Raw genomic sequence first — 72,089 nt, 5'->3', positions numbered from 1 at the left:
ACCAGTGGTAGATTCAAAATTTGCCGCTATCTTAGAAGCGTTTCCATCACGTATGGGCTGGAAGCAAATTTTCCATTTGCCTAAGGAAATGTGTCAACAGGTGGCCCTTGCCCTCCAACACCCGGAATTGTATGTTGACAAGGTAAAGGATGCTGGGGAGCCTGCAGAAAATTCGGCCAAATGTTTGTCCTGTAATACAGCTTTAGCCTTTACAGATGATGATTTGCTCATGGGGTCAAAGCCCACAATCGTCCTTTGTTTGTGTCTGGCTATATTCGTGAACAAAAAGTTGGTCGTATCTTGGTCGACGGTGGATCCGCTGTCAACATCATGCCAAAATCTACAATGATTGATTTAGGGATAAAAACAAATGAATTGTCAACCAGTCGGATCGTCATTCAAGGATTTAACCTTGACAGCCAGAGGGCAATAGGCATAATACGCCTCGAACTCACCATGGGGGAGTTGACATCATCTACCCTTTTCCACGTGATTGACACAAAAACGTCTTACAAGATGTTACTTGGACGCCCTTGGCTTCATGAAAATGGTGTCGTCGCTTCGACCCTCCACCAATGTCTCAAATACTATTGTGGAGGTGAAAAGAAAATCAATGGGGATGTCAAACCTTTTGCCAAGGCCGATTCCTACTTCGCTAACGCCAAATTTTTTGAAGATGAAGGAGCGTTAAGTGAGATACTGCCATCTCAAATCCTCTCTACAGGCAAGAAGGATGATAAGAAGAAAGTTGATTCATCCTTAATCCCTAAGGAGCCGCCAATTCAGAGGAAAGAACTTCAGAAGGAAAAGGTGGCTAAAGAGGTTGTCACTCAACCCATCCAAAAGGCAAAAGCGTCGTCGACCGCCCCTATCTTGCGGTACATCCCAAAGTCGCAACGCAAAGAAGGAGAATCACCATTTGCGGAATGCCAGGACTCTAAACTTGACGGAAAGGTGGAGAAGAAAGTTGATGAAGTCGCTCTCCAAGACTTGAAGGGTAAAACAATCTTCCCCCTGGCTAAGGGTAAGAAGAATAAAATCATCAAGTCGCCCACAGTTGAAGAACCTTCAGGAGTCAAGGAGCTAAATAAAGAAAAGTTTGACCCGAATGCATATAAGCTCCTGGCGAAGTCGGGATATGATTTTGAAAACCCAACACCTATGGGTAAAGTCATTGATGCTAAACCTCATGGTCTCAATGACACACAAAAGAAACTTCTGGAGTACGGTGACGGGTTTTGAGAAACCAAGACGGGGGTACGATTTAAGCGCCCCACACCAGTCAAAATCTCGATATGGCGAAAAGTGAACACCTCATCGTCACAGTATATAACTGCAGAAGAGGTTGAAGAAATTGAAGTTGAAAAGGATGATCAGCCATAAAAGATTTCTGTTTTTGATCGACTGCGTCCGTCTGCAACTAGGAACCAGTCATCTATATTCGACAGGCTTGGCGAACATGATAATGCGAGGAAAATATCATCAAGTCCTCAGACAAAGAGGAAAGGATCCATCTTTAGTCGTGTCGGTGTGTCATCCATGCTTGACGACCAACCAAGACGGTCAGCACTTAGTCGCATCGGGAAGAGAAATGAGGATGCAAGAAAAAATGATAACGCAAGGGAAAGTGAAGACGCAAGAAGTGTGGTTCCCTCTCGCATGAAGCGTACTCAAGACATAGACATCACTGAACAACAACCTCTTAAAGCAAGAGTTCGTACTTTGGTGTTTACCAATCAAAATAAGACATATGATGAAAACACGAAGACCAATGAGGCTCCCAAGACACTGGAAGATGGGGGCATGGGAAAACACTCAAATTATATCCTTTTGCCCTCGCAAATCAACCTGGGCGAATGAATTGCATGAAAGTCATCATTCATTCGACAACCTGGAGAAAGCTATCAAGCATCAAGGATTCGAGAAAATGGTAAACATGAAGATTGGAGAAAGCTTCCGAGCACCAACCCTCAAAAATCATTCTGTGTGATTGGAGTAAGCTCAAAAGCACCAACTTTTTCCTAGAAACTTTGGAGAAAGCTGTCAAGCACCGAAGTTTCGCAAAAAAAAAAAGCTTGGATATTGGAGTAAGCTCAAAAGCACCAACTCATTCCTAGAAATTTTGGAGAAAGCTATCAAGCACCGAAGTTTCGCCAACAAAAAAGCTTGGAGATTGGAGTAAGCTAAAAAGCACCAACTCTTTCCTAGAGATCTAGAGAAACGCTCGCCTGTCATGCGTATTCAATAAAAAGTTCGACCATGCTCTTTTTTTAAGCGAAAGACATGGTTCTTGTAGTTAGATGACCTAAAAAGTCGTTGACATAGAAGGACACCTGGGGCCTGTCAAAGACAAGTTCTGAAGCGATACTACTAAGGAAAAGTGAAATCTTTGTAAACTCCTTAGTAAAAGGAGAAACTGCTCGTCCGAAAAAATAAAAAAAATAAAAAAAAATGAAAAGATGGATGTTGAACTACGTTGGCTTGATCTTGCAAAGTAAATTATCAATTATTTTGCAAGTCGTAGGCAGCTTGAGTAACAAAAAAGACTATTCAAGTGCAGCCACACCAAAAAAAAAAAAAAATCACAAACATTGCTACACTCCTGGCCCGCAAGAGTCTAAACTGTGAACGGCAAAATAATTATTCATTACTACACTCCTGGCCCGCAAGAGTCTAAAACTGTGAACGGCAAAATAATAAAACAAACATGTTTTGTTGAACAAGTATCAAATTAAGGTATATATTGTTTGATCAATAGTCACTTTCATAAAAAGGAGATTGACAACATGACATGGGTTTTGGAGACATACCGTCAAGACATGCAATGCGACTCCCCTTTAGAGACCAAGGATCATCTGAAGATGTCAGGCTCACTGTGCAAACACGATGGCCTGACATCCCTGATGGGCTCACTGTGCAAACACTATGACCCATCACGATAAATCATCCTTCAAAAAGCGTCCAGGTCTTCAAACAGATCACCTGAAGATGGCAGGTTCACTGTGCAAACACGATGACCTGACATCCCTGATGGGTTCACTGTGCAAACACGATGACCCATCACGATAAAACCTCCTTCAAAAAGCATCCAGGTCTTCAAACGGATCATCTGAGGATGACAGGTTCACTAATCAAACACGATGACCTGACATCCCTGATGGGTTCACTGTGCAAACACGATGACCCATCACGATAAATCCTCCTTTTTCCATTTGGGCCTCCACTAAGCTGCAAAAACGGAAAAAAATACGCATATACAAAAAAAATGCAAGTCAAAAAAATATAGTCTAAAGGGGTGTACAACAATCAACTTACTTAGTCTAAATTCCTGATTGTATCTCGAGGACGAGGCGGTGAAACAATATGTCTTTTAAAATCGAGGACCTGCACACATAAAAAATCAAACGTGTCAAAGATGCACTCTTTCCCATTTTAATGAAAAAATATATATGGAGTATATAATGCCAAAATAGGTGTATCAAGGGTGTCAACACATTGCTTCTCTCCTTAAAAAAAAGAGTGATATATAATGCCCAAGATTGAATTGAAGTATCACAATACAAATATTGTAGAGAAAAGCACCCGATCGGAGAAAAGCAATTACAAGCAAAATCTCACCAAATTAACAAAATTGTCCAAGTTAATGTATCATGATGATGGAAAGAAAAAAGAGAGAGACTTTAAAAAGAAAGACAAATACTACAGCAAAGTATGGCACCAACATAAAGACGTTGCTCAAAGAATTTTTTTTATTTTTTTGTGCCATGGCTTTGTCGCACCAAATTTACAAGAGTTCAAAATTGATTATAAAAAAAAGCTCGGTGCTAATCAGCAATACCTAAAATAGTTGATCATTAAGTCAAAATTTGCTGCTTATCAAAAGACAAAGAAGCTAAAGCCCTATTCAATAACATTTGTTTTTCGTATATCAAGATTAACATATTTTATCAAGATTAACTAAAGTCTACAGAATAACAAAGCAAAAAGTGATTATAGCAATACAACTTTTGTTGGTGTAATTCTAAAAGCTAGATTAAAAATCCTAAGTGATAGTGGCAAAAGCTAGATTAAAAATCCTAGGTGACAGTGGCAATGAAGATACGCAATACGAAGTACACGGTAGTGGCGATTGTCATCAACCTCAAGCAAATTATGTGGGTTTTGATTTGGTACCCTATATCACAGTGAGCGAATGAGCGATCTAATTGGGATACCTTGTCAAATTGTTTGATCATGCGTCTAAAATTTGGCTAATTAATCTCTACTAAAAAAAAGTTAGGCACTTGTTTGTGGTATGCTAACATATTAGGTATACATATATACAAACAAGGTAAAGAAAAGAAAAGGGATTTACGAAGAGGGAATTAGATGAATTACCTTGAATTACCTTGTTCCCGTCAAGTCGTCAGTGATTGACAAAATAATTTAGTCTTCTTTTTATAAGTTGCGGGCCTTGCGGCGGATCTGTCAACGTAAAGTACAAACCCTAGTACAACTAAAATTCTTGGGTGGCAAGGCTCTTTATTTGAGGTGTCATATTCTCCGTACTTCGTACATGCGATTAAGTATCAGTAGCACTTTGGGCGATTGTCGAGTAGAAATCAAGTAAGACACAAACAAAAGGTTGTTAAGTCAAGTTTGGGTAAATTTTAAAGGAGATTGTCAAGTCAAGGCAGAGTTAAAATCGTGTAAGACGGTTAAGTAAGGATTTGATCTACTCATGGAAACAGTGAAGTCATGATGGTTCGAGACCCCGTCACACTCAAACACTTCAAGTCGTGTATGCGACATGGTCTTGAGGGGGCAATTTGTAGACACTAAAAATTTGTAGTGTATTACATTTTAAATAAATTAATTAATTTGGACCGATATCATAATATTAATCCATTTTAATTAATTTAGCCCACCCAAATTAAATATCCGGATTACTCAAATACAATTTGGATCATATATTTTTGGGATAGGTCATATTGTTAGCCCAAAATAAACAAACCGAGTGGACCAAGTTAAAGACTCTTAAGTCACAAAATGGGCTCGGGCTTAAACCTACAAAGTCCAGTAAAGGAGTTTTCATTTCCTATAAATACTACTCGTCTACTTTAGTGGCGGAGATCAGAAATTCATTATTCTCAAGAGTCCATAAATTCTCTGGGAATTCTCTCTGAAAGTAGTCAATAAACACATCAAATTTACGTCGACTGCTTAGCCAAACTCAAACTCAGGTTGACATCATCAGACGACTGTCACCCTAAACCCAAACTCAGGTTGACGTCATCAGACGACTGTCACCCTAAACTCAAACTCAGGTTGACGTCATCAAACGACTGTCACCCTAAAACCAAATCCAGGTGTCATACACATGTCACCGTCAGCTGCGGAACTGAATCAGAGGACTTAGTTTATTTTCTTGTAAACTGTCAATTATAGAGATTGTACCCAAACATTCAAATATCAATAAAATTACTTTGTTGCATTATTTTCTATTTTATTTGCCTAGACTAGAAAATTTGTGTAAACAGGCTCATCATTGTTGGCCAAATGACACGTGTCCTAAATCCCCAAGGGGACGTGTCCCCTAGCTAGGGTTGAGGGATCAATTCTCAAGAAACCCTAACCCTATAAAAGGCTCAGATCCCAAGGTAAGAGAATTCAATTCGTTCCCACCAACCTAAAACTATCTTTGCTCTGCCTTCTCTCTACAAATTACTTCTCTCTCTAGCTTATACTTACTTAAGTATCGGAGGGAATATTCCTACGGGAATATTCTTGTTTTGCAAGTTGCCAGAGGTTCATGCCAGCTCATACTTGATACCTCCGAGGAACGAGTGACACGTCATCACCGTAAAAGATCCCACAACAGACTCCATAGGAGATATTCGACCCATGTGAATAAATCTAAGTAATAGATGTTTGAACTATGTATAAGCATTTACTAAGTTAAACATCAAAGAATCTAATGAGGTTCTTCACCTATATTATATGTCAAAGAATTTAGCGGGATTCAGTATCTACTGGAATTGGATAGCTAAAGTTACATAAATAGAATTCAATTGGGAATTATTCTGCAAAAGAATTTATCATGTATGATATAATATGAGGATCGCCAAAAACGTATCGTATGACTTTAGGCATGACGAACATATACCAATCTCTATTGATCTAAGTGAAGATCAACTAGATTGAAATCAATAAAAACTTATGGTACTTGAAAAGGTACATAGGATTAGTTCTTGATTCAAGGAAATGAAAATATGCTAAATATTGATGCTACACGCATAAACACTGGCAAAGGATCAAGCAAGATCCCTTTAGAGTTAACCATTGGCAAGGACGAGCTATAGAGCATCGTGTTTTGAAATGGAAACATGGATTAAAGACCATAAGTTGTTGCGTGGGAATTAAATATTAATTTCTATGTTCTAAGATACAGGGGGAAAGTATTCCGCACATCCGTGAACTGCTTGGATAAGAAAATCCAACAAAGCATCACTAGCAACCTATACAGTTGAAGTACAATACTTATTACCTAAGAAGCAATGAAACAGAGTTGTTTATGTTAAGAGTTCTTCACTGAACTTGCGTAGATCACATGTTTGCTGACTTGATGGTTCTTCATTGCAAAATGCGTAGAACCACTATTGAAGTAAGAAAGACTAGATCACATAATAAACAAACTCAAAAGGTCTTATCATCCTATCTCGAAAGACATTCGATGAAAAAGGATATTAAGACTGGCAAAGCATGATAACTAAACCTATGCAACAAGTGAAATACAACACTCACATTGTGGCACTGGAAGTCAACATAGTTTTGAATTCCATTAATTGTTTTAAAGATGGGTTCGAGGCCCATGGTTGTAAAATATGGGTTGAACATTTATCATATATGAAATGTATTTTCATATTCCATTTAATCTTGGTTTAGTATTAAATGATGAGTCCTTTCAATTTGACAATATATTCAAGATAGACTGCCAGGACCAGTCCTGTGACTAAGAAATGTCTATCAAGTGAACTTGAATGTCAAAAGTTGAAAATGGTCCCTGGTCGGAAGGTTTCTATAAAGGTGGACGCATAGAAAACGCTAGACGACTAGAATGCAAGATGACTAGTAGTTCTGTTTCTTGAACTATGTGGACATGGCAATGTCGCAATCATTTGGATAGATACTTACTTTGAGAAGATTAGTATCGGACAGACCTATAAACCTTTCCTGTAAGAGATGAAAATCTGTCATAAGTAAATTTCATCACATTATTAGACACTAATCCTCAATACTTGAGTGATTTGAGATTACTTGTTTGAGAACTGGTTACTTTGACGTTGTCAAGCGTCGCACCGTAAAAGGAGACTATAACAGCAACGCTCAGGTAATTGAAGGAAATAATGCCCTTGGTCCAAGTATGCATTCTATGTTAAGTCTAATAAATGCGGTTCAGTATTAATTAACAAGTTAATAATTCAGTGAGATCAAGTGAGCTGAATGCCTAGCTAGAGGCCTCTTCAGTTCAAGTGGAATTAATGATATTAATCCACAGCTTACTCTTGACTGAACCCGTAGGGTCACACAAATAGTACGTAAACGGATCAAGTATTTAATGGCATTAAATACTCCATCTATGAATATTCGGAACCGACGGATCTTGGTTTCAGTGAGAGCTAAGATCGTCACAAGCAAGAAATGAATACTCCGGAAACGATGATATTACCGAAGAAACGGAAATATGGATCGTATCGGAAATATAAATATTATCCAAGTCGTAGATGTTGCCGGAAACGGAAACATGGTACGTATCGGAAAATATTATCGGAAATGGAAATATTGCCAGAATCGGAAATATTGCCGGAAACGGAAATATTGTCAGAATCGGAAATATTACCGGAATCGGAAATAATTCCGGAAACGGAAATATTAAATATTTGTTCGAAACGGAAATTAATTCCGGAATCGGAAATATTAAATATTGTTCGTATCGGAAATGAATTCCGGAATCGGAAAATTTAATCGGAAGCGCATCGTACGAATAAGCATCGGACGAGGCCTGCCGGACGAGGCCCAGCACGAAGCCAGGCCATCGCCCAGCAAGCCAAGCGCGCCGCACAAACAGCCACGCCAGGCCCAGCGCAAGGCCAGGCCCAGCAGGCTGCGCAGTGCGCACAGCGCGCACAGCAGGCGCAGCGCGCAGCGCGTGCGGGCGCTGCGTGGGCTGCTGCTCGCGCGCACGCATGGGGGCCCATCGTGGCTGCCATGCGTGTGTGTGCAAGTGTTTGTGTTCGTGCACGTTTCCTAAAACATGCAGAGTTCGGTTAATGATTAAATTCCTAATTCTATTTGATAAATTAATTAAATTAGAGTTCTTGTAGGATTCTAGGTTTAATTAATTTGTATCTGAATAGGATTTCGATTCCCTTTCCATACCCCTATAAATATGAGGCTAGGGCTCACAATTTAGAACGAGTTTCAAAGTATTCAAAAAGTGAGTTTTTTGAGAGAAAACTAAAACACACATCTTGCTCATAAAAGTGCCGAAATTTTCTAGTACCTTAAGGGCGATTCTAGTTGGTCAATCTTAAGGCGGATCCGGACGTGCTGTGGACTATCTACGGAGGGACGACACTTGGAGTCCTAAAGACTTGTTCTTGTTCGGTTAGGGCGCAGCTAGGGAGGGCACGCAACAAAGAGTATGCATCTAAATTATGCTATATGATTATGTGTAAATAATATGTTGTCCTGGGTTAATGGTTGTTTCCGCATGATCTATGTAATGTCATATGTATCATAACCTAACAGTGGTATCAGAAGCCCCTTATTATTTTCATAATCTAAATTGCATGAACATGGTTAAATATTACAAATTTGCAAGAATTAAAAGGGGTGATTAATTTTCGTAATTGTTAATTAATTGCAAATTGCGTTTATTTAATTATACGTACGCAGTTTTTCGGCAGTTTCTTCGTTACTCATCCGAATTGAGTGATTTTTGTGTCAATTCCGCATGTAAAAGGCATTCTAAAATTTTGACAAAAATAGTAATTTTCTGCCGAACCCAGAATTCTCAAATTCGAAGCCTAACTATGACTTTTCGAAGCTTTTAGTTTTTCGAATGCAAAATTTCGTAAATTTAAGATGTTAAATTAAATATTTGCGATTCTTGTTGATAAATCTTGAATTTTTGATTGACCTACTGCATATGTTTAACAAGTTTGAATGCCTAGTCTTGTTAATTATGCAATCTAATTTGTAATTATGATTAATTTGTTGAAAATTAGAATAATTTAGAATTAATTTGATTTTCATAATTAATTGTAATTTAATTAGAAACCTATGATTAAAAACCACCATAAAAATTGTAAATTTATGATAAATTTTAAATTTTTATGACCTAGACTTGAATCCATAACAATCGGAAATCAATTGGATAATAAATTTTCGATTTTTCGCCCTAAAATTATGAAATTAATATTATTTATTAATTTGTCATTAATTTTAAATATAAATTTTAAATTTTTATGCGATTCGTTCATAAAACTTGCACGCACGAAGCAATGGACGCTTCGTGTTACCCTTAAGAGGTGTTGTATAATGCGGGCATGCGACGACGAGCAAGGGAGCTCGTCGCCCGTGCGGCACGAATGCAATGAGCAAGGGCGTAGTGCACGAGCACAAGGCAGCAGCCCTGCCTTGTGTCGTGTGCCACGAGCAATGGACGAATGGGCATGGGTGAAGAGCGAGCCAAGGCAGTCGCGTGTGGGCAGCAAGCGAGCTGCGCCACAACGCGCGCTGCCTCGCACAAGAGCGCGCAGCTTCGCGCGCAGCGAGCGCAAGCTCGCGTGCCACGAGCGCTGCGCCCAGCATTGCTCGCGCGCACAACGAGCGAGGACTCGCGCGCACAGCCAGCGATGTCGCGCGCCCAGCGAGCGATGGCTCGCGCGCCCAGCGAGCGATGGCTCGCGCGCCCAGCGAGCGATGGCTCGCGCGCCCAGCGAGCGATGTCGCGCGCGCACTGCGAGCGATAGCTCGCGTGCGATGAGCGCTGGCGCGCGCAGCGAGCACCAATGCGTGCGGAGGCTTGCGATGGGGATGCAGCAGCTATGCGACGAGCGCATGGGCTGCGCGCACATGGCCAGCAATGGCTGTGTGCGTGCGGCTCATGGGCGTGCAACGCGTAGGGTGTTTGCGTTACGATTAAAGATCGTTTTTGAATGTTTAATTTGAGAATTTCAGTTCACGTAATTTTAATTAATTTTAAAATTAATAATTTAAATTATTTTCTTGGATTTTAATTTTGAATATTGTAATTATAATAAATTTTATTTATTCTAATTATTTTACTAAAATTAAAATCATGAATTAATTTAAATACGACTGAAATTAAATTAAACTTTTGGATTCAATTATAAATTGATATGAGCTTTAAATTTTAATTAAATTTGTATGTTTCCGGTTGGACTAGAAATACATTTTTATGTTTAAAATTAGTAAAGCACATAAATTTATTGGTTTAAGTGGGAGCGCTTTTTAGTCATAAACTCTTGATTAGGTCTACAAATCCTTAAGGTTAAAACAACTTGATTAGAATTAATAAGGACTGAATAATTGGTAGATTATTGGTGCCCTTGATTAATTGCTGCAAATGTTTACGTGATGCATAATGTGTTTTACTAACCAGCTATGTGGGCCATTCATGATAATGAATGGGTGAATGGTATATATTGTATATGTACTGTTTTGCAGGTTATGAAGTGACTAGTATGGCCCAAATAGGATAGAAAATATGGTCTGCGTACCATTAATTTGAATGTAATTGGTCTAAAGTACCAAAGTTATTTTTCAATTCAAATATGGTATGCGTACCATCAAATAGTTGTAATTAGTTATAACTTATCCTATTTGAAGAAAATGGTGCCTCCCACGGAGATTTTCAAGACGGACTTTGAAGTCAAAGCTTCAAGATGAAGTCGGGCCATACTAGATCACATTTATCTTATGCATGTTTTAAGTTATTTATTGTTTTAAATATGTCTTAAAATGCATGAGATCAAAAGCTTGATTATGTTGCATGATTAAGGATTTTAGTTCACTTAAAATCTAACCAACATAGTAAGAGCCTTAAGTTCCAAACTTAAAAATTGAGTTAAAAGGTGCCATGCCAAAATATACACTTGCTTGGATATCCTTTACATCAATCTAGTAATAGTTTTCGCTCAGCGAGGTGTTACTTATTGGTCCTAAAGGGGCAAGGTACACAAATAATTGTGAGTACATGTTAGTTTTGGTGAAACTCAACGATATAAGTAAGGAGTCCTTTTATGTCGTGGCAAATTCGATAGGTTTACCTAATAAGTTCTTAGACGTACCTATCAACCAAGAATAGTTTCTAGACTATTAGCAAAAGGCTTTTGCTTACCTAAGATGTTCTAGGATTAAGTCGACAAACTGTGCTTAGTTCTTCAATGATTTTAGGATCTTGAAATCATTTTATTCACACCTGCCGGAACACATAATTTGAATAAAATGCTTAATAAACATTGAATTATGCATGTATGCTAGAATTTAAGTTTATTAAGAGAAACTGTGAATGGTTATTTATTTGTTTATTCTTTTCAATTGTAGTTTTTAATATGGCAAACAACAATTCATTCAACATTCGATCAATTCTCGAAAAGGAGAAGTTGAACGGGAAAAACTTCCTTGACTAGCAAAGGAACTTGCAAATAGTTCTTATGCAGGAAGAAAAGGAGTATGTCCTAGATGAGGCGATGCCCGAAGCTGCAGGCGACGGGGTCACTCAGGCAGCCCTCAATCGTTGGATTGATGCCAACAAGGATGTGAAATGTCTAATGCTCGCCACCATGAGTGCGGATCTGCAGAAAACGTTCATCAACTCAGATGCTTTCACAATCATCAGTGAGTTGAAGAACATGTTCCAAGATCTGGCTCGAGTCGAAAGATTCGAGACTCATAGGCAAATTCTTGAGACCAAGCTTAAGAAAGGCGAGCCCGTAAGTCCACATGTTCTCAAAATGATTGGACTCATTGAGAATATGAGTCGGCTGGATCAGCAATTTTCTCAGGAAATGGCTATAGACACCATCCTCCATTCTCTTCATAGCGGGTATGATCAGTTCAAACTGAACTACAGTATGAATAGTCTGGACAAAACGCTCACTGAGCTTCACGGTATGCTGAAGACCGCTGAAAAGACGCTCAAAAGTGATAAGCAGGATGTGCTTATGGTGCGTGGGGGCAAGTTCAAGAAATCTGGAAAGAAGAGGAATGCTAAGAAAGGTGGCAACAAGGCCAGCCCAACTAAGCAAACTGGCGCCAAATCTGCAAAGAGGAAGGTCAGTCAACCCACTTCTGAATCCGAATGCTTCTACTGCAAGAAGAAGGGGCATTGGAAGAGAGATTGCTTGAAGCTAAAGGAAGATCAGAAGAACGGAACAGTCGTTCCATCTTCAGGTATTTTCGTTATAGACTGTATACTTGCTAATTCAACTTCTTGGGTATTAGATACAGGTTGTGGCTCACACTTATGTTCCAATCCACAGGGACTAAGAAGAAGTAGAAAGTTAAGCAAGGGTGAAGTCGACCTACGAGTGGGAAATGGAGCACGGATTGCTGCATTAGCCGTAGGAACTTACTATTTGTCGTTGCCCTCCGGGCTAGTTTTGGAACTGGAAGAATGTTTCCATGTTCCAAGTCTTACTAAAAACATCATTTCAGTTTCTTGCTTAGATGCTAAGGGATTTTCCTTTTTAATAAAAGACAATAGTTGTTCGTTTTATTTTAAAGAGATGTTTTATGGATCTGCTAGATTAGTCAATGGACTTTATTTATTAGATCACGACAAACAAGTATATAACATAAATACCAAAAAGGCCAAAAAGGATGATTCAGATCTCACCTATCTGTGGCATTGTCGATTAGGCCATATAAACTTGAAACGCTTAGAAAGACTTCAAAGGGAAGGAATTCTAGAACCATTTGACTTAGAGGATTATGGTAAATGCGAATCATGTTTACTCGGCAAAATGACAAAGAAACCTTTCTCTAAAGTTGGAGAAAGAGCAAATGAACTATTGGGTTTAATCCATACAGATGTATGTGGACCAATGAGTACAAATGCTAGAGGTGGTTTCAGCTACTTTATCACTTTCACTGATGACTTCAGTAGGTATGGTTACGTCTACCTAATGAAGCATAAGTCTGAATCCTTTGACAAATTCAAGGAATTTCAGAGTGAAGTAGAGAATCAATTAGGCAAGAAGATTAAGGCACTGCGGTCTGATAGAGGCGGTGAATATCTGAGCTATGAATTTGATGACCATCTGAAAGAATGTGGAATTCTATCAGAATTGACTCCTCCTGGAACACCACAATGGAATGGTGTGTCAGAACGGAGGAACAGAACCTTGCTAGACATGGTCAGGTCAATGATGGGTCAGGCCGAACTTCCATTAGAATTTTGGGGACATGCACTAAATACAGCTGCACTCACTATAAATAGAGCTCCGTCTAAAGCTGTCGAAAAGACTCCATACGAATTATGGTTTGGAAAGCCTCCAAATGTGTCTTTTCTTAAGATTTGGGGATGTGAAGTATACGTCAAACGATTAATTTCAGACAAACTTCATCCAAAATCTGACAAATGTATCCTTGTAGGCTATCCAAAGGAAACAAAGGGGTATTACTTCTACAATACATCTGAGAACAAAGTGTTTGTTGCTCGAGATGGTGTCTTTTTGGAGAAGGATCACATTTCCAAAATGACAAGTGGGAGAAAAGTAGACCTCGAAGAAATTCGAGTCGAACAACAAACTCTAGAGAATGCTCAAGATGACATTCAGGATGAAACTCAGAGATCTTTAGAAGAATCTGGTGAGAATCATGGTCAATCTAGAAATGTTACCCCGCGTAGATCGCAAAGATATAGATCTCAACCGGAAAGGTACTTAGGTATTTTGACGAACGAGAGCTATGACGTTCTATTACTTGAAAGTGATGAACCTGCGACTTACAAGCAAGCTATGACGAGCCCTAGCTCCAAGCAGTGGCAAGAAGCCATGCAATCTGAATTAGACTCCATGTCTGAAAACCAAGTATGGGATTTGGTCGATTTGCCAGATGGCTACCAAGCCATTGGAAGCAAATGGGTTTTCAAACTGAAAAAGGACAAGGATGGGAAACTTGAAGTTTTCAAAGCTAGATTGGTTGCAAAAGGTTACAGGCAAGTCCACGGTGTGGATTACGATGAAACCTTTTTCACCAGTTGCAATGCTAAAGTCTATTCGAATAATGTTAGCAATCGCTGCATATTACGATTACGAAATATGGCAGATGGATGTCAAAACTGCTTTCTTAAACGGCGTTTTAACAGAAACTGTGTTTATGACACAGCCTGAAGGTTTTGAGGATCCAAAGAATGCTAAAAAGGTATGCAAGCTAAAGAAGTCAATCTACGGATTGAAGCAGGCATCCAGGAGCTGGAATATACGTTTTGATGAAGCAGTCGGTGACTTTGGTTTCATCAAGAACGCGGACGAATCTTGTGTATACAAGAAGGTCAGTGGGAGCAAAATTGCTTTCCTAGTATTATATGTCGACGACATATTGCTTATCGGAAATGACATTCCTATGTTGAACTCTGTCAAGATTTGGCTTGGGAAATGTTTTTCGATGAAGGATCTAGGAGAAGCACAGTACATATTGGGCATCAAGATTTACAGAGATAGATCTAAAAAGATGATTGGACTTAGTCAAAGCACTTATATCAATAAGGTGCTTGATAGGTTCAAGATGGCGGACTCCAAGCGAGGCTACCTACCCATGTCTCATGGAATGACTCTAAACAAGACTCAGTGCCCAAAAACACTTGATGAGCGTAGACGAATGAATGGGATTCCATATGCATCATTGATTGGTTCAATAATGTATGCTATGATATGTACACGCCCGGATGTTGCGTACGCACTCAGTGCTACGAGCAGATACCAGTCAGACCCAGGAGAGGCGCATTGGACTGCTGCCAAGAACATTCTGAAGTACCTGAAAAGGCACAAAGATGACTTCCTGGTCTATGGTGGAGATGATGAATTAATTGTTAAAGGCTATACGGACGCAAGTTTCCAAACCGACAAAGATGATTTTAGATCACAGTCTGGGTTTGTCTTCTGCCTCAACGGAGGAGCAGTAAGCTGGAAAAGTGCTAAGCAAAGCACCATTGCGGGTTCTACAACTGAAGCGGAGTACATTGCTGCACATGAAGCAGCAAAGGAAGCTATATGGCTAAGGAAGTTCATAGGAGAACTTGGTGTAGTCCCCTCCATTAAAGGACCAATAGCCCTGTATTGTGATAATAACGGAGCTATTGCACAGGCAAAAGAGCCTAGACACCACCAGAGAGTCAAGCATGTACTTCGTAGATTTCACCTTCTACGAGAGTTCGTTGAAAGAAAAGAAGTCGAGATAAGCAAAATTGGAACTGATGACAACATATCAGATCCATTAACTAAACCTCTGCCGCAGGCGAAGCACAACTCGCACACTGCAGCTATGGGAATCAAGCATATTGGAGAATGGCTTTGATGTCTCTGTTTAATGTTTTAAAGTTTTAGAGTTTAAATCTTTGTAAAACATTATTGGTTAATCATTCACAATAAATGAAATGAATTCATTTTTCCATTTAATTTGTGGTTTATTAAATGATGAGTCCCTTCAATTTGACGATATATTCAAGATAGACTGTCAGGACCAGTCCTGTGACTAAGAAATGTCTATCAAGTGAACTTGAATGTCAAAGGTTGAAAATGGTCCCTAATCGGAGTTTTCTATAGAATTGGACGCATAGAAAACGTTAGACGATTAGAATGCAAGATGACTAGTAGTTCTGTTTCTTGAACTATGTGGACATGGCAATGTCATAATCATTTGCATAGATACTTACTTTGGGAAGACTAGTATCGGACAAGACCTATGAAACTTTACTGTAAGAGATGAAAATCTGTCATGAGTAAATTTCATTAAATTATTAGACACTAAATCCTCAATACCTGAGTGATTTGAGATTACTTGTTTGAGAACTGGTTGCTTTGACGTTGACCAACCGTCGCACCGTAAAAGGAGGCTATAAAGGCAACTCTCAGGTAATCACCTATCAAACGAAGTTTAATCTCAAGATCGCAAGATTGGGATTGTCCTCCCATAAATCGGGATGAGATGCTTAAAAGTTGTACAAGGCCACTCGGAGAGCTAGAAACTGTGAAATGCATGGCCGTGCTCGGATGAATCATAGGCTATGATTATCTGTTTATTTGATCAGTTGAACTCTGAAACCGAGGAACACCTCTGGACATAATAAGGATGACAACTCTTACCTTATGTTCAAGAGCAAGCATCAAGCGACAAAGGAATTAGGAAATGCACACTTGTCCCTAAGGACAAGTGGGAGACTGAAGGAAATAATGCCCTTGGTCCAAGTATGCATTCTATGTTAAGTCTAATAAATGCGGTTCAGTATTAATTAACAAGTTAATAATTCAGTGAGATCAAGTGAGCTGAATGCCTAGCTAGAGGCCTCTTCAGTTCAAGTGGAATTAATGATATTAATCCACAGCTTACTCTTGACTGAACCCGTAGGGTCACACAAATAGTACGTAAACGGATCAAGTATTTAATGGCATTAAATACTCCATCTATGAATATTCGGAACCGACGGATCTTGGTTTCAGTGAGAGCTAAGATCGTCACAAGCAAGAAATGAATACTCCGGAAACGATGATATTACCGGAAACGGAAATATGGATCGTATCGGAAATATAAATATTATCCAAGTCGTAGATGTTGCCGGAAACGGAAACATGGTACGTATCGGAAAATATTATCGGAAATGGAAATATTGCCAGAATCGGAAATATTGCCGGAAACGGAAATATTGTCAGAATCGGAAATATTACCGGAATCGGAAAATAATTCCGGAAACGGAAATATTAAATATTTGTTCGAAACGGAAATTAATTCCGGAATCGGAAATATTAAATATTGTTCGTATCGGAAATGAATTCCGGAATCGGAAAATTTAATCGGAAGCGCATCGTACGAATAAGCATCGGACGAGGCCTGCCGGACGAGGCCCAGCACGAAGCCAGGCCATCGCCCAGCAAGCCAAGCGCGCCGCACAAACAGCCACGCCAGGCCCAGCGCAAGGCCAGGCCCAGCAGGCTGCGCAGTGCGCACAGCGCGCACAGCAGGCGCAGCGCGCAGCGCGCGCGGGCGCTGCGTGGGCTGCTGCTCGTGCGCACGCATGGGGGCCCATCGTGGCTGCCGTGCGTGTGTGTGCAAGTGTTTGTGTTCGTGCACGTTTCCTAAAACATGCAGAGTTCGGTTAATGATTAAATTCCTAATTCTATTTGATAAATTAATTAAATTAGAGTTCTTGTAGGATTCTAGGTTTAATTAATTTGTATCTGAATAGGATTTCGATTCCCTTTCCATACCCCTATAAATATGAGGCTAGGGCTCACAATTTAGAACGAGTTTCAAAGTATTCAAAAAGTGAGTTTTTTGAGAGAAAACTAAAACACACATCTTGCTCATAAAAGTGCCGAAATTTTCTAGTACCTTAAGGGCGATTCTAGTTGGTCAATCTTAAGGCGGATCCGGACGTGCTGTGGACTATCTACGGAGGGACGACACTTGGAGTCCTAAAGACTTGTTCTTGTTCGGTTCGGGCGCAGCTAGGGAGGGCACGCAACAAAGAGTATGCATCTAAATTATGCTATATGATTATGTGTAAATAATATGTTGTCCTGGGTTAATGGTTGTTTCCGCATGATCTATGTAATGTCATATGTATCATAACCTAACAGTAATCACCTATCAAACGAACTCTAACCTCAAGATCATGAGATTAGGATTGTCCTCCCATAAATCGGGATGAGATGCTGAAAGTTGTACAAGGCCACTCAGAGAGCTAGAAACTGAAAAATGCATGGCCGTGCTCAGATGAATCATAGGCTATGATTATCTGTTTATTTGATTAGTTGAACTCTAAAACCGAGAAATACTTCTGGACATAATAAGGATGACTACTCTTACCTTATGTTCAAGAGCAAGCATCAAGCGACAAAGGAATCAGGAAATGCACACTTGTCCTTAGACTGAAGGAAATAATGCCCTTGGTCCAAGTATGCATTCAATGCTAAAGTCTAATAAATGCGGTTCAGTATTAATTGATTAAACAAGGTAATAATTCAGTGAGATCAAGTGAGTTATATGCCTAGCTAGAGGCCGCTTCAGTTTGAGTGGAATTAATAATATTAATCCACAGCTTACTCTTGACTGAACCCGTAGGGTCACACAAATACGTAAACGGATCAAGTATTTAAGTGAATTAAATACTCTATTTATGAACATTCGGAAACGGCGGATCTCGGTTCCAGTGGGAGCTGAAATCGTCAAAAGGCAAAATATAGAATGCTCTGAAAATGATGATATTGCCGGAAACGAAAATATGGATCATGACGGAAATATAAATATTATCCAAGTCGTAGATGTTGCCGGAAACGGAAACATGGTACGTATCGGGAAATACTATCGGAAATAGAAATATTGTCGGAATCGGAATTATTGCCGGAAACGGAAATATTACCGGAATCGAAAATATTGTCGGAATCAGAAATAAATTTCGGAATCGGAAATATTAAATATTTGTTCGAATCGGAAAGAAATTCCGGAATCGGAAATATTAAATATTTGTTCGAATCGAAAATGAATTCCGGAATCGGAAAACGAATCGGAAGCGCAGCGTACGAACGATCGACGAACGAGCTTGCAAGACGCAAGGCCCAGCACGAAGCCAGGCCCAGCGCCCAGCAAGACCCCGCGGGTAGAGCAGGCCGAGCAAGGCAGGCCGAGCAGCAGCAACGCCCTCGTGGGCCGCGTGCATGCTGCCAGCGCCCTTGGGCCAGCAAGCAAGCAGCAGCGCCACTCGTGGGCTTGCGTGCTGCGAGCTGCGCAAAGGGGTGGCTACGGGTGCGTAGCAGCGCGGGCTCAAGGGCCACGCATGCATTACCTTGGCCGGTTAGGATTACTTCGTCGTCAATTAATCGTGTTTTCCTGATTCTACTCAAATTGGATATTTTAGTTAAATCTGAAATACTTAGCTATTTGATTAAACGTAAAATTCTAATGACATAATTTAACTAGAATCCTAATGGATTTAGTTATAGTAATCCTAGTAGAATTCTAACTCCGTTATTTCCACCCTATAAATATGTGGTTCATGATCGCAATTTATAATGCAATTAAATAAGTATTCACATACATTAAGTTCAAGAGATAATTTAATAATTTGACTAAAATTAATAATAAGCTTTCTTATTGCACATAAAACCTTAGATAATATTCTAGTTAATTGAATCTGAGGCGGATCCGAACGTGCTGTGGACTATCTACGGAGGGGCGACATTTGGAGTCCTAAACTTCTTCTTGTTCGGTTCGGGAGCAGCTAGGGAAGGCACGCATCACATTGTATGTATCCTAATTATGCTAATTGACTATGTGGAAATTAATTTGGATTCCTGACTTTATGGTTTTTCCGCATGAATTATATTGTTTATATTTTTCATAACCTAACAGACCTACCTTTTACACTTGTAATGATGGTGAGCAGCCAACATGTTTCTTAAGTGAAGAAGCATTGCAGGTTGACATTCCACATTCGGGATTAAGTGTTAAGTGTGTTTTAAATGCTTTGAACTCTTTGATTATTTAGTTTTAATGTTTAATGGTTTTTAATGATTTGGATTGCAAGGTTTTGTGGGCCTTTAATGGTTAGTTCCAAGTTGTAGGACTTTAATTTGAAGTATGACTATTTAAAGTTTATTTTAGTAGTTAAGTTCCGCTGCAAAATTCTGATAGTGTCCTTAACCATTTTAATGGTGGAGGTAATGCTTTGTTAATCCCTTTTATTTATTCATCAAAATAGTTTTAGAAAATCAATGAATTATTATGATGTTACAATTCTTCATGTTGGAGATATGGCCCACACATCTAATGCCCTTTGTGGATCCATTTCTTTCTCTAAGGCCCAATCTTGACTCTTCGGGCCCCAACATAAGCTTCATAAGATCCTTGGAGTCGACTAAGGTCATCCAGAACTCTCTAGGGATCGTTTAGTGGTCTGGATAACATGAAACAAGCCTAGAAAAGACGATTTTCACAAATGATCTAAAACCTCTAACCTCACTACAGAACACATATTAGTACTATAGCTCCGAAGAGCTCAATTAAGATAAATTACTAAGGGACGGGGGTAAAATCTCTATATAAAACAGAAATATCATGTCGGCAATATTACCTTAGGTATATTGTCCTCCAAGCCATGGGGCGAATAGAGATGACTTTGGTGTCATAACCAATCAGTGGATACTCTTAGTCTCACCTCTCTCAAATTCTACTGCTCCCGGAGGCCTCCACATAAGAATCCTCTAGACCGTCCTCCGGGCTCAGGGTTCCATCTCTCCGCTTCTCTCGTGGAGAGGCTATTCTGCTACTACCGGGTTCGTCCCTCAGAAGCCTCAACTCTCCTATCCTTTCGTGCACTAACCTTCGCGGTCTTTTACACACTCTTCTTCGGATGGGTTTTAACATTTCTTATTGTCGTCCTGTTACTTCAAAAAGTTCATGGGAGTCGACTCTCTGTAGCAAGCTAGATTTTTTGAGCATCTTCTTTAGAATTTCAGCTACTATATGTTCACTCTGTCCTTAGCTGGATTCTAGACCTCAAAGGCGGGGAGTGGTGTGGTTTGTTGCCTTGCTCTCTTTTGGGACCCTCTTCCAGGTTTAGTCTTCGCATCGTTGCTGCCCAACCGCTCGGTTCTCTAGATCTATCGCGGCAAGATTGCGGGGGTCCTCTTTTATGCTGCATCGGTCTGCGCGATGTAACTCTGCATGATGGCCATGGCCGCTTCCAACTACGATTTTGTTGGGCTCGTTGCTTGGAATGTTATGGCCCCGTTCCCGACAATAGTATGGGTGTTGACTACTCTTTTTCGTGTATAGAGTTGTGGTGCGGATGACTCAAAATCTGAATATGGGATGTTCGTCTTGTCTTGAAGAAAGATTGGAATTTTGAAGGCTTTGTAGTATATCGTACCCACAAACGGCGCCAAATTGTTTCCGGGTAAGGAAGACCTTGCTTGATTGTTGTTGTGCTCAAATGTACCTACACACAAGTCACGTAACTAGCTTCGGAGGTGGATATAACGATAGCCCCTCCGATTATTAAGTGAGTTAGTGGTTATGCGTAAGAGAGATCTTACTAGGTATTAGGTGTGTGTAAAGATAATAAATGAACATATATACCTTGAAAAACATCACATATCGACATATATAATGTTTGTTGACAAAGACGGCTAGGCTTTGTTATGATGGGCCGTGGCCGTTCAAAGGTTCTGATTCATTGTCGTTAAACAAGAGGTTAACAACTTAGTAATTTTTAATGTGACCATATATAATTGGGACTCAATTAGACACCCAAACACGATAGAAAAAAACCAAAAGTATGAAAATTCGGTCATACAAAAAAAATAAAAAAATAAAGAAAGCGTTAGGTGACAAAACACAAGAAAGATCCTGCCAACTATTACGAAGCTGTCACATATCAGTTGTCAGATCCTGGCAAGCAATATACTTCACTACCTTGAGAATCCCTTTATTTTTACCACATTCCCAACTTTATGTTTGTCGTTCATAATATTACATAATTAAATTATTAAATTTACATAATTATACAGCTAAAAATAAATCAGACTCCCACCGAAACTTCACAGCGTAAGTATTCGCATCTCACAAACCAAATTAAAAACGCCAAAAATCAAACAAGTAAAGCAAAACCACTTGAATAAGGAAAAAAACACCACCCATCTCAAATTCCCACTTAGTACAGCAATCTAACTCGGGCGTCTACAGTTGGAGGAAGCAATATGCACGCAAAGACGGATTCCGAGGTCACGAGTTTATCGGCCTCATCCCCAAACCGATCGCCACCACGGCGGCCAGTTTACTACGTGCAGAGTCCATCACGGGACTCGCACGACGGCGAAAAGACAACCACATCATTTCAATCAACACCAGTGCTGAGTCCTGCCGGCTCTCCGCCGCATTCTCACTCTTCAGTGGGGCGCCATTCTAGGGAATCCTCCTCCACTCGATTCTCCGGTTCCCTCAAACCCGGAAGTGGGTCTCGCAAGATCTCCCCTAATGACGGCGGATCTGGCGGCGGTAGAAAGGGTGTTCAGAAGAAGAATCAGCAGCCATGGAAGGAGTGTGATGTTATTGAAGAAGAAGGGTTAATTGATGATGAGGAGAGACAGAAGCCTATGCCTCGCCGCTGTTATGTGCTGGCTTTCATTTTGGGTTTTTTTGTTTTGTTTTCTTTCTTCTCTTTGATCCTCTGGGGCGCTGCTCGCCCTCAGAAACCCAAGATCACCGTAAAGGTAATACATATTTTTGTTTGTTGTTGTTGTTGTTGTTGTCGTCGTCGTCCTTGTTGTTGATTGATTTATTTGTTGTTTGGACACAGAGCATAAAATTCGATAGATTCATAGTATCAGCTGGATCAGATGCTACGGGAGTCGCAACAGAAATGGCATCAGTGAACTCAACCCTTAAATTCATGTACCGCAACACGGCTACATTTTTCGGGGTCCATGTTACTTCATCTCCTTTAGATCTAGCTTATTCTCAAATAAACGTCGCCACCGGAAATGTAAGAATCAAACTAGATCCATATATTTGTCTATAGTTTTAGTTTAATTAACCAATTAAATAATTGAAATTTGTGTGATACAGTTGAAGAAATTCTACCAGTCCAGGAAGAGTCAGAGAACAATGAATGTGCAAATATATGGGGATAAAATTCCGCTGTATGGAAGTGGGCAGAGTTTAGCAGGTACATCAACCGGCGTACTGACAGCGCCAGTAAATATGACATTAAGCTTTACAGTTCGATCAAGAGCTTATGTATTGGGAAGATTGGTGAAACCCAAATTCTACAAGAAGGTTGATTGTACAGTTGTGTATGATCCTAAGAAGCCTAATTCTGCTATTTCCCTCAAGAAAGCGTGCACTTATCAATAATCATCCAAACTTGAGATGCTTTTAAACTTCTTTTTCTCCTATTTGGTTTATTTTTGGTTGCAACTTTACATAATAGAGTTATCAAATTATCAATCATCAATGTATCAAGGTATTGTGCAAATACTTAATTTTGGTTGTGACTTTAGATACGAGAGGGTAACTTTTTGCTCATTTTATCATTTTTAGACCGTTTAATACCTTCCCTACCATTTATATTTTGATAAATGAGTAAAAATTGTCCTGGCTATCTAATTCTAACCATTTTAGGTGTTCTAATCGAGAAGAATTTGGTCGGTGCTCTATAATGGCAAATTACTGGCAAGGGTTAGTTGGTGTCGGTGGGGAGCTTCTTTTTCTGTAGATCTGGGAGAACATTTTTATATAATATATATATATATTTTTTTATAATAATAGGTGTGAGTGTGTGACTCGAAGGAGTATTCTACTGTAACATTTGTAAGACTTGTATCGTAATGTTAGTATATTCATTATATAAAACTTCGCATTATTTGAATGCTGAAAGGCAATAATTCATTTTGTCATGAAACATGTGCTATTGTGCTAGCTTAGCTGGTATTTTTAGTTTTGTTCGTAGTAAGTTGGTGAAGTATCAAACTAGTAACATAATTGAGCAATCAAAAAGACCAAATTATCTTTGATAAAGCTAGTTAATAATTTTCATTTACAAGGTTTTATAATGATGTATTACCTCTGTTTCGAAATAATATGGACACTTACGCATTTTACAACAACTAAGATAAATGATTGGAATGTAAGAAATAAGTATGGGAAAAGTGGAGTGTTGTAAGAAAAGAATAATAATAAAAAATTAGGTTGAGTGGAGTGGTGTAAGAAAAGAAGAATAAAAAAATAGGTTGGGTGAAAAGTTACGAGTAAAAAGAGAATATAAAAGTAGATTGAGTGGGAAGTTGTAAGTAAAGTGGAAAAAAGAGTAGTGTGAATTCATTAAATATGATGATTCATATACCAAAATTAGAATAAAGCACGTTGTTCCTGTTATTTTGAAACTCACATTTAAGTAAATCGTCCCCATTATTTCGAAACGGAAAGAGTACATAATCTTCTACAATGGATTTTTCAAAATAAGGAAAGCTAACTTTAATTCAAATTTCTAGAACTTAAGCGAAGAAAAAAATGTGGCATTTATTTAAAAGTTGAGAAAATATATCTCCACCACATGGAAAGGCTAAGAAGAATCTAGGCCCAATGCCTAATCTTAATCCTAAAACATAGGAAACCTAAGAGTCATGAATGAGAAAAAATCTCCCTATATAAGTAGGAAGTAAAATTACATGGACAAAATATAGGTATGCAATAAACTGGACCATTACTAAACCATTGACCTAAACTCGATACTAAGGCGCACACAGGGTCAACCATGGCTAGACCATGAGCCAACTGGTTAAGTGGGGTGGCGCGTGACCACTTGAGACGACACACGGGGAGCGTTTTGGCAGTCTTAATCCATCTTGGACATGAATCATTTTTCAAGAAAAATATGTGTTCAACTTATTTTTCAAGAAAAATATGTGTTCAGCTTATTTTTTGGGATTTCTTTAAAAATAAAATGAGCAATTATGGTCTTTTATCTCAAATTTAAATCCCTTAGCATTCAAGCAAGAAACATAAATAATGTTTTTAGTAATATTTGAGACGTAAAAACATTCTTCTTTTTTTAAAATTAGCCCATAGGGAAACGACAAACTATAAGTCCATACACCTAACGCAACAATCCTTGCTCCATTTCCCACTCGTAGCTCGACTTCTCCTTTGCCAAGCTTTCTACTTCTTCTTAGTCCATGTGGATTTGAATATAAGTGTGAGGCACACATTGACACATGTATCTAATACCCAAGAAGTTGAAATAGCAAGGTTACAGACTATAACTAAAATATCAAAAGAGGGAATGATTGTGCCATTCTTCTTATCTTCCTTGTATTTGGAGCACTCTCTTTTGCAAAAGCCGATTCCATCACAATAGAGACGTTTTGATGTGGACTTGTCCTGCTTTATGTTCCTCTTGGGATACTGATGTAGTATTGCCCTTGGACTTTCCACCTTTCTTGAATGGTCTATGTTTAGCCTTGATTAAATCTTTGGCTTCACAACTGAGTACTATTTCCGCATTTTTATGAGATGGATAAACTCACCAAGTGTTTCTTTTCTAAGTTCACGCAGATAGAAACGCCTGAAGCGTTCATAGCCATCATGGAATGAATTGAGCAAGTCCATTCCTTCACTCATTGGAGAATCTAGCAGACTCAAGCGATCAAACAATGATAACATGTCGTTTACATGATCTCTAAGTGGCTTTCCAACTCTAAGTCTAGATCGAAGAATCCGAGCATTCGTTTCATGGACTTCCATCCTGAAACATCTATTCTGAGGATCAACCTTCATGTCTTTCATTGATTCAATCAACTCGTAGACATTCTGGTCTTTTTCTCCAGCACGTCCACGACAGATATCCCTCAAGTGCTTGATTAGCATAAATGGCTCGTAGGTTGCAAACCTTTTACGGCCATCACCGAGGATTGTGCTCAGAATGAGACTCATAACTTTCTTGAGATCCAATACCAAAGCGGCATTTCTCCCCGGAGTCACGTCTCTTGCATAATAGCTAGTAACGAAGAGTGCATACTCAATGCCATTGAGCCTTAACACCTCAACAAGCTTGCTCTCCCATTCAAGAAAATTTGTCAAGTTCAGTTTGATATCTAGAATCTCTGAACCAATAATGATGATTTGATTGTTGTTTTCCATAATGAAAACTACAATTGAAAAGAATAAACAAATAAATAATCATTCATATATGCTCTTAATATTTAAAATTCAAGCAAACATGCATAATTTAAAATTACTACGCATTTTATTCGAATTAAGTGTTCCAGCATGTGTGGATAAAATGAATCCAAGACCCTCAAAATCATTAAAGAATTAAGCATGCTTTGGCTTGTCTTAATCCTAAAATATTTTAGGTAAGCAAATCCTTTTCTAATGGTTTAGAAACTACTCTTGATTGATAGACACATCTAAGAACTTATTAGGAAAACCTATCCTATTTGCCACGACACAAAAGGACTCCTTACTTATTTCGTTGAGTTTAACCAAAATCAACATGTACTCACACTTAAGTGTACCTTACCCCTTTAGGATCCAAAAGTGATACCTCGTTTTGGCGGAAAACTATCACTAACGATTGAAAATGAGTAACCATTATTTTGCAATAACACCTTTGAACTCAATTTAAGTTTGGAAATTAAGGCTTACTATATTTTAAGTGAACTAAAATCTTTAATCATGCAAATTATTGAAACCATTCTCATGTAATTTCAAGACATATTTAAAGCAATAAGTATCTTAAAACATACATAAGAATAAGTGTGAACTAGTATGACCCGACTGCATCTCGAAGCTTCAAATTCAAAGTTCGTATTTAAAAAGGAATTGAACCTTCTTTCTTGAACTTCAATCATGGGAGGCGCCATTTTCACCAAATAGTATTTCATAATTGAAATAACTATCCTAATTATTACAGCATGCTAACGGTACACAAACTGTATTTAAATATTTAAATAAAAGTTTATCTTTCCAAGTCTAACCGGAATCAACAAAACAGAATTAATATTTAAAGCTCATATAATGATGATTTTAAATCCCTAAATATGATTTAAAGTTAATTAAATGGAATACGTTATAATTTATTCACGGTTTTAATTATACTAAATAATTGGTATAAAATTAATTACAATAACTAAAATAATAAAATATAAATTCTGGGAAAAAATTATAAGCACGAATGAAAAATAAATTAAGTTCGTCGCACAAGGAAAATCAAAACCTCACACACATATGCACAATGGCACGAAGCCATAGCACTTGCGGGCATGCTGTGCTTGCAGGCATACTGGCGCAACACCCATGTCTCATATAGCAACAATGTTGTGCGTGCATGGCCAACACTTAGTGCCCTACCATCGCATAGCATAGCGCGCGCTTGGCCCTTGCCAGCGATGGGCAAGAGTGCGTGCTTGTGCGCGCAACGCCACATGCGCATGCCTGGCCTCGCTCCACAACGCACGAGCTCCCTTGCTCAACGCACCACGCTCACCTAGCTCTCGCCCAACCCCTGCTCCCTTCGCCCATGCCACACGCCCACAAAGCGAGCCACGTCATTGCTGCATGTCATCGTTGCGTTTATAATCGATCGAAAACCGATCTGATAACCTGATATGACAGCCCCACAGAGACAGTCGCGCCTAGTCCTAATGCTAGCACTGTTTGTTGAGCAAGTACAATCTTCAACAGCCAAATTTATGGCTGAATGAATTGACAAAGCATTACATAGTATTCCAGCAATTAATATACCATGTTTTTCTAAAATTATACTCAATTTTTCTATTGTGTTGCGTTGATCCAAAACCCGAAGAACGCGTCCGTACTCCGTAGCATAGTTTTTGCCTTTTAAAATTTTAGTATCTCTAAAAACTTGTCATAATTATTGGTAGTTTTTCATATACTTTATATAAAAGAGAATTGGTAATTTGGCATTAAAGGGCATTTGCATAGTGTCATATTTTACAAAAATACCCTGCATATCCTTTATCTACTTTATACTTCTATAAAAGAGAGTTTTCTATAGGGGGCATCAACCAGGTTGAAAATAGTGCACAAAAGCTAGGGGCTCTTCTCAATTGAGGGGAGCTCAAGAGTTTGTTAACTGGAAGTTAGAGTGTGAACTTTCAGAAATCCCAGCTCACGGAGTGTCTTATACATGGAAAAATAACAGGGAAGCGGAGCAAGCAATTTTTGAGACCTTGGATCGAGCGTATGTGATATATGCGTTTTATATAGAGTTTTTACTCCCGTCCCTTAGTACTTTTTTTTATCTCAAATGAGCTCTTCGGAGCGAATTTTAGTACTAATGTGCTCCCTGTAGTGTGTTTGTAGTTTCAGGTTCATCATTGTAGGAATTAGCATATTTGTGTGCATTTCCTACTAAATTGAATCAATAAAAGAGATTATGTACTTTCGAGAGCACAAACATTGAGTTGTAAGAGTTTTCAAGCAAAGCGAATAGTGAAAGAAGTAGAAAACCGACACTCGTCTACTCTTTTGATCACAACTCAAGTTATACAACTACAAATGAATTGATATTAATTGGGTTGGATTCTAGACTTCAAGATCTTTCCAACAGGTGGTCACTCGCCTGATTCCGACGAATAACAAAGGAGATATGGCGTTTTGAAGATAGAGGATCGTGCAGTATGTACGCGCGCCCGATCGGGCGGGTTTCTGCCCGATCGGACGGATTTCTGCCCGATCGACCTGTTTGTCGAGCAGAATGCCCGATCGGGCGGCCATTTTCCCGATCGGTCCACGTCAACCTGATGCGCTTTTTCGCGAGTTTATTTCCAGTTTTTGAGTGTTATTTTGGGCAAACTATAAATACTAAGCCCTATTATTTTTAGTGACATCTTATTTTCTAGTACTGAACACTTAGTTTATTTTCCTTAGCTTAGTTATTCTCTCTAAATTTGTTCCAAACACTTAGTTTTTAATTGCAATCAAAATTCAAGCTTTCATATTTCATTGTTTTTCATTTAGGTATTGCTTCTTACTTTGATTTATTATTTTGTTCTAGCTATGTTTTCATTGATTTATATTGCCTTAGTTATTTCAATCATATGTGAGTAGCCTATTTTCTAGGGTTTGGGGATCCATGAATTAATATGAAGGGATGATTGAATGTTTTTGATTATTAGTATTGTGGTTAATTCCTATTGATTGGTTTTATTTACTATGCAATGAGATTTGCGCAGGTTTAATTGTATTAGTCAAGCAACATCAAGTTAAGATTCGAGAGATGCAATTTGATGTTTAGGCTTGTGTCAATAGGTAGAATTGGAGTTAATACGTAGCGAGAGCCCGTTAATTCTGAGTCTATGATTAGTATCGATTCGAGAGAGCATGCTAGTCTAATTAACTGTTTTATTGATTGTTATCGATTGTTTATCATCTTGGATTGTTGTTCATTGGTGAACCTATACCCTAGATCTTTTAATATCTGAATTCCCTTTTGTTTTATTATTGTCGTAGTTTTAATACACAAATCGACCAAACTCTTGTACGCAATAGTCTAGATTTTATTCTTAGTAATAGAAAGAATGCTGTTTCCGTGTGGATTCGATCCTGACTTCCCTTGCTACCTAGCTAGTGATATTAGGTTTATCTTTGATTAGGTGATACGACTTAAGCCTGTCAGTATGCTTGCTCTGGATGGCGTATGTTGTTCCCCGACGCAGTGGTTTGGAGATACCCATCTTCCTTTCAGACCATAGTCCTATTAGCTTAGACTTTCAACCTTAGAAACACAAGAGGAAAACACATAGAACGGATGAAGTATATATCTAAGGAGTTGCTAAACTCAGTGGGAGCTTAGTGTTTGTTATTCAACAAACTAAAGCCCAAGTATAGATATATGTTTCATTGTGATTTATTCAAATGAGACAAGGGTATTGTTTCTACCACGAATTTTTGAGAACATAATGTTTTTTTGCTCGAAATAATGTCCTTTTGAAGATTCGTTTCCAAAATGACAAGTGGGAGAAAATAGACCTAGAAAGTCTTCGAGGCGAACAACGTACAAACATAAACGGACATTCCGGAGGCTTTTCGAAGTTCTTTAGAAAATCCGAACACTTATTCTTTAAGGACTTTAGAAGTGGATTTAAAGAATAGACATCTCTTATAAGAGTTTACAAGTGCTTCATGGAGAACAGAATATTCAAAGGACTTTCAATTGGCTATTGATATTCTATTGTTTGATGTTCTATACCCAAGTAGGCATAGAGTTCAAGTCACTGAAACTATAAGATTCTCCTGTTAGATAGGGAAGAAACATAGAGTTCAGGTCACTGAAACTATGAGATTCTTCTATTAGATAGTGAAGAAACCTACAACTTGCAGTCAGACTATTATCAAGTAGATTAATGTGTTTGTGACTTGTAAGAAAGCTATGACGAAATATAGATTCCCTAAAATGGTTAGAGGCCATATATAGACTCAAATGTTTTACATGGTTAAAGGCAATAAAGCATAACCAATGTTTTGATGACAAAATTGAAATTTTGTTGATTTGCAAGAATTGTTTACACTTATTGGTTGCAAATTGGTCTTAAGGATAAAAACCATCAAACATGGAATTGTGTCTTCACACACAAAGCTAGAATAGTTGCTAAAGGTTACAAGCAAATTCACGGCGTGGATTGTGTTGAAACCTCATGCAAAATCGTAATGCTCCAGTCTATAAATCAAGCAATGATTGCATATTGGTACATATGGCAATCGGATGACAAAACGGATTCCTCAATCAAATGTTGGAAGAAACTATGTACATGGCATGTCATAGGATTTGTGGATCCAAATAAATACTTGAAAAGGAAATCTAGCTTATGAAATCTAAGTACAGATTTAAGCAAGCAATTGGGAATTGGAACTGTATTTCAGTGAATCTAATAACTATTTTAGTTTCATAAAATGTACATGAATCTTATAAAATAAGAAGTTTGGTGGGAGTACGTAAAACTTAATTGGTCCTATGTGTATCACACACATATCTTTCTATTGTGAAATAACATTCAAATGCTAATGACTTAGATTTGAAAATATTGAACAATGATGGACCAAGGAGAAACTTAGTACATACTGGGTACTAAGATCTATTTACAAAGATCTTAGAATATTATTTTGGATTAAGTTATGGAATTTACTAAATCAAACACGAAAGACTCCTTAGGAGATATTCGACCCATGTGACTAAATCTAAGTAATGAATGTTTGAACTATGTATAAGCATTTACTAAGTTAAACATCAAAGAATCTAATGAGATTCTTCACCTATATTATATGTCAAAGAATTTCTGGATTCAGTACCTACTGAAATTGGATAGCTAAAGTTACATGAATAGAATTCAATTGAGAATAATTCTGCAAAAGAATTTATCATGTATGATATAATATAAGGATCGCCAAAAATGTATCATATGGCTTTAGGCATGACGAACATATACCAATCTCTATTGTTCTAAGACAATATCAACTAGATTGAGATTAAGAAAAACGTACTTGAAAAGGTACATAGGAATAGTTCTTGATTCAAGGAACTAAAGATATGCTAAATATTGATGCTACACGCATAAACACTGGCAAAGGATCAAGCAAGATCCCATTGGAGTTAACCATTGGCAAGGACGAGCTACAGAGCATCGTGTTTTGAAATGGAAAAATGGATTGAAGACCATGAGCTGTTGCGTGGGAAATTAAACATTAATTTCTATGTTCTGAGATACAGATGGTAAATCTTCCACATATCTGTGAACTGCTTGGATAAGTAAATCCAAACAAAGCATCACTAGCAACCTATACAGTTGAAGTAAAAGTAATTATTGCCGAAGAAGCAATGAAACAGATTTGTTTATGTTAAAGAGTTCTTCACTGAACTTGGGTAGATCACATGTCTGCTGATTTGATGGTTCTTCATTGCAAAATGCGTAGAACCACTCTTGAAGCAAGAAAGACTAGATCACATAATAAACAAACTCAAAAGATCTTATCATCCTATCTCGAAAGACATTCGGTGAAAAAGGATAATAAGATTGGCATAGCATGATAACTAAAACTATGCAACAAGTGAAATACAACCTCACATTGTGTCACTGGAAGTCAAACATAGTTTTGAATTCCATTAACTATTTTAAAGATGGGTTAGAGTCTCATGGTTGTAAAATATTGGGGTTGAACATTTATCATATTTTCATATTCCATTTAATCTTGGTTTAGTATTAAATGATGATTCCTTTCAATTTGACGATATATTCAAGATAGACTGTCAGGATCAGTCCTGTGATTAAGAAATGTCTATCAAGTGAACTTGAATGTCAAAAGTTGAAAATGGTCCTTGGTCGGAAGTTTTCTATAAAGGTGGACGCATAGAAAACGCTAGACGACTAGAATGCAAGATTACTAGTAGTTCTGTTTCTTGATCTATGTGGACATGGAAATGTCACAATCATTTGCATAGATACTTACTTTGAGAAGACTAGTATTGGACAGACCTATGAAACTTTACTGTAAGAGATGAAAATCTGTCATAAGTAAATTTCATTACATTATTAGACACTAATCCTCAATACCTGAGTGATTTTGTAATACCTCGTATTTTTATAATATTTATAAATATATTTTATTATATTTATAAAGCATTTTATGATTTTTGGAATTTATTTCGCATTTAAATATTATTTAAATGTATTTTAATTAATTATAATATTTATTATTTTACTTAATTACGAAACGAATTTAATTTCCGAGTCGGAAAATTTAATGGGTCGCAAGTAATTTTAAAAGGTTTGGGTTTTAAATGAAAAGTCCAATTAGTTTTATTAAACGAGCCCAATCAAAAGAATTTAATTCAAGTCCTAAGCTAGCCCAATCATTTAATTCCCTAAGCCCAATTCTAATTCCTAAGCCTAGCCTATTAGAAATTGGGAGCCTATAAATAGGACTCCCCTCATAAAATGATCCCCCTTAATTTCATAAACCCTCTTTTGCTTTTCTTGCCCCACATTCCTCCTTCCTCTCTCCCCTTTTGCCCGTCCGGTTCTCTCGGCCCGCAAGCACGAGCCTCGTGCTGTTGTTGCGTGCCGCTGACCCTTCCCTCGTCTCGCACACTCGTGTGCCCCTTCCCCTCTTGTTGCGTCGTTGTTGTTGTGTTGTGTGGCTGTTGCTGCTTCTCTCCCTCACTCGCCCGGCCTCACGCCCACACTCCCTCACTCTCTTCGTCCGCGCCCAGCGCGCTGCTCCCCTCTCGCCCAGCACTGCTGCGCGCCCCCTGCTGCCTTCGTCCTTTCGTCGCTGAACACACGCACGCGGGTGGTGCGTTGTGTGTTGTCGTTGTTGCTTGTTTCGTTCGTTGTTCAATTCTTTTCGCCCAATCACATTATATTCGTGATTTTTCCGTGCTATAGGCCGGATTGGTATAATTCTCTTCTTCCTTGCCTATTCTATTTCAATTCTGTATTTTAAATTATAGTATTATTATTGTTTTGAATAATTAAAATGATGGGAATCGGTTATGAACACCGTGCTTTGAGGATTTATGTGTTGTGTTTCTTTAGGCTTGTTTTAATTATTAAAGCATGAATTTTTAGATTCGTTTATTTAATAAAGAATTGATTTTTATGATGTTAAATTGGTTTTATTGGGATTTTCAAGTTAGGGTTTTAACCTAGACCTAATGAGTCAATTAATTAGCATAATTAGGTGATTATTTTAATTATGATAATCAATTGTATTTTCATATTTATATAAAGGCTTAAAGTGTTGATTTTTATTGATTTTAAAGGCGGAAAAAGTATGTTTTCATACTAGGGATTGGTTTTGCAAATTGAGACAATTATTTTATTGAAGAACGATTGAATTCTAAAGTTTAAACAAGGTTTAAGATTTTATAAAGTTGCTGGAAATTTAATGAACATGGAAATAATTTAAGTTTCATTATTTTGGTGATAGGAGGTGATTTCTAAGTGAGTGCTCGTATTGCAAAGTGGCCCCTACGCTTAGGTATTCAAGGTACGTACAAGTCTAGGGCGACCACACCTTTTGTCAAGAGAATTACATGATTGTTGTTGATGTGAATTATATTATGTGGATTCATGTTTATTTTGGGAACGATCATGTGAATTGTGATGTTGGATTTATTGGATTTTTGATTGAACAAGCATGTTGGGATTATTATGAGTATGGATTTTATTGTCAAGCATGTTGTTCAATATTTATGCATGTATGGTTGTTTTCACATGCAAGGGACGGATTATTTATTATTATGCTATTGTACGGGATGTCTAGCATACTTTTGAGCCAATTATTTGTACCACGTTGTACTATTTATTTTACCACATGTGAAGGGTTAGCTCACGTAAGCCACCGCACATGTAGGGTTCAGTTGGGAATATTATATGAAATGAATTAGGATTTGTCGTGCAAGGGCACAACCCTCATGTTAATGGGCATGATGTGGAATCTCACTTTTGTGAGAAGGAACCTGGTAGTAATTTCACAAGTGTCTTACCTTGTTGATCACAAGTCCTAAAGCATTAAAATAAGATCGTTTTGGTTGTTGTTTATTAATTGTATGTGTGTATGAGTGTTGAGTCTTGAGTTCACCTTTAATAAAATATTAATAAACGTAAAGTGCAACCAGAACAAGCTTCAAAACTCTTGGAACGTATATACCTTGAGTATGAACAATGGGGGAAGACTTGCCGGAAAGCTTGATCTCCTACTAATGATACAAGACGTTGTTTCATTTATATTATGCGCAGGAATTCCGTCGGTATGGCCCGACACTCGGTATGGCCCGATTTTATTATTTATTATTTGGTGTATGGTTGGCTCCCATAACCCTTCCTTTATGGAATATTCTTTTGGCCCGTTCGAAGCTTATTCTAATTAAATTGTGAGTCAAGAGTCGAGTCTTGTATTCATGATTTGTTTGTTAATTATTAAATGGCTTTTGCAAGTTGATTAGTGTTAGGTTATGATACATATGACAAAACATAAAACATGCGGAAAACCTTAATGTCAGGAAACATATTATTTACACATAATCATATAGCATAATTTAGATGCATACACTTTGTAGCGTGCCTTCAATAGCTGCGCCCGAACCGAACAAGAACAAGTCTTTAGGACTCCAAGTGTCGTCCCTCCGTAGATAGTCCACAGCACGTCCGGATCCTCCTTAAGCTTGACCAACTAGAATCGCCCTTAAGGTTCGTAGGAATTTTCGGCTAAAATGGTTGCAAGTGTTTGGCTGATTTTTGCTTCAAAATCTCGAGTCCCCAGTAGGTTTGCATGTAAAAGGGGATTATTTTTCTCTGCTCTGTGACTTTTGAACTCTAGAAATCTTTCCATAATCTTTTAAAATCCCTTTTGCCCAATAAAATCAAAGCAGTTTTTACACTCAAAGTTTTTTGAGCTCCGATTTTGCAATCCTCCCAAGTTTTTTTCAAAACCTTTGTTCTTCTACAACCCACGTGGTGGTCATGCATTGTTCTTCAGTAGAAGCTGAATCGTTTTTTCCTATATGATTGGGGAGTTATTGTTCCGAGCTCTTCACTCTTCAATTACTGGGTTTATCTCCAATCTCCTAGTTCCTGTCTCTTTATCGCTCTTCCAAAATGAGTAACAATAGCCACTCAAATAACAATCATCAAAACCCAGGATCGGGTATTCATCAAAATGGTAATGCATTCCCTGATCCGAATTATAGAAAGGGTCCTCTTGTTGCTCCTCCTCCGAATTTTAGTACTCAAGCTGGAATAAACTTTAATGCATGTGTAATTGGGGTCTTTGTTGGCACTAATCCTCCATTAGAGGTCTTTGTGCAGCACATTGTTAGATCGAGATGGATCAGAAGTGATGATATTAGGGTGCACAGATCTGGATGCTACTTCTTGTTTGAATGTAGAAATCGCTATGACTTGAAAGGTTTAATAAGGCAACAAACGACGTTCTTTGATGGTCGTATTATCAATTTCAGGAGGTACCACTCTTCTCTTGTTCCGCAACAAATGTTGTTTAGTACTACTCTTTTGTGGGTTAGGGTTTTTGGGTTGCCTTTACCGTATTTGACTGCTAGTTGGGCTAGACTGATTTTCCTGAAGGAAATAATGCCATTGGTCCAAGTATGCATTCAATGATAAGTCTAATAAATGCGGTTCAGTATTAATTAACAAGTTAATAATTCAGTGAGATCAAGTGAGCTGAATGCCTAGCTAGAGGCCGCTTCAGTTCAAGTGGAATTAATGATATTAATCCACAGCTTACTCTTGACTGAACCCGTAGGGTCACACAAATAGTACGTAAATGGATCAAGTATTTAATGGCATTAAATACTCTATCTATGGATATTCGGAATCGACGGATCTTGGTTTCAGTGGGAGCTGAGATCGTCACAAGCAAGTGAATACTCCGGAAACGATGATATTGCCGGAAACGGAAATATGGATCGCATCGGAAATATGAATATTATCCAAGTCGTAGATGTTGCCGGAAACGGAAACATGGTACGTATCGAAAAATATTATCGGAAATGGAAATATTGCCGGAATCGGAAATATTGCCGGAAACGGAAATATTGTCAAAATCAGAAATATTATCGGAATCGGAAAATAATTTCGGAAACGGAAATATTAAATATTTGTTCGAAACGACAATTAATTCCGGAATCGGAAATATTAAATATTGTTCGTATCGGAAATGAATTCCGGAACCGGGAATTTAATCGGAAGCGTATCGTACGAATTAGCATCGGACGAGGCCTGCCGGACGAAGGCCCAGCACGAAGTCGGGCCATCGCCCAGCAAGCAAGACGCACGCCAACACGCACAGCCCATGGCAGCGCCAGGCCCACCGCAAGGCAGGCCCAGCGCGCCAAGGCGTGGCTGCGTAGCGTGGGCTGCGTAGCGTGGGCCAAGCGCACGCACGCGTGGGCGCCCTTGTGGCTCCGTGCGTGTGTGTGTTTGTGTCTATGCACAATTCCTAAATCTATTAGGATTTGGTGTATGATTAAATTCCTATTCCGAAAAGGATTATTTAATTAATTAGAGTCCTTGTAGGATTCTAAGTTTAATTAAATCGTATCCTACTAGGATTCCAATTCCCTTTCCAAACCTCTATAAATAAGGGCCTAGGGTCATAATTTATGTACATGGGATTGAAGTATTCTAAGGGTAAGTTTTGAAAGAAAAATAAGCCAAACACTTGCAAACACTTAACCAAATTTCCTAATAACCTTAAGGGCGATTCTAGTTGGTCTAACTTGAGGCGGATCCGGACGTACTGTGGACTATCTACGGAGGGACGACATTTGGAGTCCTAAAGGCTTGTTCTTGTTCGGTTCGGGCGCAGCTAGGGAGGGCACGCTGCAAAGTGTATGCTCCTAAATTATGCTAAATGATTATGTGTAAATAATATGTTTCCTAGCATTAAGGTTTTTCCGCATGATTTATGTTTTGTTATATGTATCATAACCTAACATTTCCCCCATGTTGGTATGATAGATATTTTGGAACATAATGAAAATGGCATTTCCTTTAACTCTGAACTTAGAGCTAGGTTGTTTGTTGATATTTCTATACCTTTGGTTCCGGGTTGTTATGTGCCCTTAGAAGATGGTAGGGTCATATGGGTGTATTTTAAGTATGAGGGGGTGTTTAAATTTTGCAAAGCTTGTGGTTGTGCGGGTCATTCGACCTCTAGATGCATGACTCAACCAGAGGTGGCTGTTAGAAACTTAAGAAGAAGACTTGATGCGGTCCATGAGGAGGGCCTTAGAGTGTTGCATGGCCCTCTAAATTATCCTTTCTATACAAAAAACATCATTGGTCTTGCAGACCGGTTTGGGAATAGGAATTCCAGTTTGAATTTGCTAAGATATGACGAACCGGAGGATATTCCGTTGGCTGAGAGAGGTAGAAGATTTGTTCTGGATCATGATAATGGGGTTTCAAAAGATAGCTCGTCGTATTCTCCAGGAGGTGGACATTCGGAAAGGTATTTTACAGGTTCTGAAGATTTCAATGAGGGTGACATGCAAGAAGATGGAGAAACAGAGTTGGCATCTCCAATGGTGGAAAATATGGTGGTAAGGTCGCCGGGCCGGAGATTTGGGCTATTTAATGACCCTTATGCTGAATATGTCCAACCGAGAAGGCCAATGAGTTCAAGCCCAAGGAGAAGGGATACAGTAATTAATGGTGGCCAAAACCCTAACCCTAACCCTAACCCTAATCCAAAGCTAGTTGTTATTCCAAATACATCCAAAAATCCGAATGTGAGAAATCCAGGTGTTATTGGTACTATAAGGAGTGAAGGGTCATCAGGTTCGGTGTCAAGCCCGTTTCGCAGTGGGCCGTATTTTAATTTGAGGAGAGCAACTACATCGATTAATTTGGATGTGGAGAGGTTGCCACCGATTACAACTGGTCTTCGAAGTTCAAATTTTGAAGTGGGTGAATCCTCAAACCCTCGAGGTACTGAGCAACCAGGTAATCTATTTCGTACTTTGGGAATCGAGGGTTGGGCGGCAACACCATTTAGTACAGTGGCAATGTCAAGGATCCCAGAAGATGGTGGAAATGGGTTACTGCAGGATGTTACGAGGCAAAGTGTGCGAGCTCCTCTGGCATCTCAATTACCAGATCCAAGCCAATGGTTGATGTCAACCTTTACTGCTCCAAGGGTGGTGAGAGAACGTGATAATGTGGGTAGACTAAATTCCACGTCAAGGAATTTCATGGAAGCTAGTAGAAGACTGGCTCACTCGTTGTGTTCTTTGAGTTGCTATCAAAGGTCAACAAGGGTCTATCCAGAACCACACATAGCACGATCACAGTTTGTCCCTTCCTCTCCTAATGGTTTTGGGGGAAATCTTCCTAATCTTTCGCTTACAGAGTTTGACCCTCCGAACTCTCCTTTCTCACCTTTTGGTTCGGTCAACTTGTCTGTTTTTTATGATGATGTTATGGTAAATGCTCCTGAAAACGTAAAGCGAATGCAAGGGATCAAAGTGTGAACTCCTGTTTGGAGTTGCCTGTATCTAGGGAGGATAATGAATGTGAATGGGTGAACAACATTAGGAAGAGGGAATATCAAGATGACTGGGTGGTTTCAAAAAAACAAAGAACTCTTCAAAGATGGTCTGAGAAGGGTGGTTTCATCTGTGGAACAAAGATGATGTTGGATTGTCTAAGCTTGTGCCTAAAGCTTTTTCTGATGTGGATACGGCGAGGTGTTGGGGTGTGAAGGCAAATAAGAATTTTACAGGAAAAGTAAAAAAGAAAGCTTCGTTGGACTCTCTTCGAAAGAGGAGGGTAAGGGCAAGATCAAATGATTCTTTGAAGGGGAAAAAGAAGAGATCCCATCCATCTTCTTCTTCTTCTTCAGTTTCGGGTAAAGCTAAAAGGCAGAAAAGTGAGGAGGTGTCTTCCTGTTTCAATTCTCATGGTGGAGAAACGGAAGTTGATATGCAGATTGCAATCATGGCGTCAGTGGGGGATGTTAAGTTGGTTGTGGAGGCTGAACCAGATCAGCCCCCAAAGCAGATATGAAAAATCTAGCTTGGAACTGTAGGGGGCTTAATAATCCACACACTCCTGCAATTCCTTATATAGTGTGGTTGTGTAGGACTAAATTGCCTTGTTTTCTTTTTTTTCCGAAACCAAAATGTCTTTTGCGGATGTGGCTTGTAAGCTTAGTGTTCTAAACCCTTCGTCATCTTTTGGTGTAGATTCGAATGGTAGTAAGGGTGGTCTAGCTGTTTTTGCTTGGACAGGGGCAACTGTTAGCCTCTTGTTTTCTTCTCCAAATGTTGTACTTTGTAGTGTTTTGGAAAGTAATGGAATATGTAGGTATGTTGTGTATGTGTATGGTGAACCAAGGGTAGACAATAGGCAAGGGGTTTGTGATCTTTTGGCTCATTTGGTCAACTTGTACCCCCATTGTGTTTTTTGGGGATTTCAATCAAGTAGGGATCATAGATGATAAGTTGGGTGGCTCTCTTGTGATTAGAGGAGAAGAGAGTTTTAATGATTGGCAAATGAACACAGGGGTCTTAGATGTTCCTTTTTCGGGACCACGATATACCTGGACTAATAAAAGAGAGGGAGTGAAGTTATTGTTGGAAAGGTTGGATAGGGTGTATGTTTCCCCTAGTTGGATGAATGAGTTTCCAAATGGTACAGTGTTTAATGAGCCAATTAAGTGTTCGAATCATGCAGCTATCTTATATAAGTCTAATTGTGCTACAATTTTGTCTAATAGACCTTAGCAAATTGAGGCTTGGTGTCTACAATTCCTTGAAATTATAAGCCTTATAGAGTCGTCTTGGATTGGAGATTTTAGTGGTTCGAACATGTTTAGATTGTCTTTCAAGCTAAGATCTTTGCGCACCAAGCTGCAGAAGTGGTGCCTAGATAACAAGAAGATGTGGGGGGTGAATTGGAGGGGGATTTCTAGGAATATAAAGAACACAGCCTTAGAGATATCCACAATTGATCAAGGGATGAGATATGTGGAAAAGATTAATGAGTGGCTGCCTAAATGTGTCCTCGAATATCAATACTGGCGCCAAAGGATGAAAGAGAATTGGATTAAGTTTGGGGATTGCCCGACTCCAATATTGTATCGAAGGGTTAGGCAAAGGAAATCTAGGAATTGAATGAAGTTCTAACCCTAAGGGATGAAAATAATAATTGGGTGGAGGGTCAAAAGGAAGTTGCAGGTTTGATTGTTGGATCGTTGAAAAAAGTTTACAATCCAGATTTTCAACATAATCATTTAGAAGATGTGGATTTGCTTCTTCGACAATTGGACCTCCCTAAAATTTCAGCAGAAGGTAACGCAATGTTATGTAAAAAAATCTCAAATGAAGAGATTAGAAAAGCTATGTTTGGCATTCACTGTTCCAAGTCCCCAGGGCCAGATGGTTTTGGGTCGGAATTTTTTAAACTCTATTGGGATACGGTGGGACCATTGGTTTGTGAAAGTGTAACTCGTTTCTTTGACACGGGTCACATTCTAAAAGAATGGAATCATTCGTTATTAGTTATGATCCCGAAGGTCGCATCTCCGGAACTGTCGGGGCATTTTAGACCGATAAGTTTATGCAACACGATTTACAAGTGTATTTCGAAGTGTATGGTGAATCGAATGAAGCCTTGGCTATCTAATCTAATATCGGACTATCAACATGCCTTTATTCCGGGAAGATATATCGAGGATAACATCCTTCTTAGTCATGAGCTTATTCATATGGTCAATACGAGGAAATCTACGGGAGCAGTTGTGGTCAAACTAGATATGTCAAAAGCTTATGATAGGGTGAATTGGAATTTTCTTCTAAAAGTCCTTTATGCGTATGGTTTCCCTCTTCATTGGGTTAATTTGATCTCGCAATGTATTTCAACAACATCTTTCAAAGCCTTAATCAATGGGCAAACTTCAGATGTATTTGTGCCAAAGTGTGGTTTGCGGCAAGGAGACCCTTTATCACCGTATTTATTTCTGTTTTATATGAATGTTCTCTCAAGAATGCTCCAAATGGCGGAAGATATTAAGCAAATACAGGGGCTTAAAGTGTCCAGAAGGGAACCTTCAATTACCCATCTCTTCTTTGCTGATGATGCGATGTTGTTCTTCAAAGCGACTCCTTCAACTTGTAAGAATATTGTGAAAATACTAGAGACCTTTAGCAAAGCTTCGGGACAGCAACTAAATTTCCAAAAATCTTTCGCCAAATTTTCCCCTTCTACTCCGAGAGAAGATGTGGAAGTCATGAAGCTTGTGCTTGTCGTGCCAACAGTTAATGAGGTGGGGGTGCATTTGGGTGTTCCGGTGGAGATAGCCAAGAAGAAGGGGATGGCTTTTCAATGCTTCTGCAATGAGGTCTCAAAAAAGATCATGTCTTGGTCAAATTTGCGGTTATCTCAAGCTGCAAAACTGGTTCTCATTCACTCTATTCTCTTGAGCATGACCTCTCATGTTATGCGCAGCTTTAAAATCCCTAAAGGCATTGCTCACAAGATCGATTCTATGTTAGCTAAGTTTTGGTGGGCTGGTAATGGGGAGAGAGGCATACATGCATTGGGTCAATAGAGACCATCTCCATCTCCCTAAAGGTCTAGGGGGTCTTGGGGTTCGTTCAGTGGAGGCTGTTAATGATGCTTTTTTGTTTAAACAGGTGATGCGCATCCTTAAGAACCCCCGCCTCTTAGTATCTAAGGTGATCAATAGTAGACAAGGATGTTTAGTCTGTAATTCAAGAGTTGTCACCACACTATCTCAAAATAGCTCTTGGGGAAAGAGAAGTTTGTTTCAAGCTGTTAAAAAAATCGAGAAAGGGCTGGCTTGGAAAATTGGAAATGGTAGTAAAGTCAATGCTATAAGTATGTCGTGGGTGAATGGTAGAGTGCCAGTAGTTAAGTCGAACCAACAGTTAGTAAGGGCTAGGGCTTGGATGGTGAAGGATTTTATTGGGGCTAATCATTCGTGGGATCATTGTAAGGTTAGAGAATGCTTTGAATGGAAAGATGTAAAAGAAATTGTTACTATGGAACAACCTAGAATAGACAAGGATGATTATCTCTATTGGAAGTTTCATCCCTCAGGAAGGTTCTCCATTAAATCTGGTTACGCTTTTCTTATGAACCAAAAGGCGGATAATTTAAAGATGGTTAGTGATGAGGATGCAAGTTTCTATAAGCTGATTTGGAAACTTAAGATTCCACTTAACTGGAAAATCTTTTTTTGGAAGCTCATGTTCGATGGAATTGCAGTTAAAGGGAACCTTGAGAGAAGGGGGATTGATACAAATCCTATTTGTGACTATTGTGGGAGTGGAAGGGAGGATTCCCAACACCTCTTTAGATTTTGTAATTTAGCAAAACTGGTTTGGATGTGTTGTCCTTTGCAGATTTGCTCAAATGATGATGAAACTATTTCTCTGAAGAAATGGATTCAAAGCTATATCTTGCTTTTTAATAGCAAGGACGGAGGAAGTGAGGCAAAGTCTGATGCATTTCTAGAAACCCTGTGGAGTTTATGGGTGACAAGGAATGAAAGGGTCTTTAGAAATGAAAGCAAACATGCACGAGCAGTTCTCTTGACCATGGACAGAATGATAGGAATGGCAAAGCATTTCAAAGAGTGCACCCCAGCTACTGGGACAAATATGATGGGTATCTGCAAGCCTCCAGGTTTTAACTTGGTCCAACTTGGAGCTATTCGAGATCATGTAGCAGACTTTATCTTGCAGATTGATGGCTCTTGGGAGAAGAAAACGGGGAACTCAGGAGGAGGATGGGCCTTCAAGGATCAAGTAATGCTAGGTATAGAGAAGGGGGAGGCTTTTATGGCAGTGCTCTTTCAGCTACACAAGTTGAAACAGAGGTGTGTCTTAAAGCGATGCAATGGGCAGATGGACAAGGCAAAAAGGAAATCTTGATCATCACTGACTCTTCCATTTTAGTTTCTACCCTTGATAAAATAGAAATTGCAGATATCTCTATGCTTTGGATGGTTAGTGAGATCCGAAGACTAGCTACAACCTTCAATATTTTCTCTTTTCTTAAAGTTGATCGAGGAAAAGTTCAAGAAGCTCACGAGATTGCGAACAAGTGCAGGAAAAACGGAGTGACTTTTAAATTTGTAATTTAATTTCTTTGTTTCCTCTTAGCTTTTGTCAAAAAAAAAAAAATCATTATAGGAATCCAACAAGTTATCGCATAAAATTATTTTTCTTTGTACATGCAAATACATTACCAAAGTTTTCTTTTATAATTTTGTCCACGTAAGTAGTAAAAGGGTTATTTCATACTTCGCCGATTTTCTTTAATCTATACGCTTTGCTTTTTACCACTTTTCACATACTCCACTTTTATCAAAGTTGATAATTTATACATAAAAACACATAATGTGGGATCTCATTGGAATCGACTCATCTTATATGATTTGTGAATATCGTTAAGATATATTGTGGTCAAACTTTCGCGTTGACAAGATAAAAGCCAAATTGTGTACATTAAATAAATAAAAATGTTTTTTTTACTTAGTATCATATTTTGTTATGATTTGGACTTCACGCTTAGCATCCTAAAAATCATATGCAGTATATACGAGTATACGACTTAGGTTCGCTACTCAAAAGCTCAAAAGGGAACTTATTAATTTTCTTCATCAGTTAAAGGATCTAGAACTTGGCGGCTTAGAATGTTGTGACCAATATAAGCAACATAGTCTGCCGGAGGGTGAGCTTCTCGTTAGACATATCACGAATTATAAGTATCGAAATGCGTAACCAATTGTTTGACGACATCTATAAGAAGATGGATTTTCTATGGACATTGAGCACGTTGTTGATGAACCTGAATACTTAATAAATTATCTCCCTTAATATAAACATGTCTAATATTATTTTTCGATTGTTAACAGTAACCTGTTGCGTAGAGCAGTAAATTCTACAAGAAACCAGGTATAACTTTGAAATTGTTGGAGCGACTAGAAGCACTCTTTCCTATGTGATCTCTAATAATGACTCACGTTACACCGGAGTCATAATTTCATATATTTTTTTAATATTTTATACACTAACAAAGATAAAGTCAAAGGAATGATGAAATGTTAATTTAATTAAAATAAGTTTGAATATTTTAATTTCGACTTAAAATAAATTAGTTCGAAAAATTACTTTGTAGTTCAAATTTAAATAATATTAACATTGTTCTTTATTTATCAAATTTTCATATTTGTCAATGCACAAATTTGATCAATATATGCTTAATTATTTATATTTTTAAAATAAAATTGTATAATAATCTATATTTTAAAAGTATATATTTAAACGAATCTAATAAAAGCATGCATGACTATATTTTTCTTTTGTGTAAAGATCATAATAGATGGTCAAAGGATAATGTGCACATTGTGTAAACCCCAAATTATTGTAATAACTGAAGAACGGTGGAAGTAACTTTGTATTGGGATGATAGGACTTGTAGAAGTAATAATTTAGCTTATAAAAATGTCTTATTACAATTAAGAAAATTTTAATTTTATACTCCGTATTAATTAAAATACAAAGTTGATTGGCGCGTGTGTAGCACGCGACAGTTCAACTAGTATTTATATAAGCAATTGAGTCGATTTTTGAAACAATAAGCTCGAAATAATTATCAGAAATGCAGCTTATGGCAATAATTGATGTAAAGTAATACTCCCTCCGTCCCGTAATACTTGACCTGTTTTCCTTATCGGACCGTCCCTTAATACTTGACCTGTTTCTAAAAATGGAAATATTCTAACAATATTATATTATTTCTCACTCCACCCCTATTAACCCACCTACCCCTACTCCATACAAAAAATAATTAAAAATTCAACCCATACTCTCCCCCAACCCCACCCCTTTACACATTTCCCACTAACTACATTAAAATAATACCCCACTATCAACTACTACCTATTAAATTAAATAAGTCAATTCAAGTCCCTTAAACTCTGTGCCGGTCAAACCGGGTCGAGTATTCCGGGACGGAGGGAGTACATCCGTTTCAAAATGATTTTTATACTTTTCGTTTTAATCTGTTTCATAATGATCTTACACTTTACTTTATTCTAATTTTCGACATGAAAATTTACACCCTTATTATTCTTATCCCATAATATTTACTATTTTTCATTCACTTTCTCTTACTTTATTCATTTTTTTCTTACACCCACCCACTTTTTTACTCCGTACAAATTTCTCTTACTTTATCCATATTAATTAAATTCAACCAACTTTTCTACTTTTATATTAATATTTGTGCAAATAGTAACCGTAAAGATTCCTATGAAACGGAGGTAATAATACATAGTAAATCGGTACATATTTTGAGCAGAGGAAGATTGGTAAAACAATTTAAACATTGATTTACATACATCCCACAAGATATGAGGGTAAATAAAAGAAATGAACTAACATATAGCCATAGATTATTGGTCAAACCCCTTTCTGAACCAATATAAATACAAAATAATCTTGATTTGTGCTAGAGATTCTCCCCTTACCAAAACCAGGAAAGAAAAAGAGGTGCCCGACCCAAAAAAACTTTGCTGGTTCTAGCGACATATACGAAGCATGCGTCATGCATCATGCATCATGCTATGTATCAGGTGTATGCCGTTGTGCTACATTCCAGCTGAACGAATATCTACTGCAAGCCTGCAAAAATATGTTGGTCTAAATGTCAATTAGTTGGTACAGAAAATATTGGTTAATTTAGCATCCAAAAGTTTTGGCTACAAATCACATTGAAGGATTTTGTCTCCTTCCAAAGTTACAGTATTGAGTTTAGAAAGGTCCAGTATGTGAGATTATGAATGGTAAAGAAGTCATTGAACAGAATAATTTAAATCAAAATGTAAATGCAGTTGTACACTTCAACATGGTCTATAATTTACACACACACACAAAAACACTACTGTATAAACTACAGAAATCACAGAGAACAGCTCATAACATATTGACATTGAAAATGATGGGTAATTGGGTAGATGGGACTTAACATTTCCCAAATGCATAAATAATTTACCTTATGTTTAGAAAGCATGGCATGTAAAACAACCGCTGAGGGAACCTATTTGACGAGTCTTAAAAGACAACTTATTATTTCTGGTTTTGGACACCTGAAACGTCTGATTCGCTAATATTGAGCTCCTCATATCCTGAGCTTTCTTCTGAGCAGATCTCAACTTCTTCATAATTTTATCCATCGACGATGATCTCTTCTTTTCCAGCCTCATCTGCATCATGCATTTCAGCCAGAATGAAACTATTAATCTCATGATTTTCAATCACCTCGTTGCAATTATCCATTAACAGATGAATTTGTTAAGAAAATAATGGCACAGTTCCGTTTATAAAGACAAAGCAGAAACATCACTAGCTCAAATTTTTTGAGAAAATTCCATAATCATGCATCCTGAGTGACACAATTGAAAAATTATTACATACTATAAACAGAACACGCAAATACAAATTACGAACCTCAAGTTTTCGTATGGCTGCCTCAGCTTTGGCCTTCTGCAGATTTTCCCATGCTGAGATTTTAGCTTCATCTCTTCTGGCCCTGTTCAAAGTGCATGAAAAACTTGTTCAAAATGTGATTCGTTTTCTTTTTCTGTTATTTCAAAAAGTCCACAACTATGCAGGCATTACTTTGAAAGGCTCTTTACTGTCTCTGACGCTTCCCAAGCAGAAGAACGAGGCTCTACTTCTTTCAATTTCCATTCATCCACATCTTCAGACCCTTTAACTGGATTGCGCGCCCTATATTTCTTGGACCATCGTGTGACAGTGACTCGTTCATCAATCTGAACATCCCTCACTTCTGGTTTTGTGGAACTAAAACTCTGCATCTCCACGATTGGTAGGATGGAAGGGGTAGATTGGGAGAAAGAAGACCTTCTAGGAGAGGAGTGACAGCTACCTTCAGGACTCATCTGGGTTGCCATATCCCTTCTAGAAACAGCACGACACACGTCGGTCGCAGCATCCTTCACACGATCAACTCTTTCACCTGCGTTCAATCACATAAGAAGACAGTGATTGAGGAACAACTGCTACAGTTTTGTCACAACTAAAAAGTTAAAAGGGACTCTTCAGCTCAGAATTTAAATGAATTAAGGCAGTAATGAATATTTTCAGGAGGGTAATATGCTTGTGAAGCCATATCAATTTGAGCAGATATGTTATTTGGGAAAATGAGATCCTAACACTTGAGATAGAGTATGAGGTAACACAAGCGGAAGAGAAAATGATTAGAAGACGTGAGGCATAATTCCACATCCTGCAATTAGCTAAGAAGACGAATGATACCTCCAAACTCCGTAGCTAACCTATTTCCCTCCAAATCACCTTAAAACAGGGGGGGGGGGGGGGGGGGGAGGGGTGGAATTCTCTGTTACCAAAAATCATAGTCCTCAAACAAAAGGTACATTCAAGGGAAACTCTTTTGAGTCTGGAGGCAGTTGGATTGCTAAGTCCACCACCCAATATGATTATTTTGCTTTGTACCTCAATCCCGTTTCACACTTCACTATTTTAGCCCTAGGGTAAAAATGCTCTATTTAATCTCTGTGATAAACCTTTCATTGTTAGTCATCATGAAATAACAAAAGGTACAACAAAAATATGTCAATACGGCATAGAAGGATACATGTACGATCCTCATAAACTAAGGCCATTACTTTCTAATGAAAATGAAAATAATTTTTCTAAAACATATGTCATCATTATCATTACCCCATTGCCTCAAAGAGGCTCCCGCAAGAAGCGGGGTAAGGTGGGGTCGGACGTACGCAACCTTACCCCTGCAATTGCAGAGAGGTTGTTTCCAATTGACCCAAAAACGATGACGGGACAACAACGGGACGACCATCTTCTATTTCATGGAAAGGAAGCAAAGAGGTATCAAGAGCCATTTTGATTTAGTCCATTACATCCCCCAGCCAAAAGAACTAATGAATCTTTGGCTCCATCTGAAATAGACAGTAATTTAAAGCATATGTCAAAATCAGAATTTAAAGCATAGCAATTTCTTCCTTGCCATGGATACGCCGCACACGCGGCAAAGCCACTTCATACATCAATTTACAAATATTAGTTGAAATTAACGAGAATGCAGTCACTTTCAACCAAAATATCCCCTACCAAAAATATCCCCATGAACACTATAAAAGAATTTAAGGTTTACACACACACAGGCACACAAAGGGAATTTAAGGTTTGAAAGTGATATCAAGATGGGGATGGAGGTGGAGGTGGAGGTGGGGGACAAAACAAGACAAATTTTGGATAACTAAAGCATCAATCTAATATTGTAGCTTAAACAAATCCATTATTTGATCATTATAGCCAGGACTAGGAGATGGAACAAAAAGTGTACAGGATTTGTTTGTATTTTCTATACTAAATCAATTCCAAATCCTGACCCAAAAAAGAAAAATAATTTATAATTTGGGTTGTTAGTTTGTTTACTCAGTAAAATTGAAATTATGTTCACCCAATATGTTGTTTCTATATGTGGATGGGCATTTGGATGCACCGTCATTATCAGATCAAGGACCTAAGAAATCATCTTGAGCTATGTTGTGACAAACAAAAAACCGAATGCAAAAATAAGAAAATGAATAACTGTTTAAAAGGATTAATTGCAATGCAGAGCAAAGTATCACACCTTGAGAGCTGGTCAGAGATGGTTGACAGACAACATCAGTGCAACCATGTACACTAGCAGAACGGGCTATACAAGGCTCCAAGTTATTGGTAAAAGCTCTACTTTCGTTACCCACACGAAAGGACCAACTATCTCCTAGCATAGTTCCTGCTGAGAAAGGAGATCCTGCCATATGACTGCTCATGTTGCCACCTTCATACATGGGAACAGCAGGTGAATACAATGAATAATAGGCAACCCCAGGTGGCCCAAGCGGTCCACTCTTCGACTTGGGCCGCCTCACTGGCTGCTGATACGACGATGAAGATGACGAAGTCCTCCCAACACCGTCCCCTGAAACAGGACTAATAATCCACCTCTCCGCATCTTCCCATTTGGAAGGCAACCCCCTCATATTATTACTTAATGGCAACAATGCAGCACCAATTTGCCTTCTATTATTACCATTACAAGGCAACGGAACTCTCTCAGAGCTCCATCCTTTGGCAATCCCAACACTCCCATGCCGATAATTCGGTGTCCCCGGACTCGGAAAATTCCCCGATATTCGAGGCGTAACCGAAGCTTTCTTCATAACTCCACCAAACCTTGGCGACGTGGAAGTCGTCACCACATTGGCAGCTAATGAGTTATTAAGATCCAATGAAGCCGGTCTTCGCCGGTCCGATTTCTTATTAACAGCTTCAGATCTAGATCTCCTCTCCTGACACTCTAATTAATCAAAAGTAAGACACCTCATAAGTGAAAAAAATTGGCGTCAAACTTCAATTATTAACACTGCTTTTTTATCACTCGGTTACCTTTAAGAGCTTGTGAAAAGGAGTTTCTTGCAGAATCTAAAGGTTCAAATTCATGATCAAGATGATTGTGTACAGTTTTGTTGTTTTCTCCCTTGTGAACTATGCAGACGAACAAAAACAACAACAATAAAACAGCAATAATTGAACATAATGACAAAAAAAATATAACTTGAAATTTTGAAATATACTGTAAAATGTTGTACTGTTGAACAACTAATGAGTGAGTAAACTGCACCTTTAGGTTTTTCAACTCTTTTGCTTAGGTATCTGCCATTGCTGCTCAGATCTGAACTTCCGTTTCCACTCAAATTCTGCAAAATATTAATCATTCAGCATATAATTAGTGTTAGTGTTAGTGTTGGTGTCATTTTCTATGTCGTGTTCGTGTGGTGTTCGCTTTCGTGTTAATACCTGAGAAACTTCGGAGGATGAAAGAGAGTCGTGATCTTGAGCAATGTCAGAAGCGAAGGAGCAACGATCGACGCTAGCCGAAGCGGAAGAGAAGAGGCTACTGAAGTTGGACTCAAAAGTAAGAATGACTGAGTTAGGACTCACATCTCGAATTTGGTTTCCGCCATTGTTGACAGGTGGAGCTAAAGTTCCTCTGGTGTCCGCCATTGACGGTGAAATGCAACTAAACTCTCACATGGGGAGGGAGGAGAGAGAAAATGTAGAACTAAATATAAGTGGCAATGGCGTGATGAAGAAGGAGAAAGTAACAAATTATTAATTTGGTGGTCAAATGTTTTAATTCGTTTGTACCAGCAAGCATGCTTAGTTTAATTTGGTTTAATTTGGGGTTTTAACTTTTTCTTTTTTGTTAAATGATGATTACTGGTAATATCGGGTTTCGGAGGTGTCGGCCTTTTGCAGGATTAATGGAGTTTATTTCATCGTTTTTGACTATTGCTTTGACCATCATGGTTGATAATGACGGTTTGGGCCCTCTTGACCATGAGCACCGGTGGAGTGCAAAGGTGCAGTACACGTATAGGGCGTGTAATAAATTTTTGTTATACATCGCCATAATTTTTACCCAGTTTTTTACATTTTTTTTTTTGGTGCAAGAGAGGAGATACAATTCTAATAAATCAAATGAAAAACTTACAATAAGAAAAAAAGAAAAAAGGCAAACTTAAAAAAACAAAGCAAATAAACTGCAGCTACTCGAGCCAACACCAATAGCATCATGCGGCTATTGCAGGGACTCGTCTCATAAATGCTATCCCACTTAGCTCCTCCAATAAAATGGCTCGAAGACCCCGTGGAGCCGCCTACATGATTACAAGTTTGGGATTAAGTCCAACACCATAGTCCTAGTCAGCCGCTCTGTTAGCCTCTTTATAACAATGTTGTATCTTAACATTCCATTCTTGCCTCCTAACTAATTCGTGACTTCTTCGAACTATGTGATAATAGGGAGAGCTATGATTTAAGTCTCCTAGCAAACTTTGGACCACGACCATAGAGTCGACCTCAAGTATTAACTGTTTAATTCCCTTATTCCAAGCATACGACAACCCTCGTAGCACGGCCAAAAACTCAGCCTTCGTACTCGTTGCTATGCCACAGTTGGCTACATATAGTCCTATCACCTCTCCCTGATCTCCTCTAAGAATCCCACCTGCTCCAGCTTGTCATGGGTTACCTCTCGAAGCCCCATCTGTGTTTAGTTTGACCCAGCCATCTATTGGGTATTCCCACTTCACCCACTTATCTTCTCATGGCTGCTATCTTCCTACATTATTACCCTTGCGTTCCATAGCGTTCTTTATGGTATGCACCTGAGCTAGAATGAAGCCTAGTTGATCTACTGGTATTTCGGCATCTTCATCAAAAATCCGACAGTTCCTCCACTTCCAAAGCCACCATAAGGTCGTTGCAAAAACCATAGGCCACTCCAAGTCACGAGTGTCATCCTGTTTTAAGTTGCTCAAAATCCAATCCACACAAGGCTTATTGAACAATTCATAGTCATTAACTCTAGGGAATTGTCTCCAAACTAAAATAGCCACCGGACACCTAAGAATAACATGATCAATATTCTCTTCTACCTCACCACATACTAAGCACCTTGGATTTCAGTTAGCTTCCAAATGAATTTATTCGCATTTGTGATAAGTCAATCATGTAGTACTAACCACAAGAAAAATCGCAGTCGTTGTGGTACTGACAATCTCCACATAAACTTCCAGTCGAAAGATGCACCCAATTCTTGGTCTCTTCTGATAATTTCGAGGGCTGACTTGACAGTGAACCTTCCTATTCCAATAGACTCTGTCTACAGCATGTTCATCCTCAATCAGCTCAAATGAGTCAATGGTCTGCAGCATTGTCCATAAATTTCTCCCATTTCCATCCATTATTCAGGTCCCATAACTCATGTACTAGCAGCTCCTGTACTTCTTGAGGCGGTACTACAATGGCTATTTTAATTAAAGCCTGGTTTGTGCCCACTTATCAAACCAGAATGAGGTCGCTCTACCATTCCCAATTGCCATGCTCACCCCTTGTCTTAGCACATCTATGTTGTCTACAATGCCCCTCCATGCCTTAAAAGCTCCCAGTTTATGTTTAAACATGTCAAGCGTACACTTACCCTCACCATATTTTCTTCTCAATACCCTAGACCACAACGATTCAGGCTCCGAAATTACCCTCCATCCTAGTTTTGATAGAAAAGCGGCATTTCCTTGTCGCATTGAGCGTATGCTCAAGCCTCCTTATTCCTTATCCTTAGTAATAGTGTCCATGAAATCAAGTGAACTTTTCTTTTCTGCTCCGTACCTCCCCACAGAACCCTTCGTGAGATACGGTCTATCTCATTGCAAGTCGTACGAGGTAGCTTTGTAGTTTGCATCGTATAATACGGTATTGAACTTAGGGAGGATTGAACAAGAGTCGCCCTTCCTGCCATGGACAAAATGTCATTTGCAGCTCATTAATTGCAACTCACACAAGTCATACGAGTTGCAACAGAGATTTGGTCAACGTGGGTCAATGATTAAATGAACTACTTGCAGCGAATTTATTGACCCCGGGTTGTGAAAAGGCAAATTTTTTTTAGAAAGGAGATTTCACAACGCGTGCCTACAGTATAAGTTGCAACTAGGCGAATAAATTGCAACTCACGCCCTTGTCCTTTGCTGCAATTCTAAAAAGTTGCAACTTTGGCCCTTTGAAGTTGCTGCAATTAGATAGAATTCACTCATCTTCTCGAAACCAGTCCTCGATCATATTGTACTCAGATCTAGATCGAATTCAAAAACAAAAAAAACCCAGTGAAACCTAGATAGACGAAACTCCATAGCCAACTTCTTCTCTCTTCGGTCTGCTCCTTCGTCGTGCGCCCATCGAAAAAGTTTCTTGCCATCGGAAAAAGTTTCGTCGCGCGCTCCTTCTCTGCATCTCTCACCGCCGGTAACACCATTTGGTGGTAAGTCTATAGTTGGTATTATGTTGTTTTATTTTCTTCACCAATTTTTATGGCCTAATAAGAATATTATTCTCCCAATTTTAATTATATTAGTCACCGGCCAATTTTAATTTGGGTAGGAATGAAAGGTTGACTGAGTTGTTCAAAGGTATTAATTGCATAATTTGATGAATTTATGTGTTGATGGTTATGGGTTTAAATCAGTGTTGATGTTTATATGGGTTTAAAGCAGTGGGATATTAGATGATTTTAATGATGATTTTGGTGAGGAACCGTGAATTGTTGGAATTATATGGTGGGTGTTTTCCGTTTCGTCTATTTCATGTTATTCAGATTGTTCCTTACATCTCAATTACCTGTGTCGTATCCTCGGTATTCTGACATTTGTATGGATTCTTTGATGCTTCATTTTGGATAAGAAAACGTGGAACACCCACCACCAATGCCTGGACAAGAAAACGAATGCGGAATTGGAAATGAAAGTGGAAGTGGAGTTTGCTAGTATTGCTAGCTAGAATAATGAAGGCATCAAGGATTTCTGGTGCTTCATCCCTTTCTACCAGACGACTATCCTAGTTGCTCTCAGATACGAAAACATTTAGTTTAGGGACTTGTAGAGGACTATCATATATGGCCAAATTGATTTATTATGTTGACATGCTTCCTAATAAAAAGGTTTCAGTAAAAAAATTAGAATTTAGCTCTTGCTTACATGAATTAGAAATAGTAACATGAATACATGATTTAAGTGAAGCTGTAATTTCTTTATGAAATTTCAGTGCTTAGAGGTCTAAACTTCATTTACCAGGCCAACATATTTCCAACAGCAGAAAACAATAACTAATTTGCATAACTTTTTGCGTAAACTATACCTCAAAAAAACAGGAAAAAAGTAGGTCTAAGTATTACTATTTATACTTGAAATGAAAGGAGTACCTGGCATTTGAAGTTCATCAGAAATGAATTTATTCTATGAGATGATTTCAGATAACTCGCGTGAAAAGTTTCCTGGTTCAAATGAATCTTAAAGTAAATTCTTAACAGCGGTATTACTAGGCCCTGCAAGGAGTGATGTTAGGATTGACCTCTCGACTTAATTTGTGAACTGGGGAAAATGTGTTACAAGATTTAGCGCATAACTATAGAGAAAGATGAAAAGAATTGGAAGGTCTAAGAATATTACAAACATTTAAAGCATAACTTACCACAACCAGTAGCAACAGCTGCTACAAAAAATACCAACAGGAACCTGATTGCAAACTGCAATAGCCACACATAAATACAAGTCCAAACAAATATTCTCTGAGACCAAAACCAAAAAGAGAAATGTATACAAAAGAAATTTGTGATTTCTTTAAGGAGGAGAAACATAAACAAAAATTTCCTACAAAATCTAAAAGATGCATTCAAAAAAGAAGATAAAGTAGCCACTGACCAGCACACCCATAGAACTGTAGTAATGATGTATGGGCATTTCCTGGAGAATGATATAGCTTCTGTGACAATGATAACTCACAGCCTCACCGGTTCAGTAAACAAATAAAAAACACGAAGATAACTATAGCACAAAACACAAAACACCCACCATATGATGCTTTCATTAAGGTTGATTTCTGGAAAAGCTTGTGATACTCAAATCAAATGTAGATTTAAATTTAAACTGTAGTTGGCAGTTTTCAGCTTAGCAACTGTATTGAGTTTTTTGTATTTTCTGGATAGTTTTGTCACATTCCATGGTCATGGAAATTGGTGAAATCCGTAAAATGTTTTTTGTTTTCCTGGACGGCTCATGTGAGACAACTGTTTCTATTTTTTCCTCTCTTGATAAATATCAGTACCCTGTTTGTTGTTTTCCTGTAGAGCTCCTTTGTTGTGGCACTATCTTGACTGTAACCACCACATATCTTGCCTCCCATTGCCTTTATACCAATTGTATTATGTATTGTATCCCATATGCCTTCCTTGTTTCATCCTGCATAATCTTTTCCTTGCTCTTTTATGTTTATCCAATGATGGTCCTAGGCTCCTTGATGGTAAAACGTATACAGTATGTAATCACTTGTAGGGAAAGAAAAACCCATGAAATCAAGTGAACTTTTCTTTTCTGCTCCGTACCTCCCCACAGAACCCTTCGTGAGATACGGTCTATGTCATTGCAAGTCGTACGAGGTAGCTTTGTAGTTTGCATCGTATAATACGGTATTGAACTTAGGGAGGATTGAACAAGAGTCGTCCTTCCTGCCATGGACAAAGTTTTTGCCTTCCATCCTGCCAATTTTCCATTAATTTTGTCGACCAGAAATTGGTACTCCCTCTTAGAAGTACGCCCATTAATTGTAGGGACTCCTAGGTAGGTGCCCAAGTCCATCGTGTCCTCCATTTGTAGCTCATTACACACTGGTTGCCTCACTACTTGTGAGGGGGTCGAAAAAGCACGAGGCTAATGCGTGACCTCGTCCCTCGTGGGTGTGACGCTTCTTTTTGTCAAATCAAGTGTAATAAGATTTCCTGTGAGTTTACACCAAATTGACTAGTAATATAGGAGTCGCCATTCAGTTTTTAACGACAATGAGAAAAACTGACAAAACCCGGTTATCGTGACATAAAGGGAGTGCAATTATGTTTGACCACGACGGCCGTAGGTTCCCTTGTGATCCCTGGTGGTGGGGATCGCTTAACGTACACCCGCAGGGTAGATATTGAGGGTTCGGGGGACTGTAACTACCGAGAGGAGTACTCGCTCTTCGATAACTCCAGAGGCAGGATATCCTTACTAGCTCAGCATAAATAATTGAAGGGACATGCGTTACCTATTAAACTAATCTGAGTTGATTTTAACAATATGCAACATATAGTACTAGATCGAACGCGATTATCTGATTTAGATTGTTTTAAGGGACCTAGCATGATAATCCAATTTCCCAAAAATATCATATTTATTAAGCGTGATCGAACAATCAGATTTAGTTAGTTTAACAGTTCATAAAAGGGCGAGGAAAGCAATTAAATCATAGAAAAGGGACACATTGCGACGCACCCTTGAGAGGTGTGTCACGGTTCTCAGAAAACTAACCACTTTGACTTTGATATTTCTCCTTTTATTTAACGAATATCAAATTATGGGACAGGATACGTTCTGTTCGATTTATGGATCGATTGCTACAGAACGCGTGATCAATTTCGCAGCGTGAGGCTTAAGCTTAGGGGTTTAGAGTCAATACTCAGAATAATAATTGTGTGTTGTGTTGTTGTGTTGTTCTTTTCACGTCGAACTTAAGGCCCTATTTATAGAAAAGAGTTCGTGGAAAGATAGAATTGCAGAACTCTAATCCACGAGGAATTAGGAAAAAACACGTACCAGGTATTTTAAGCGCCCAGGCCTGGGCGCCGAAGATTTCGGCGCCCAGAGCCAGGCGTTGAAAATAGGATCTGGGTTGTTTTTCTTAGTCAGATTCGGATTCCTAGAATCCAGAGTATTTGAGATTTAATTGAGTCTTTTAGTGCGTATTAACCTTGTGACGGGATGCGTCTGGGCCCGTTACGAACTCTAGGCTCGTTAGGATTTTAATTAATACGTAACTCTTATTTTCGAATCATATTAGGAATAGGATTCTCTCATAATTTCTATCTCATTTAGGATTTATGTTGGAGTGCAACACCTAATTCTGACAGGTTTCTATCTTTTATGACTTGCCACTTTTAACAACTACCCATTACGGCAGTTACTATTTTTAGCAGGTTTCCATAAATAGCAGGTTTCTATAAATAGCAGGTTTCGGGTGAAATGAAAGGGGTAATGAGACTCGTTATTTTATAGGAGATACGTTGTCAAGTGGAGATTTATGTTTTCATCATCGAACCTTCCCTTTCGGGAATGGGGACAAAAGTAGGTGTCTACAGTTAGCCCCCACTTTGACTGAGTCTTGGAATAAAACAATGGTCAAAGTACTAGACGGAGTGCGCCATACAAGCCATGGTGACCTGTTTTTGCGAGGGTCTCACGAGCCCCCGAGTGATAACATTTGACTTAAGGGTCATCACTTGGAGTGTCGACATATCCCTCACGTGTCATTGGGATTTGTCAACGGATAGTATAAAAACTTCCTCACTTTGTCATTGGAAGGATCTAAAGAAGAGTAGAAACTCCCTCACTTTGTCATTGGGAGTAGCTACAGATGTTTTCGAAATCAAGGCTATAAAGTGTAATTGGGCCTGGCCAAGCCCAACCACGAGGTAAAAATGTTTTTAAAAAATCTCATTTTCAAGGCTAGTTAAACGAGAAAACCCCCTTGTTTTTATGGGACGTAAAACGAAGGACAATCCAGCACATCGTTCTTTTTTGGAAAAACGGAAAACCAATCCTTTAATTTTTGGAAAAAAGGGAAAACCAATCACATCGTTCTTTTTTTGAAAAACGGAAAACCAATCACATCGTTCTTTTTTGGAAAAACGGAAAACCAATCCTTTAATTTTTGGAAAAAGGGAAAACCGATCCTTTAATTTTTGGAAATAGGGAAAACCGATCCTTTAATTTTTGGAAAAAGGGAAAACCGATCCTTTAATTTTTAGAAAAAGGGAAAACCGATAAAGGTTATCGCTGCAGCGACTAAGGACCTGCGCGGTTAGTGACGCAAACCCCGCCGGCTAAAGATGGCGAGCCTGTCCGCTAAGGGTGGACACCCCGTCCGATAGAAGTGGATGAATCTGTTTTTGAAATTTGAAAATAAGGACCTACGCGGTTTGTGACGTAGACCCCGCCGGCTAAAGATGGTGAACCTGTCCGCTAAGGGTGGACACCCCGTCCGATAGAAGTGGACGAATCTATTTTGAAATTTGTTTGTGCTTTTTGAAAATAAGGACCTACGTGGTTTGTGACGTAGACCCCGCCGGCTGAAGATGGCGAGCCTGTTTCATTTTGTTTTTGAAGATCCTATTTTCGAAAACTGAGGACCTGCGCGGCTAGTGACGCAGACCTCGCCCGCTGAAGGTGGGCGAGCCCTGTCCGCTAAGGGTGGACGCCCCGCTCGCTGGAGGTGAGCGAACCTGAATTCGTCTTTTCGATTTGGGATTCGCGTGGTTCGTGGCGCGATCTTTCCCGATTGAGGTGGACAAGTCCCTATTTCATTTTTTCTTGTGATTTCTTTTGAGAATTTCTTTTCTTATTCATTCTCGCATGAGCGAATTCTTTCGAGGGATGCTCGGATTTAGTTGCAACCTGAATGTGGGTTGACAACGGGCTTAGACGGACCATTGTCTCGTGGTCATCATCTTTCATGGTCTTGAGCTAGTCTTTACGGCTCAATTTTGCCACTACTTGGGTCCTTGATTAGGGGACTACGTATAGGTATCAACGGCGACCTTTGTCTTGAGGTCGTAAACCGGTTTTTATTTTTTGAGACATCCAGACACGTAGTCTGGGAATATTGTTTTAACTTTGCATAATATATATTTTCTTTCGAGCCCCCAAGCACTCGTGCTTGACGGTCATTTCTTGTCAAAGAGGTTCCTACGCATTTTGTAATGTCTTTGATCGTGTTTGGGATCGTGCTCGTAAGTGCGAGCGATCTTTGTAGTGGTGTGCTACTCTTAACAAAGTCGTGAGGTGCGACTTTCAGTAAGGAAATCGGCAATTTTCGAGTCGAATGGATGCGGCAGGGCCCAATAGAAGTTAGGGCCTTTTTTCAGCCTGGGTTCATTTTCGGCGCCCAGGCCTGGGCGTTGAAATAATTCACGCCCAGGTGGGGCGTTGAAAGTGTTGTTTGGGCTGTTCTTTTGATGACACAGTTGGCCTTTTGTTCATTCGTTTATTTCACTTGGAAGTTCTATGTATTCTCTTTTCTTTTGTTTTTTTCTTTGTTTTTAGAACGTGATGATTTTCTTGAGAAGCCGTAGCCGATTGGTGGACTACGGTGCTTGTCGCTTTGGGGCGATTATTTTAGGGAACTGTTGCTCTTAAGGCGTACAGTTATTGCGGTAGTTAGGCGAGTCTATATGGCCCGAGGAACATACCTTGAGGCGTAAGACTTTGACCGCTCTTGTTGTTGTATATTTTTCCTTTTGAACGCGTTCGTGAATGTTCGATACTTAGAATGATGATATGTATGTGCGAACGAGCGTTCACAGAATGGCCGTTGTGTGCGGTCCATTAATCAGTTTGCTTGAATCATCATTTTTTGAGCAATGACTGATTTTGAATAGTTTGCTTAGAAGCTTGATAGGGTTCAGGCCCATTCATGAAGTGAGCTCAAACATCGTACCCTTTCGATTGTTCAAACATTTGCTTCGAGATTTTTTATTTTGCTATGGTTGTTTCGTAGCTTGGAGCCCCCAAGTATGCATGTTGGGATGCTTTCCCTTTGGCGTACGATTTTTGTAGGTTCTTTCGAGAAAGATGCCTTGGGGTTCCGCTCGTGTAGGTGCGAGCTATCCCTTCCGTGGTAGGTAATATTTTGCTACTTTTAATCCTTAATGTAGAAGTCATGTGGCTTGCATTTTGAATTTGGGCGATAAGTAGTCTTTGCCTCTTTTACACATGCTCTTTGGTCGTGCCCGCATTAGTGCAATATGCCTCACTCTCTCTTTTTTTTACACTTGTACCGTGGGATGGTTGAACTTATGGTGCGACGTAGGCTTGTGTGGCCTAACAACATGTATTAGAACATTTCTCCAGGTGTTGGGATATCATTGCATTGGAGTACTTCATCACGCCTCGTTTAGGTGTTCGAGCAAGTGTAGCACCTTCCGCGTGGGTAAGCATGGCTTATTACTTCGTTCGATGCGATGATTCATAGGTGTTTCTTTCTTATTTTTATATCTGGGCAAAACTTGGCTAGCAGAAAGAATCAGCGCCCAGGCTGGGGCGTTAAAGATATCGGCGCCCAGCTCTGGGCGTCGAAAATTATCTCTGGGTATATTTTGACAGTTCTTATCCTTCATTTTTCTTTCGCTTTTGCTTTGGAACGACGTAGACTGTGTAACGGGCGCTTGTAGGGCGAGCGTTATGTGCAGTAGTTTGATCGGAGTTTTGGTGACTCGCGATTTTCAGTTACCCTTGTTAGTGGGGTGACTTTATATATTCTAAGTAGCGCTTAGAATTTGGGAGGGGTTGTAGCCATTCTAAGGTTCGTTTTACGCGATTAAAGCTTAGGATTGTGCCCATATGACATATGTATAGTATTAGCGTCGAGAATTTACGATGAAATCGTCATTCCGAGCATTTTTAGAGTGTTTTTCTCAAGCCTCCAACTGTAGCTACGGGATTGGCTTGGTGCTATAATGCCTTGCATACGTTTTTGTGCATTCATGGTGACATGGATCGTGAATAGTTTGAACCAGACTCGTTTAGTGCGAGGTACGTTCGAGTAGTGATCTGCTACTTCTCTTGTAAATGTCGTATTGTGCGACATTGCCATGGCCAAGGTAATCACATGTTGAAGTGTGCCTTGACCAAAAGCTAGGTGCCTTTCTTTACCCATAATCATATTCAGAAATATCTTTGACTCACTTGCAAAACGCATACTTAGATTAAACCAATGACACATTATTATGTTCGAAGAAGCCTTTGAAAATTATTTGAAATCCGAGTCCTACTGTGTACAATCCGAGATGTCCTAAGTAGGTTGACTTATAGAAGGGTTCGTACAGGATTACATGAGTGAATCAAAATACTGTTACGATTTTGGAATGTTGTCTAAGGATTTGCTGGAAGCCAGGGTGCAGGTGTCAAGATATTACTTGTGCCTGTTTGGCATATGCTTTAGGTTTTTAAGGCCATCTTTTCCAGAATTGCGGGAATATAAACCGTTTTCAAATTGACTTAGATTTACTTGGTGTATGTCTGCACAAAAGGTCAAGGTATACTTAGTTCTTTCCCTAGCTCTTTCATTTCAATTTTTAGCCCCCAGTTGCTGTTATGTCTTCCCATTAATAATGCTTTCAGATTTCGATTTTAGATGCCCGTGTCACATGTCTGAGTAGGGTGAGCTTCGGTTAAGTGCCAAGTCCTATTGACAATGTCTTATTTTTTTTCAAAGGGGATTAGCAAGCATTTGAATTACCATGAACGGGTGCCCTGAGTTCGAAGGAACGATGGGGTGATGCCGTAGAATAATCCTCTTTATTGCAAGCTTACTGCCTTTACTACTTGTCGGCGATTATGACTGTGTCTAGTGGTGAAAGAAGGTCTTTAAGCGAACGACTATGTCTAGTGGTGAAAAAAAAGTCTTTAAGTGAGTTAGTTCGCTTTAGGGAGGGTCAAGTCGAGTATTTTAGAGGTCATGGACGCTTGCGCTAGCCCCCATTCAATTGAGGCAAAGCGATCTTTTTGAGTCTTGGCTAAGTGCCTAGGAGTGTGAGTGCTCCTCCTGGTAAGGGTATTGTAGACACCTACTTTTGCCCCGTTCCCGCAAGGGAAAGGTTCGATGATGAAGACGTAAATCTCCACTTGACAACGCATCTCCTATGAAATAAACGAATCTCAATTCCCCTTTTCATTTCACCCGAAACCTGCTATTTATGGAAACCTGCTAAAAATAGTAACTGCCGTAAAAGGTAGCTTCTAAAAGTGGCAAATCATAAAAGATAGAAACCTGTCAGAATTAGGTGTTGCATTCCAACATAAATCCTAAATGAGATGGAAAACTGCGAGAATCCTATTCCTAATATGATTCAGAAATAAGAGTTACGTATTAATTGAAATCCTAACGAGCCTAGAGTTCGTAACGGGCCCGGATGCATTCCGTCACAAAATTGATACGCGCTAAAAGACTCGAATTAATCTCAAACTCTACGGATTTCAGGAATCCGAATCTGACTAAAGAAAACAGCCCAGACCCTATTTTCAACGCCTGGCTCTGGGCGCCGAAATCTTCGGCGCCCAGGCATGGGCGCTGAAAATACCTGGGTACGTGTTTTTTCCTAATTCTTTGTGGATTAGAACTCTGCAATTCTATCTTTCCACGAACTCTTCCCTATAAATAGGCCCCTAATTTCGACGTGAAAGGGACACAACAACACACAATTATATTCTGAGTATTGACTCCAACCCTTAGCCTAAGCCTCTCGCTGCGAAATTGTTCACGCGTTCTGTCGCAATCGATCCATAAATCGAACAGAACGTATCCTGTCCCATAATTGAGATTCGTTAAATAAAAAGGAGAAATAGCAAAGTCAAAGTGGTTAGTTTTCTGAGAACCGTGACGCACCTCTCAAGGGTGCGTCGTAATGTGTCCCTTTTCGATGATTTAACTGCTTTCCTCGCCCTTTATATGAACTGTTAAACTAACCTAATCTGATTGTTCTATCACGCCTAACAAATATGATATTTTTGGGAAATCGGATTATCATGCTAGGTCCCTTAATGCTATTTAAATCAGATAATCACGATCGAATTAGTATTATATGTTGCATATTGCTAAAATCAACTCAGATTAGTTTAATAGTTAACGCATGTCCCTTCAATTATTTATGCTGAGCTAGTAAGGATATCCTGCCTCTGGAGTTATCGACGAGCAAAGTACTCCTCTCGGTAGTTACAGTCCCCCGAACCCTCAATCTCTACCTTGCGGGTGTATATTGAGAGATCCCCACACCAGGGATCACAAGGGAACCTACGGCCGTCGTGGTCAAACATAATTGCACTCCCTTTATGTCACGATAACCGGGTTTTGTCAGTTTTTCTCATTGTCGTTAAAAACTGAATGGCGACTCCTATATTACTAGTCAATTGGGTGTATACTCACAGGAAATCCAATTACACTTGATTGAATAAAAAGAATCGTCACACCCACGAGGGACGAGGTCACGCATTAGCCTCGCGCTTTTTCGACCCCCTCACAGGTATGTGCCCTTATTATTTTTCGATGTGTGCTCGTTTTGGCATCTTGGTGACTTGGATTCTTCCTTTGACTTTTCTTTCGACTTGGGTTGCAAGTAATTAAATTTCAATAAGAGACTTCTATTCTTTATTCTTGTTTTTCTATAGGCTTTAATATTTTTGCAAATTGGTTGGAACGAATCATGGATTGCCTACGTATCCGCCTTAAATAGATTTAATTTGGGATCAGGTCTTGCGTAGTTCTTAGCCTAGAAAATGGTTTCTTAGAATGTCGATTTTTAACAAGTACGTTCTGAGGTGGAAACATATTATTTGAAATGGTAGAATAAGTGAAGTTTATTATTATTTAAATCTGCTGCCAAAAATTTGTTTTATATTTTTTTGAGTACATGTATTTTTTGGTGGTACGTATATCTGAATACGTGCTGTACCCCTCCAAGTGTTCGTTATTTTTCCATGCATGTGCGGATAAAATGACGAGCACTTCTGGACAAAATTTTAGCAAGCAGAGAGATTCAGCGCCCAGGCTGGGGCGTTAAAGATTTCGGCGCCCAGCTGTGGGCGCTGAAAATTATTTCTGGGCGGATCTTTTTTAGTGCGCTAAATGCTCCTTTTTATTTTTAGACTAACTTTAGAGGCGCTTTGCAAAGTTCCTTTTTTATTATTTATTACTTTTTTGTACTTTTCATTTGTTTTCCTTTTTTTTTTTTTATATTCGTGACTCAAGACGGTTTGAAAGATGGGTTGAATGAGATAGGATAATTTGTATAGGTATTGGTCAAGCATGAGGATTATATCTGCTAGGACTCACAATTTGCAGCCTCAAGCTAGGGTCATGAGTTTACATCAACCAAGGCCAATGAGTAGCATGGGGACGGCTCAAGGGTATCTCAACAGGATGTATCCAAACAAAGTTATATGGTCATTATGCTAATGGTGATGTAAGAGCAGGTTTGGGCTTTGGAAATAATGGGCATGACGCACGTGTCAATGACCGTACGTGGTTTGCAGTTGATAACAAGCTCAAGAACAAGAGTCGAGGTAATGGTTTCTTGGGTTATGGCAATGAGAACATGGATGGGTTAAATGAGCTGAACAGGGGCCCCAGGGCGAAGGCGTCTAAGAACATAAGGATTGGAAAGGGTAGACATCGTAGAACTTTATGATTTGGATTGGTTGGCTCAATTCTTTTCCTTTGCTTTACTTGTGTAAATTTCGCACTTCGGGAGGCACAGGCTAAGTATTTCATGGCTCGCTCTTTTCGCTCTCCCTTTTCTCTTTCTATTTTTTCTTTCTTTGCACTTTGGGAGGTACGGGCTAAGTATTTCATGGCTCGCTTTTTTTTCGGTTTCCCTTTTCTCTTTCTCTTTTTTTTCTTTTTCGCTCGGGATTTCCCCCGCTTTTTATCTAGGCTAAAAGGTAGATGGTTGTGGTCTTTGAGTCACGAGGCGAGACTGAATGAGCCTCGTTTGGTAGGCCTATAGTGGACCTTTAGCTTTAATAGGCCTAGGGTGGACCTTTTAATTGTCTTACTTTGCAAGCGTATTTAGTCGTTTCTTAAAATGTGAAAATAGCGTAGATTCAAAATGTTATTTTTACCTTATGGAAATTTAACGAAAGAATTACATCGAAAATAATTTTTTTGTTTCGTTTCAGACTCCAGTTTCTGGGATTTAATTCGAAGTTGTGATTTAGACTCGAACTTTCATTAATTTTTCTGATTATAACCCGTGTATGAACACAGGGAGGTGGCCTAGACTCAAAATAATGACGTGGCGTAAGCCTATAATACTTGACCAAGCGACCCTCAGACTTAGGCTAATTGGACCATAACTTTAGTCGGTTGACACTTTAGATTTTAACCCTTGGGTGTTCGTTTGTCATGCGCCATTTTGCTTAATGTTGGCAAGGTAGTTAATTGGGGAGATCGAATTTCCATTTTTACAAGGCTAGAATCATTAGTGCGGCTTCTCTCTTAGTGTGTATTGCTTTACCCCAATGGTAGCCTTATGGTATGCCGATTCGGGTATTTTCATGGTTGGTCATGTTGCATTCATGGAAAATATTTTAGTCCGTACTTAGGAGTATTTCAAGGAGCGAGTGGCTCGAGAGGACTATGATGGTCGTGACCCAATGTGATCATAAGCCTTGAGGCCATTGATAATTTTTTTGCCAATGGTATTAATACCTTAGGTTCACTTTGGGGGTTGTGCGACTATGGAGGAATGATTTTCAGAATGTGGATGTTTCCATTTTGCAAATACTATAATATATTCTTTTATTGGTGAGAGAGAGTATTGAGGCCGTGGATTCTTAGCAAGGGATGACAGGAAGGGAGACTCAATATGTTTTAACCTTTTTATTTGCAGAACGACACCAAGCATTAGGACCGATTCTATGGATAAGAAAACTAAGACTTAGGATTTAGATTGTACTTTGGCATAGCCTAGTCTAGACTCGGATTTATTTTTTATTCGAACATTATTTTTCCTTGAAGACTTTATTCGAACATTATTTTTTGAATACTTTGCCCATGTGACATTCAAGGTCGTTTAATTAGCATACTCGGTTTTGGTGCCGAGCATTGTCGTCGTAGGAGGCATAACAACGACACAAAGAGTTATTTATTTTTATTTTTTAGTCGCTTTTAGAGTCGAGTGCCTTTTCATACGCCCTCGCAACAATTTTTACGAAAAGTTTTTTTTTGCTACGTGTTTTTTTTTGCGCGGGCACCGAGGCTGCTGCGCCTGACCAGAAGGCCAAGCAGCAACTTCAGCGCCCAACATAGGGCGTGAGAAATTCTGGCGCCCAGCCAGGGGCGTTGAAAATGCGTCCCTGGCTGGTTCTCGTTTTCTGTTTGCGTCTACTTTTGTTTACGCGACTTCGATTTTGCGTGCTTGCCTAATAACGTCCTTTGCGCGTTGTGCAGCGTTTGTGGGATTCGTTACAGGCCATCCCGAGCGTCGCTTATTTTTGTGGGATTCGTTACAGGCCATCCCGAGCGTCGCTTATTTTTGTGGCGATCGTTCGGTTTTGCGGAACACGTATTTCGGTATAACACTTTGGCAAATTGGTTTATGAATGTTTGGGCAATTTTTAAGGTCGTTGGTTTTTCTAGGACAGTTTGTCACACACAATCATATATTTCGCTACACATAACTAACATTCCATCATGAGGCAATAATAATATGTCATGTAGTTTATGATAGGCTTCTATGGGTAGTTATTTGCGCCTGGCTTGATACCGCTTCTATCGTAGATCCAACACATGCCCCGGTCGAGGTAGTGTCTTCAGTAGACGAATTTCGCTCAAGAGGCCAACCCGCAAGTGCAAGCCAAGGGGGCATGCAGGCGAGAGGGACCTAATGGGAGAGCGATTGGGTTTGGGACGGGTGTACTACTAGCGAAAGTGCCGAGTGGACAACATTAGAAGCGTATGCACCGCCCGGTTGGCGATGGGTATCCTTAGTCCCAACTCCCAAGATGAAACACCAAGGGAGCCAAGATTCGTTATGCGGTTCTGTCCGTTCACATTAATATGCTGATTTTCAGGTCGTCCCAACTTGATTGGGAAATAAACGCGGGGTAGGATTGTTTCACCCTTCGGCTATTTTGATTACCTACAAGCACGAGTATTTCCTTCACTATCCCCAGTGGAGTCACTGTAGACACCTACTTTTGTCCCCATTCCCGAAAGGGAAAGGTTCGATGATGAAAGAATAAATCTCCACTTGACAACGCATCTCCTGTAAAATAAACGAATCTCGATTCCCCATTTCATTTCACCCGAAACCTGCTATTTATGGAAACCTGCTAAAAATAGTAACTGCCGTAAAAGGTAGCTTCTAAAAGTGGCAAATCATAAAGGATAGAAACCTGTCAGAATTAGGTGTTGCATTCCAACATAAATCCTAAATGAGATAGAAAACCGCGAGAATCCTATTCCTAATAGGATTCGGAAATAAGAGTTACGTATTAATTAAAATCCTAACGAGCCTAGAGTTCGTAACGGGCCCAGACGCATTCCGTCATAAAATTGATACGCGCTAAAAGACTCGATTAAATCTCAAACTCTACGGATTTCAGGAATCCGAATCTGACTAAAGAAATCAGCCCAGACCCTATTTTCAACGCCTGGCTCTGAGCGCCGAAATCTTCGGCGCCCAGGCCTGGGCGCTGAAAATACCTGGGTACGTGTTTTTTCCTAATTCTTTGTGGATTAGAACTCTGCAATTCTATCTTTCCACGAACTCTTCCCTATAAATAGGCCCCTAAATTCGACGTGAAAGAAACACACAACAACACATAATTATATTATGAGTATTGACTCCAACCCTTAGCCTAAGCCTCTCGCTGCGAAATTGTTCACGCGTTCTGTCGCAATCGATCCATAAATCGAACAGAACGTATCCTGTCCCATAATTGAGATTCGTTAAATAAAAAGGAGAAATAGCAAAGTCAAAGTGGTTAGTTTTCTGAGAACCGTGACGCACCTCTCAAGGGTGCGTCGTAATGTGTCCCTTTTCGATGATTTAACTGCTTTCCTCGCCCTTTTTATGAACTGTTAAACTTACCTAATCTGATTGTTCTATCACGCCTAGCAAATATAATATTTTTGGGAAATCGGATTATCATGCTAGGTCCCTTAATGCTATTTAAATCAGATAATCACGATCGAATTAGTATTATATGTTGCATATTGCTAAAATCAATTCAGATTATTTTAATAGTTAACGCATGTCCCTTCAATTATTTATGCTGAGCTAGTAAGGATATCCTGCCTCTGAAGTTATCGACGAGCGAAGTACTCCTCTCGGTAGTTACAGTCCCCTGAACCCTCAATCTCTACCTTGCGGGTGTATGTTGAGAGATCCCCACACCAGGGATCACAAGGGAACCTACGGCCGTCGTGGTCAAACATAATTGCACTCCCTTTATGTCACGATAATTGGGTTTTGTCAGTTTTTCTCATTGTCGTTAAAAACTGAATGGCGACTCCTATATTAATAGTCAATTGGGTGTAAACTCACAGGAAATCCAATTACACTTGATTGAATAAAAAGAATCGTCACACCCACGAGGGACGAGGTCACGCATTAGCCTCGTGCTTTTTCGACCCCCTCACAGTGGCGACTCCACTGGGGATAGTGAAGGAAATACCCGTGCTTGTAGGTAATCAAAATAGCCGAAGGGTGAAACGATCCTACCCCGCGTTTATTTCCCCATCAAGTTGGGACGACCTGAAAATCAGCATATTAATGTGAACGGGCAGAACCGCATAACGAATCTCGGCTCCCTCGGGAGTTGGGACTAAGGATACCTTTTTTCGCCAATAGGGGGTGCATACGCCGCGCATGTTTCCCACTCGGTACTTGTGCAGGTAGTACACCTATCCCGAACCCAATCACTCGCTCATTAGGTCCCTCTCGCCTGCATGCCCCCTTGGCTTGCACTTGCGGGTTGGCCTCTTGAGCGAAATTCGTCTGTTGAAGACACTACCTCGACCGCGGCATGTGTTGGATCTACGATAGAAGCGGTACCAAGCCAGGCGCAGATAAACTACCCATAGAAGCCTATCATAAACTACGTGACATATTTAATTTTCAAATCCATGTTCGTAGTGTAGTTATGTGTAGCAAAATATGTGATTGTGTGTGACAAACTATCCTAGAAAACCAACGACCTTAAAAATTGCCCAAACATTCATAGACTAATTTGCCAAAGAGTTATACCGAAACACGTGTTCCGCAAACCCGAATGATCGCCACAGAAACAAGCGACGCTCGGGATGGCCTGTAACGAATCCCACAAACGCTGCTACACGTAAAGGACATTATTAGGCAAACACGCAAGTTGAAGTCGCATAAGCAGAAGGCAGAAAACGAGAACCAGCCAGGGACACATTTTCAACGCCCCTGGCTGGGCGCCAGAATTTCTAACGCCCCTCGCTGGGCGCTGAAGTTGCTGCTTGGCCTTCTGGTCAAGCACAGCAGCCTCGGTACCCACGCGAAAGGAAAATACGTAGCACAAAAAATGTTCATAAAAAGAATTGCTACGAGGGCGTAAGAAAAGCACTCGATTTCAAAAAGCGACTCGCAAAAAAATTAATAACTCTTTGCGTCGTTGTTAGGCCTCCTACGACGGCAATGCTCGACACTAAGAGTCGACCATGTAAATAATCATGAATGTCATACGGGCAGAGATTTTCGAAAACATAAAGAGTTCAAAGTGCACACATAGCAGTCCAAACATATTAGTCCGACTTAAGGGTAGTCATAGAATGTCTAAAAAAACCGACTCACGAAACAAACTAATGTGTCTCCTACTCCACAACAATAATGCAGGGCCCCTGAGTACTTGCCCGTGATAGCCATCAAGGAACGCGATGGAAGAAGCACATCCCGAACATCTATACCTAGAGGTCGCACAAACCCAAGAGATGCATACTCTGGGACACGACCCTTTACGTTCTCAAAGGCCACTCGCCCCAAAGAACCATGCTATGCCAAAAACGCTCCCCAACCCACACGCTTTCGGGCTATTGTTTGGGTTAGAAAATAAAAGAGCGAAGAAAGAAACAGAAATTATGGCATTAGCTCTCCAAGATGAAGTGTTCGATCCTACTAAATTGATCGCTCCATCACCCTCGAAAGATGACCAAATCCAACGAGGGTGGCGCAAGACTTTCAAATGGACTAATGCTCGTGGGATGAAGTTCAAGATATCTGCGGGAGAGGGTCCGATGTACGAAGAATTAGAGTCTGAATCCGAGTCTGACTCCGAGTCCGAACCTAGCAAAATTGTAACCCCTCCCAAAAATAGTTTAGACCCGGAAATCTCTACTCCGGGAGATCTTTTTGATGTAATGCTTCATGACTTTAATAAGATAAACAAAACTTTTGAGTATGTGCCGCTTAAAAATCCGAGCAATAACGCAGAATGTCTCGCCACTAATGAGCACGAAAAAGAGCCAGAAAAGGAATATACCGAATTAATAAAAGCTGTAAGTGAACAAGAACTCAAAACTCCTATAATTGAGGACACAGAATCGGTAAATATTGGAACAGAAGAAAATCCTAAAATTATTAAAATTGGTCTCACCTTAACTCCCACTGAAAAGGCCGATCTAATCTCCATTTTGCGGGAATTCGAGGGTGTCTTTGCTTGGTCCTACAAAGACATGCCAGGAATAGATCGGGAAATCGCTGAGCATAAAATTCCACTAGATCCCAAAATGACGCCAGTAAAACAAAAGCTACGGCGGCTCAAACCAGAGATAGCCTTAAAAATAAAAGAAGAAGTCACTAAACAATTAGACGCCGGCTTTATAAAAGTCTCCAACTACCCAGAATGGGTGGCCAATATTGTCCCCGTAGCTAAAAAAGATGGACGAGTGCGAATGTGCGTAGACTTTCGAGACCTCAACAAAGCCAGTCCTAAGATGACTTCCCTCTACCTCACATTGACATACTAGTAGACAACACCGCAGAGCACGCGCTCCTCTCCTTTATGGACGGGTACGCCGGGAATAACCAAATACTCATGGCAGAAGAAGACATGGAAAAAACAACTTTCATTACCCCTTGGGGAACATATTGTTACACTGTAATGCCTTTTGGTTTGAAAAACGCGGGGGCCACCTATCAAAGAACAGCCACCACGTTACTCCATGACATGATACACAAAGAAATCGAGGTCTATGTGGACGACATGATCGTCAAATCTAAAGACCGGCACGGTCACCTCCCGGCACTTAAAAAGTTCTTCACCCGAATCTTGAAATATAACATGAGACTAAATCCACAAAAATGTGTGTTCGGGGTAACCTCGGGAAAATTGCTAGGATATGTTGTTAGTACGCGAGGAATCGAGATTGACCCATCTAAGATCAAAGCCATTACCGAAATGCCCCCACCAAAAACTGAAAAACAGATAAGGGGCTTCCTAGGAAAGCTGCAATACATTAGTAGGTTCATTTCCAAGCTTACTATGACTTGTGAGCCAATATTCAAAAAATTAAGAAAAGAAGAAAAGGCCGAATGGGATGAACAATGCCAAACTGCCTTCGATAAAATCAAAGAATACCTAAGCAAACCACCTGTCCTCTCCCCGCCTTTGCCTGGAATCCCTTTACGCCTATACCTAACCGTCACGGATACTGCAGCGGGAGCTATGCTCTCACAGTGTGTACATGGATCCGAGGGAGCCATTTACTACTTGAGAAAGAAGTTCATACAATACGAGACAAGATACACAGAACTTGAGAAAACCTGCCTCGCCCTCGTCTGGGCATCCAAAAAACTCAGACATTACCTATTGGCCCACACCGTTCATATAGTGTCACAACTAGACCCCTTAAAATACATGTTCGAAAAGCGCGCCCTAAATGGTCGCCTGTCCAGGTGGCTAGTCATGCTCTCAGAATTGGACCTAAAATTCATGCCGGAAAAAACAATCAAAGGAAGAGCGGTAGCCGAATTCCTGGCCGAGCATGCCACGAATGAGAAAACCACGGAAGCTTACCTCCTCCCCGACGAGGAACTTTTGATGATACGAGACGACTATTGGACACTATACTTCGATGGCGCGTCCAACCAAAAAGGATGCGGCGTCGGAGTTCTCCTAGTCAGTCTCGAAGGAGCCCATATACCAATTTCCGTCAAACTTGACTTCGAGGCCACAAACAATGCCGCCGAATACGAGGCCTGCATAGTTGGGCTAGAGGCCGCAGTTAGCCTCGGAGTCAAACATCTACAAGTCTTCGGGGATTCTTCCCTAATAATCAACCATATATCGAAAAGATGGAAGGTCCGAAGCACTAGTCTCTCAAAATATCAAGCTCACTTAGACCAAATAGTCGAGCAATTTGAAAAAATTGAGTATACGTACTTGCCAAGAGACGACAACCAATTCGCTGATGCACTAGCGAAGCTAGCTTCAATGCTCAACATCCCGAATGAATGGGACGGAATGACCCTTCGGGTCGAGCGAAGGAAAGAGCCGGCTTATTGTTG

At 39.4% G+C, this 72,089-nt stretch overlaps 2 protein-coding genes across 2 annotated transcripts; one reads left to right on the top strand and one right to left on the bottom strand.

The window, feature by feature from the left end:
- Nucleotides 1–21,723: 21,723 nt before the first annotated feature.
- On the top strand, nucleotides 21,724–23,553 carry LOC110786723 (uncharacterized). The gene is made up of 3 exons (XM_021991297.2): nucleotides 21,724–22,499; nucleotides 22,586–22,771; nucleotides 22,855–23,553. Exons 1-3 carry the CDS (start codon nucleotides 21,987–21,989, stop codon nucleotides 23,140–23,142), a joined length of 987 nt encoding a protein of 328 aa, XP_021846989.1. The 5' UTR covers nucleotides 21,724–21,986; the 3' UTR covers nucleotides 23,143–23,553.
- Nucleotides 23,554–45,655: 22,102 nt separating this feature from the next.
- Nucleotides 45,656–50,639, bottom strand: LOC110786722 (uncharacterized). The gene is made up of 8 exons (XM_021991296.2): nucleotides 50,216–50,639; nucleotides 50,040–50,115; nucleotides 49,805–49,903; nucleotides 49,005–49,715; nucleotides 46,985–47,345; nucleotides 46,814–46,895; nucleotides 46,359–46,569; nucleotides 45,656–45,988 (listed from the first exon to the last, which is right to left on the bottom strand). Exons 1-7 carry the CDS (start codon nucleotides 50,420–50,422, stop codon nucleotides 46,366–46,368), a joined length of 1,740 nt encoding a protein of 579 aa, XP_021846988.2. The 5' UTR covers nucleotides 50,423–50,639; the 3' UTR covers nucleotides 45,656–45,988; nucleotides 46,359–46,365.
- Nucleotides 50,640–72,089: the final 21,450 nt, after the last annotated feature.

The sequence above is a fragment of the Spinacia oleracea genome, chromosome 3 (assembly GCF_020520425.1).
Source record: "Spinacia oleracea cultivar Varoflay chromosome 3, BTI_SOV_V1, whole genome shotgun sequence".
Classification (NCBI taxonomy): domain Eukaryota; kingdom Viridiplantae; phylum Streptophyta; class Magnoliopsida; order Caryophyllales; family Amaranthaceae; genus Spinacia; species Spinacia oleracea.
The sequence above is the reverse complement of the archived record's forward strand: the minus strand, read 5'-3'. Positions and strand labels throughout refer to the sequence as shown.

Bases quoted from the DNA above. Each gene is read 5' to 3' on its own strand.
- LOC110786722 (XM_021991296.2), bottom strand. From the start codon at position 50,422: ATGGCGGACACCAGAGGAACTTTAGCTCCACCTGTCAACAATGGCGGA. The intron at 50,116-50,215 runs GTATTAACACGA...AATATTTTGCAG, and splicing joins CATCCTCCGAAGTTTCTCAG to AATTTGAGTGGAAACGGAAG. The intron at 46,570-46,813 runs GTTCGTAATTTG...TGCATGATGCAG, and splicing joins CAGCCATACGAAAACTTGAG to ATGAGGCTGGAAAAGAAGAG.
- LOC110786723 (XM_021991297.2), top strand. From the start codon at position 21,987: ATGCACGCAAAGACGGATTCCGAGGTCACGAGTTTATCGGCCTCATCC. The intron at 22,500-22,585 runs GTAATACATATT...GTTTGGACACAG, and splicing joins AACCCAAGATCACCGTAAAG to AGCATAAAATTCGATAGATT. The intron at 22,772-22,854 runs GTAAGAATCAAA...TGTGTGATACAG, and splicing joins TAAACGTCGCCACCGGAAAT to TTGAAGAAATTCTACCAGTC.